At 37.9% G+C, this 65852-nt stretch overlaps 1 protein-coding gene across 1 annotated transcript; it reads left to right on the top strand.

Annotated features, from left to right (window-relative positions):
- Window positions 1-7224: 7224 nt before the first annotated feature.
- LOC100925663 (lipase member K-like) lies at window positions 7225-50927 on the top strand. The gene is made up of 10 exons (XM_031949389.1): window positions 7225-7347; window positions 30279-30397; window positions 31300-31414; window positions 32762-32963; window positions 35719-35828; window positions 38797-38933; window positions 43444-43590; window positions 45427-45498; window positions 48877-48948; window positions 50688-50927. The coding sequence occupies exons 1-10, from the start codon at window positions 7332-7334 to the stop codon at window positions 50925-50927; spliced, it is 1230 nt and encodes a 409-aa protein (XP_031805249.1). The 5' UTR covers window positions 7225-7331.
- Window positions 50928-65852: the final 14925 nt, after the last annotated feature.

The following is a 65852-nucleotide window of genomic DNA, read 5'->3' as shown; positions in this document are numbered from 1 at the left end:
TTTGCTCACATGGCCCCTTTCTTCTGAGGAAGACCAGGTGAAGCTTTCTCAAAGAGTCTATGAGAGTGGGTCAGAATAGTCACGTGATCCCTATTCTCAGAGGTCTGCAGAGCCAGGAGATCAGGCCCTGGGCCCAGGTTGCAGGAAGTCACATGATCTCTAGGCCTAGAGGTCTCTAAATGTCAGATCCTAGGTCAGCTTCAGGAAGTGACAGGACCCACAGGAAGCAGACAACATTGGTGACCACTGATCAGTGATGGTTACTTATTTTTAGTCCATCCAATGAAAAGCCTTGGGTCTTCTGCTATTTAACCAGTTTAGTATTTCCTACTTGCCAGATGGGTCCCATCTTGGGAGCCAGGATGCCTCCCTGGTGTGCTGGACCCCTCCCTTCAGGGACTAAATAAATGCTCTCTCTTGTATCTGAAGATGTCTCTGGTTACTTAATTTGGGGAGGGGGGGGTCTAGCACCAGCCCCCCACACTTATTTCTTTGCCTCCCAGGGGTAGAGACCTAGCAGTCGTATCCCTGGGTGAAAGGGTGTGTACAATTGGATAGATTTGGGGCATAGCTCCAAACTGGCTTCCAGAACTGGTTCACTTCACAGTTCCACTAAGAGTGCTTTTTGTGCCTGTTTGCTCAAAGTTCTCCAACACTGGTCATTTTCCTACTTTGGCCAATCTTCCAATCCGATGGGTATGAGGTGCAACCTCAGACTCGCTTTCACTTGCATTTTTCCTGATTATTAGTGATTTAGAGCATTTTTCATCTGCTGAGAGTTTGAGTTTCTTTCTATGATAATTTCCCATTTATTTACTTTGGTCATTTATCAATTGGTGAATGATTCTTATTATGAATATGAATCAATTTCCTTCATATTTTATCTGAGAAACTTGCTGAAAAGGTATTTCCCCCAATTTCCTTCTTTTCTAATTTTAACTGCACTTGTTTTTGAAGGTGCAAAAACATTCCAATTTTATATAAGTTGACCATTTTATCTCTTTATCAGTGAACCTCTTTATCTCTTGTTTAATCATGCAATAATCTGACAGCTAATTCCTTCTGTGTTCTTCTCATTTATTTATGCTATCACCCTTTATGTCCAAATCAGAGAGCCATTGGAGCTGCTCTTGGTACAGGGTGTGAGATACTAATCTATACTTAGCTTCATCCAGTTTTTCTTGAACAATGAATTCTTATCTCGGAGAGAAGCAATTCATCTGGGCCCCACTCTATTCCAATTAATCAATATGATAGAATCATATTAAAGTTCTGTATAGAAGGCCCTGGAGCTTGAGCTGCAGATGCTAAGTTCACTTGTTTAGGAAGGTGACTAAAGGCCCTTAGCTCTTGTTTTGCCTTGGAATCATGACCAAGCCCCACATGGCAGGGATGGCAATGTGTGGGACGGGGTGTTAGATCTCCTTACTCAAATTGACTACTCAGAGGCATCTTCTGATACAAACAAGAAGCCTTTATTTGATCCAAACACACCAACTGAGCAGACTCAGAGCCTCTCAGCTCCAATCTTCCAGCATGATGTGTCGCCCCAAGCCAAAAGTGGTGAATTGATTAAATACTAAAAGACTTGGGTTCACTGGATGGATTGAAAAGGAAATAACCATTGGCCAAGGATCAGCAATGCTGTCTATTTCCTATGGGTCACACAACTTCCTGAACCTTAGATCTAGGGTGTGAGCTCTTCTATCCTACAGCCCTCTGAGAAAAGGGATTACATGACTTTCTGACACTTAGGCCTAAGGTCTGACCACTTCCATCTCATAGACTTTTTGAGAAATCTTCACCTGGTCCCATTTAAAAGTCCCCTCGAATCTTTTTGTATCTTTAGACCGATCACTTATCCAATAGCTACAGATGACCACACTATTAGTACTTAGGTCACTGATGACAATAGCTTGTGCCATTTCCTCCTGCCCAATTAAGGAGAAGCTCGTTCTTATGGGGAGATATTCCTTGCTTCAAACAACTTGTAACCCTCCTGATATATTGCTTATTTTAGCTTGTGTAACACATTGTGTAAACACAATGGAATTATTCTGTATTTGGTATAATTATCCTGGAATGATTGGACTTCTAGCCCTACAAAAACAGGGCTCTTTAAGGGGGAGTCATTTCACATCATGAGAAAAATCTGAGGTTCATTTCATTAAGGAGAACCATGGACCCTTTAATAAAGAGCCACTGGCTCAGAGTTCTGCCCCAATGTCTTTTAATGTAGGTGGGATAATTTTAATTCCCACATCTCAACAGATGAGATTGCAAAGTTTATTTTAAAAAAAACAGTACTACTATTCTTATTTATTTCTGCATATGTTGAATCTAATCTGTTTGCTTGATCAATCTTTCAGATCCAGAGCTCTATCCATTGCTCCACTCAATTGGCCCTGATGAAAACCTTCTGAAAGTGAAATGGATTTCCTGGAGAGATGGTGAATATTGGGATATCGAGCAGATTGTGCTGATAATGTTTTAGTGGGGATCCTTTTGAAAATGTACTTTATAACAGAGATGTCCTGGAGTACCTTCTTCTTTTGTGATTTTGTTATTTTTGTTAAAATTTTACGTAGGAAGGTAATTCTGGGGAGATAGAGAGTTAGAAAGATAGACATCTGTCTCTCTTGCTCTGTATATAAAACTATCTATATACATATATAGTTGGTATTCATATAAATATATGTATGTATCTATGTTTGTGTGTGTGTTTAGAATAGAATATATCCTGAAATCAAGAATGGATTCTTATTATATTTTAATATTAATTTATTCTTAATATTCTTTCAGAGAGACAGAGTTCCTGGGTAATAGCTTATAAACAATAAATTGGCGGCCAAGATGCCCAAGCAGACTCTGGAACACCTTAAATCACCTTTTCACAGAGAGCTTCCTTGACAAGTGAAACAAAACACTGATTGGTAGAAATTTAATAATTGGATAGGCTAAAAGTTTTCAGCTCTTACTGTTGAGAAGTAGCTTGATCATGAGATTTAGCAGCCTCCTGGCATTTGGGGAAAGGGGAGTCATTTTTTTTGCGGACCTCTCTAGGTACTTTTCTCCTTCTTGAACTGGGATGCCCTAAGCTCTAATGGAGAGGATCAAACCAGTTCCTGCTCTCAAGGAGCCCACAATCTAGTAGGGTAGGTGACATATAACAACTATGTACAAACAAGATATAGACAGGAAAAACTGAGGCAGTCTCAGAGGGAAGGTTCTTGCATGAAGGTAAATCAGGAAAAAATCTTTCTGAAAGTAGGACCTTAAGAGGAACTTGAAGGCAGTCAAGGATGTTGGGAGATAGAGATGAAGAAGGGGAGTGGTCTAAGTATGGGAGAGAGCCTGGGCAAATATCCAAACAGGGGTTTGGGATTCTATTTACATTCTAAACAGAAATTAGATTATCTGGTTGGGTAGGTCCCACCCAGGTCCCAGCCCAAAGCCAACCTAATTAATGAGATGATGCCTTGGAGGCTAGGAGTAATCTCACGGCTCAGCTATGCCTTTTAGAGATTGATTTGACCTTCTCAGGAACTAGGTTTTAACAGAAATAAGAGGAAAAAGAGTGGGCCACAAATTAATAATTAGTTATCAATATAATTGTATAAAAGCTAATTTCTGTCAAAAAGTGAAGTGTTTACAAACCTTAAAGTGTTGTTTTTTTAAAATGCATTATTTATTTTAGGAGTTCAACCTGCAGAGGAAGTTGGATCATAAAGCTGATAAACTGTCTTCCCTGAGCTTCCATCAAATAAATCAATTGTTCAAGACTCATAAGGAGTGAAACCTGAAAAATGAAGGTCTGGGTATCTCCCCACCATGATGAAATCACAATGAGGGCATCATATTGCCTTGATGGGCATGAAATGTTGGAAGTGGTAGTGAGCATGGAGAACCATGGATAGAGGAAGTTTTTTTATTGTTGTGACCCTATTTGAGATTTTCTTGGCAAAGATAGTGAATAGGTTTGCTGATCCCTCTACAACTCATTTTATAGATGAGAAAACTCAGGCAAGGCAAAAGAAGTTAGGATAGATTCATACTCAGGTACTCTGAGTACTCTCAGGTACTCTATTCCATATATGCACTGCACTACCTAGTTCAAATCCTTCCTCAGCCACTTGTGATTTTGGTAAGTCATCAGGATCAGTTTTCTCATTTTAAAAACAATGCACTATTATTATCCTACCTTCCAGGCTTGTCAGGATCAAATGCGCTGTGTAAAATGCAATGTAAATAAAAAGAAATCTCAAGTCATTTTCACTCTCCAACCACAATCTATGTTGCATGAATTTGCATGAATTTTCATTAATCACAACAGCATAGAGCTATCTTTGAAAGGAAAGCAACTTCATGAGCTAAGTGGTACGTTAAGTTTAGGGTTAGGGTCAAGAAGGTTAAGATTAGGGTTAGGGTTAGAGTTGGAGGGTTATGTAAAGAAGGTTCGATTACTTAATGTAGACTGAACACTCCATCTTACAGTCAGTCCATGTTATAAAAGTTGCCATGTTATGGAAGGCTTTACAAGTGCAACAAAGGGTTTATATTTGATTCTGGAGATAGTGAGGAGAGAGTAGTGTTGATTGAATAGGGGTGTGATTTGGTCAACTTTGCATTTTGGAAAGATCAATTGAAAGCAGTTTGGATGATAATTTAGAGTGGAGAGTGATTTCTGGCAAGAAGATCAACCAGTAAATTCCTATTATACTCCAGGAATGATGTCCCCATTTTACAGATGAAAAAACAGAAGACACAGAGATTAAGCCCAGAACCTTTCTTGGCCACTTCTTCATATGAAAGAGACATGAAGAAGGAGATAGTGGGGGAAAGTATCTCAGTAATGGGAGATGAGGAGCAAGGGAGAAAAGGGAGCTCTTGGTGACTAGCTTCCATCTTTTTAGTGACGTTTGTGTCAGGTTCTCGGCTTAGAGAGTGAGGTTGGAGAGTCCTGAAGGGTTGGAGAAAAAAAGAAAAGATTACAAGAAAAAGTTTATTCTAAGTGAGATAGTGAGTCAGTTAGGAAGGTCTGAAAGGCTTGCCCTCACCAGATTGAAAGACCGGTTGAGATTATATAATATATATTTATAGTGATCCACTCAACATGGCCTACTGGTTTTCTCCAGCTTCCTTCAGCAGCATGTGGGAAGGACTAAAAGCAGTGGCTGATGGGGGTTATCTAGGGTTGTGACTTGGGAAGACAAGATCAATAAATGAAGAAAAGGGGGAAGACAAGAGGACAGAGTAAGGTCAAATTGCTTCACCAAGAAGAAGGGAGAAAGTGTAGCCAGTGTAAGGGTGATGGATTGGTTTTAAAAAAAATGGAAGGGTAAAGAAATTTGAAGTCATGACAATGATGAAGAGTATGTCTTAGGTTTACGAGACAAAAGGAAAATTAGGAACAGTGTAGACTGTGATCAGGTAAAGAGATGTGTTCATGAACATGGAAATGATATTTTTGTGGGTGACAGTGAGAAAAAGATTATGGACATCTCTTGAGCAGCCAAGATGGGGTGGAGTGAAGGAATGGATTATGGGATATGAGTAAATTGAGGAATTGAGAAATTAGGGTGTTTGAGGAAGTTTCAATTTCTATGCCAAGTTCTTTAGTATGAAGGCAAGTATTAGGGAGGAGTGAAAGACTATGAACCTGGCATTGAACTCATTGATTAAGGAAGCAAGCTAGAAAAGAAGGAAGGGTGAGAGGGGAGGAGGGAAAAAGGAAAGGAAGAATGGAAAGAAAAGGAGGGAAAGGAGGGAGGAAGGAAAGGGGAGTGATAAGGAGAAAGGAAAAAGAAAAGAGGGAAGAAATGAAAGACAGAAGGAAAGAAAGGAGGGAGAGAAGGAGGAAAAAAGTGAAGAAATAAGAGGGAAAGGGAGACAGGAAAAAAGGGAGAAAGGGAGAGAGGAAGAATAATGCCCGAGATATCTGTTGAACATAAACACCATCATCCTGGTTGAGTGATAGATAGAGATTGTCTGAACCTCAAAGGAAGAGAAGTAAATTTGTGGTGGTGACAGAGGGAGAATCTGGAAGTGGCCATGGAGATTCAGGAGTATTCATGAATGGTGTTACAGCCAGTGCAGGTAAGATGGCCTGGGAGGAAGAGAGACCCTCAGGAGAGAGCCAGCCCTCAGTGTGAGAAGATGGAGAAGATGGGAAACCCTTTGTGCCTTTGCATTGGCTCCCTTCCCCAAGCCTACAGTGCACTCCTTCCTCACCTTTGCCATTGAGTATGCTCACTTGCTTTGAACACACAACTCTAGTACCACTGTACAAACATATACACTGAGGCAGCCGAATAATGGATCTGGTCAGAGTACAAACAAGCTCAAATCCTATCTCCGATTCTTACTCTCGATGGGATATTTAAACTCCTTATGCCTCATTTTCCTCATTTGTAAAATGAGAGGGCTCTACCAAGTGACCTCTGGTGTCTCCTCCACCTCTAGAATGGGAACCTGATGATTCTGTGTACATGTTGCCTCCCCTAATAGAATATAAGCTTTTCGTCTTTGCATCATTTGCACAGAGTAACCTCTTAATAAATCTTTATTGATCCAATAGACTTGGGATATAAAGTGTCATGCACATCCAGAGAGAGAACTATGGAAACCGATTGTGGATCAAAACGTAGGATTTTTACCTTTTTGTTGTTTGTGGTTGTTTGCTTGTTTTACTTCCCTTTTTTATGTGCACTTTCCCCTTTTGATCCGATATTTTTGCACAGTGTGACAAATATAGAAATATGTTTAGAAGAATTGTACGTATTTAGCATACATCAGATTGCTTGCTGTCTTGCGGAAGGAGGAGAAGGGAAGAGAGAGAAAAACTTGGAACACAAAGTTTTGCAAAGGTGAATATTGAACACTATTTTTGCATGTATTTGGAGAAATAAAATACTATTAAATTTGAAAAAATAAATATTGATTGAGGGGATGTTGATTAGATTTTCAGCTTTTTCTTTCTCTCATCTCAACTCCAGTACCATAGGTACAAGCAAAACTGCTTTACAGTTACATAGACTAATTAATATTATAGAAACATTAATTCAAATTATACTTCTCAATGCATGCAATCAAACAATTAGTCACAGGGTAAAAAAAAAAAATGAATTTTAGAAGTTCCAATAGGCTTCTTTCCAACTGGTTCCCTCTCCACCCAGCTAGAGACTGTACATTTCCAGCCAGAGTGATTGGTCCAGCTCCAAAATCTTCATCAACCAGTTGCCACTGCCTTCCAGTCAGCATGAATTTGCTTCTTAAGTCTAAAGTGTGAGAAATGCAAGAAGCAGCTCTGATCATGACATAGGAACAGACTGATGTCTGGGGTCTCAGGTAAGTTTTTGTACATAATTAAAGTAATTATAATTTGATTGACAATTTGTCTTAAAACTACTGATAAAATTTGATAGTATTTTTCTTTGGTGATTTGTCTCTTATAGATGCTAATAAATTAGTGGTGGTTAACATATTGTACTATAAATATGTTTATTTCATTATTGAGAAAAAAGTTTTAAAAAGACTTGCTCAAAACAATTACAAATTGAAGTCTTAAAACAAAATGGAATTATATATGTCAAGTTATTTTATTATTAAATATCATCAAATTATTTTATCTTATTATCACCAAATTATCAATTATACTGAACTAACAAACTTATTCCTATTATCTTATTAAGATTTAAAAACACTATTCTCATTTCAGTCTTTATGTCTGCAGTAAATCCATGCCCTCTCATGTGAAAACCATGGTCAAGTTTATGAATTTCTGACCAAGGTTAATTTACCAAGAGTTTTAAGACAGCAGCTTTTCAGAGTGATTTTGACTTGGGGAAACTGTAAAAAGCTGTTGTAAAGCTATTTCTTTTCCCAGAACTGTTGAATATCCTGATTTCTCCTGTTCTGATTTAGTGTTTGATACAGATGAACAACTTGACTTTAAGCCCTGTCCTATCAAGTCCCAAGGTTGACTTTAGGTCATTGCCAGTCAATTTAGGGAATCGGTTTGTTACCAATACAGAGACAACAGATAAAACAAGCTATCAGACAGGAAACATTGGGAATGACATTTTTTTGGTAAGTTCAGTTGATATTTTGATTTGAAGTTGTAAACATTTCCAGATTGCCCTCACTCTATTAGTTTACTTGTAATACAATAAAACAATTAAGCAAAACTAACAATAGTGACTTCATCTGAAAGTACAGGAAGAGTGCTTCCCCTACTCTTATCCCCACACCAAACTCAATATTTTAAAGTTTTTGTTTTAATTACTAGAAATCTATTTTCTCACCCTCCCACACCACACTCTCCTGAAAAAGAAAGAAAAGAAAAAGAAATTCCTTTTTTACAAATTTGTCAAGTCAGGAGAAACAAATGTCTTCATTGACTATATACAAAGGTATTTGTTTCATTCGGTCCCAAATCCATCACCTCTGTCAGGAGGTGGAGAGCAAGTTTCATCATCAGACTGCTGGAATCAGGGATGTTCATTGTATTGGTCATGGTTTGTACAGATTTCAGTGTGTTTTGTCTCTACAATATGTTTGTTATTGTAGAATTGTGGAATTTTTTTAAATTTTAATTTAATTTAATTTTAATGTGAAATTAGTTCTATCGGGGGACCAAGAGATATTTCACTGCCCTAGGGAACCTGAAGAAATAAAGCTGTGTCTGGACAAGCTCCCTGTCTTGCCCTGTTTCTGTTTTCTCATTACATGTGCCAGATCATGTATTCCAGGAGATTTCTACTTACACAAGCCCTAACCTCTCTCTGTATCTCCAGTTTCACATTTCTGACTGCCTATTGGGCAAGTAGAATCAGGTACCTAAACTCAGCGTTGTGAGTCCCCAGCTGAACTCGTTGTCTTTCTCACAAATCTTCTCTCCACCGACCTTCCCTGTTACTGGAAAGGGCACCACTATCTTCCCAGTCCTTCAAGCTCACATCCTGGACACTGGACTCTCCCACCATGCCCTCCCCCAACCTCATCCCAATCTGTTGTCAGAGCTTTTCAATTTCATCTCAGTAATAGACCTAGAATTTTCTCTCTTCCAATATGGGACTGCTACCCTGGTGCACACCTCATTTCTGAACTATTGCAATAGCCTTAATGGGATGGGGTGGGGGTGGGGGTGCTGGTTCTTCCAGTCTCCCCTCACAGATTCAGCTACCTAAGTGATTTTCCTAAATCATATCACCTACTCCATCCTCCACCTCCCCATCCCCCAATAAACTCCCTGCTCACTGCTCCGTAAGACAACATTCTCACTGATCACCTCCAGGATCAATGTCAAAACTCTCTGACAGCCAAAGCCCTGCATAACCTGGCCCCTTCACTACTTTTCCAGACACCTTAATCTCTCCCTCTACTCCATCATCATTATTCACTGGGTGGCCCAAAAACAGTTTCTGTTTTTCACACCAGACTCTCCTCCTGTCTCTGGCCATTGGCATTGTCCATTATCTCTATTCTTGGATAGTCTTCCTCACTCAGCTCTGCCCCCTGACTTCCCAAGCTTTCTTTAAAGTCCAATAATATCCTATCTTCTGCAAGAAGCTTTTTCTAGTCCTTTTTTGGGGGGGTTTATATGACTTTTTTCCCTAAATTACATGTAAAAACAATTAACTTTTTAAAAAAAAAATTGAATTCTATATTCTTCTTCCCTCCTCTCCCTCATCATGAATTCTACTGCCTTCCCTTTGTTGAAAATTTCCAATTAAGCCTGCATGTAGCTTCTTTTCCTACATTCTTCCCTATTATACAGGGAGATCTTTGAAAACAGACTTGTCAACTGTTTTTGTGTTCTGGCATATAGTAGGTACTTGATAAATTCTTGTTCATTTCACATGGAATAAATAACATGGCTCATACATAAATATGTTACTATTTCTTTTCAAAAACATATTGATATTGTGATTGATACAATATTAATTCACGTGACATGGATTATGGTGGGGAGTGAAGGAAAGTGACTTGAAATTCTTATTATAGCTAACATTTATGTAGCATTTTACATGCAACATCTCATTTGATCCTCATAATTACTTATTTTCTCCATACCCTCAGTGCTTAGTACAGTATTGGTACAAAGTAATTACTTAAGAAATGTCTATTTTTTTATTTATTTAATATTTTATTTTTCATTAGTTGCATGTAAAACATTTTTTACATTTGTTTTCAAAGCTTTGAGTTCTAGATTTTCTCCCTTCCTTCTTCCTCCCTTCATTGAGAAGTCATATGTGAAGTTATTCAAAAACTTTCCATAAAAATCATGTTGTGAAAGAGAACATAGATTTCCATCCCCCCAAAAAAGATACTTAAAGAAAAATAAAATTTAAAAAATATATTTCAATCTGTACTCAGACAAAATGAGTTCTTTCTCTGGATATGGATAGCACTTTGCATTATAAGTCCTTCAGAATTGTCTTAGATCAATATATTGCTGAGAACAACAAAGTCATGCACCACTGATCATTTTGCAATGTTGCTGTACTTTGTACACAATACATTTCACTTTGCATGAGTTCATGCAAGTGTTTTCAAGTTTTTCTGAAAGCATCCTGCTTATCATTTCCTTTTCATATTTGTCTTGAGTCTTGTATTTTTTTTTAATTTAATAGCCTTTTATTTACAGGTTATATGTATGGGTAACTTTACAGCATTGACAATTGCCAAACCTCTTGTTCCAATTTTTCACCTCTTACCCCCCACCTCCTCCCCCAGATGGCAGGATGACCAGTAGATGTTAAATATATTAAAATATAAATTAGATACACAATAAGTATACATGACCAAACCGTTATTTTGCTGTAGAAAAAGAATCAGACTCTGAAATATTGTACAATTAGCTTGTGAAGGAAATCAAAAATGCATGTGTGCATAAATATAGGGATTGGGAATTCAATGTAATGGTTTTTAGATCTCCCAGAGTTCTTTTTCTGGGCATAGCTAGTTCAGTTCATTACTGCTCCATTAGAAATGATTTGGTTGATCTCGTTGCTGAGGATGGCCTGATCCATCAGAACTGGTCATCATCTAGTATTGTTGTTGAAGTATAGAATGATCTCCTGGTCCTGCTCATTTCACTCAGCATCAGTTCGTGTAAGTCTCTCCAGGCCTTTCTGAAATCATCCTGTTGGTCATTTCTTACAGAACAGTAATATTCCATAATTTTCATATACCACAATTTATTCAGCCATTCTCCAACTGATGGACATCCATTCAGTTTCCAGTTTCTAGCCACTACAAAAAGGGCTGCCACAAACATTCGTGCACATACAGGTCCCTTTCCCTTCTTTATAATCTCTTTGGGATATAAGCCTAGTAGTAACACTGCTGGATCAAAGGGTATGCACAGTTTGATAACTTTTTGAGCATAGTTCCAAACTACTCTCCAAAATGGTTGGATTCGTTCACAACTCCACCAACAATGCATCAATGTCCCAGTTTTCCCGCATCCCCTCCAACAATCATCATTATTTTTTCCTGTCATCTTAGCCAATCTGACAGGTGTGTAGTGGTATCTTAGAGTTGTCTTAATTTGCATTTCTCTGATTAATAATGACTTGGAGCATCTTTTCATATGACTAGAAATAGTTTCAATTTCTTCATCTGAGAATTGTCTGTTCATATTCTTTGTGAGTCTTGTATTTGAAAGAAAAATGTTCTGTTCAGCTCTGCTCTTTTCATCACAAATGCTTGCAAGTCCCTTATTTCATTGACTAGTCCCCTTTTCCCCTGAAGGATTATACTCTGTTTTGTTGGATAGGCGATTCCTAGTTGTAATCCTATCTCCATTGTTTTCCAGAATATCATATTCCATGCCCTCTGATCCTTTTAGAAACTTATAAATCTTGTGTTATACTGACCGTAGCTCCACTATACTTGAATTATTGCTCTTTGAATGCTTAGAATATTTTCTCCTTGACCTAGAATTTTTGGAATTTGTCTACAATATTCCTGGAAGTTTTCATTTTGGGATCTCTTTTAGGACGTGACCAGTGGATCTTTTCAATTTCTATTTTACCATCTAGTTCTAGAATATCAGGAGAGTTTTCCTTGGTAATTTCTTGAAAGCTGATGGCTAGATTCTTTTTTTTTTTCTTTTATCATGGCTGTTAGGTAACCCAATAATTTTAAATATGTTTCTCCTGGGTGTGTTTTCCAAGACAGTTGCTTTTCCAATGAGATATTTTACATTGTTTTCAATTTTTTAAACTTCTTTTTTGGTTTTATTTGTTTTTTAATTTCTCATCATTACTAGTTTCTATTTGCTTAATTCTAATTTTTAAGGAATTATATTCCTCAACAACCTTTTGTAGGTCCTTCTCCATTTAACTAATTTTGCTTTTTAAGGCATTTTTCTTCCTCTTGTCGTCTTGCACTTCCTTTTGCACTACTCTCATTTCCCCTCCCAAAATTCCTTACTTGATTTTCAAAATCCCTTTTGAGTTTTCTTCTTATTTTTCTTGAAGACTTAGATATAGAAACTTTGATTTTATGATCTTCTTCTGAATGTGCATTTTGATCTTCTTTATCACCACAGTAACTTTCGTGGTCAGAATATTTTTCTGTTTTCTCATTTTCCCAATGAGCTATTTGACTTTAACTATTTGTGAAAGTAGGGTTCTATTTCTAGGATGGAGGATGCTATGTCCCAAGCTTCAGGGATTTTGTGCAGCTGTTTTCAAAGCTTCTATGAACTACAAGTTTTCAGTTCTTCCAAGGTGATATAATCAAAGAAGAAGTATTTTTTACTACTCTCTTTGTCTATTCTCTGGTCTATGAGTGACAACAAATATTCTTTTCTAGCCTGAAATCATGTGGAGAGTCCCTGCTCTACTGTGGCTACAAATTCTAGTGTACTAGCACTCCTCCTCATCCTGGGACTGTGAGAAAGGACTGTGACCTAGATCTGAGTGTAGACAAAATAACAGAACTCTGACTCAGTGCTAGCAAAGAGATCCTAGAAATCTCCTTCAGATAAAGTATTTGATGACCTTACCATCTATGTGCTGAGACATCCAAAAGAACTACTCCTGATTCAGAGGCTCCCAAAGTCTGCTCCTATTTTGCTGGAGCCAGGGCTGTACTGGTGCAGCCTTTTTTGGACTATGTTCCACTCTCACCCTCGTGCAACTAACCTTTCTTGCCAACCTTCCAAGCCTTCATTGGCATCTGAGGACTGAGAGGTCTGGAAATCATCATGCTGCCACTGGTTGTTTTCCTGAATCTTGCTGCTGGTTTGCTGGGCATTGGGGTGGGCTGACATAGGCTTCTCTGGACTCTGCTTCATCCACTCTCATCATGGTGCAACAGACCTTTCCTGCTGACGTTCTAAATTGTCTTGGGCTGAAAAATTGCTTCACACCATCTTTTTGCATGTTCTGATGCCCTAGAATTTGTCTAGAGTCGTTATTTCAAGGTATTCGGAGGGGTTTGGGGGAAAGCTTGGGCAAGTCCCTGCCTTTACTGTGCTATCTTAGCTCCACCTCTTAGAAGTGTTTATTAACTGAATAACTCTGATTCACTGTGTGCAGTAGAGATTGGGATTTTTTTTTTTCAACTAGGCAAAAGAAGCCATTCTCTGTTTCTTTTTTTCCTGAGGCAATTGGGGTTAAGTGACTTGCCCAGGGTCACACAGCTAGGAAGTGTTAAGTGTCTGAGACCAGATCTGACTTCAAGCTTGGTGCTCTACCCATGGCTTTCTGCCCCTCTGTTTCATTTCTTACCCAGGCTTAATCACCTCTAGGGCCTTGCCTCAGTCAGACAGAGACTTGTTAAAGCCCTAGGCTTAAAAAGGCCAAGTTCTCCCCCTGAATCTCTAGTCCTCCTGTAATGCCAGAGAAACTGAGGCAGGAGAGAGATTAAAGAGTTTTCAATATTTTATTAATTGGAGAGTATGGACAGGACTCTCATCTCAAATTATCCAGTCAGATAGAAATAAAGATATACTGGGACCAAGGAAACCATGTTGGTCCCAGGGCTGGAATCCAGCATGCTGCATCTAGCAGCCAGCCTCCAGCAATCAATAGGAGACACCCAGCTTCTTAAATACCCTAGAAACAAAGAACCAAGAAGCGCGGGAAGACTTCTGTCAGGATTGGGGGAGACCATAAATCCTAAAAGCCCAGAGACAGGATGTCTGAATACCCAGAGATAAAAATGTCAGTGAGGTCTTGAGGGATATTGTAAATTCTTGAGGATAGGAGGTCTGCTCTTCTTGTTTATCTTGCTAGCAATTTATAACCTTAGAGTAAACGGTTCCCAATCTTAATGGACCAGAAGGGGTTTTTTACAGTTTTAAGGAATTGAGACAGAACAGTTAAGGAAACTCAGACAAAGGAAACTAGTTCAGGGAAACCGAGTCAGAACAGTTAAAGAGAACTGTGGCACAATACTCCTAATCCATCTCTTACCTTTGGATCCAGATGGCTTTGGAGAAGAAAGTTGAGGCTGGTGACCTGGCACAACTCTCCCTCTCTCCAATGCAATTCACTTGCAAATCATGGACTCACCTCCCTGATGTCATGGTCCACTGAGAACAAAGGACAAACAAGAACAAGTAAGGATTGTATTTTGCTCCCACTTCCATGATTAAGAGCAGATCATTCAATCATGATTGAACAATCTAAAAGGAGAAGCGGTACGGCACATGGCCGGAAAATAACCATCAGTGTCAGGAAGACCTGGGTTCAGGTTCCAATTCTAACAGTCGGTATGATCCTGGGCAGGCTGCTTTTCTATCTGATGCTTTAGGCAACTCACAGTAATTTGCAGAGAAGGTGTCAACATGAATTGGTTATGGCAGCTTATTCACTGGGAGAATCCCATGCCAGAGGCTTGTCTGCATGCGGCTTTCAGGAAGCATTGATAAGATCTCTGGAATCTTGCCCACCCCTCTCCAGAGTAGATTGCAATCCCTGCCTTGAGGGAATCAGAGGAAGGGCCATAAATCTGAGTGTCCTCTCCTTCAGTCTCCTAGAGGATCCCCGACCCGTCACCCTACCGTGCCTATTGCTGGGCTGGGGCAGGCACGGTATTGGTTTGAGACAAAACCTATTTCTCTGCCCGTTAGCTTACTCCTTTTCACCAGACATTGGCTATACAAAAGTATAACACAAATAGAAAATACTGAGTAACCCCCTCTGTCCAAGCAAGCAGAAGCAGATGTTCTACGTGCTGGAAAATACCAAAAAATATGGAAGAGTAAATGAAGATTTTGGCTTTACCAACAAAAGCCTGGAGAAGCTCCCTGAAATCTTTAAGGAGGCCAGATGGGAATCAGGGGCATGTGGAAGCAGTTAGGTGGTGGTGCTGAACTGAGATCAGGAAGACATGAATTGAAATTCATCCTCAGCTTTAGATACTCATTAGCTTTATCCATGGGTCTGAAAATTCAGTAAGTCAGAGTGCTGTCTGCCTCAGTTTCCTCGTATGTAAAGTAAGGCCAATAGTAGCACCTACCTACCATCCAGGGTTTCTGTGAGGATAAAATGAAATAATATTTGTAAAGTGATTTAAACAAATTAGCATTCTATATAAAAGCTAGTCATTTTTCTTGATTAAAGCTTTTTATTTTCTTTTTCTTTTTTATTATTATTTTTATTATAATATTTACATATCATTTACTATAATATTGACAAAGCATATGCATGGGTTGTTTTTCAACATTGACCCTTGCAAAATCTTGTGTTCCAACTTTTCCCCTCCTTTCCTCATCCCCTCCCCCAGATGGCAGGTCGCTCAATACATGTTAAATAGGTTAAAGTACATGTTAAATACAATGTGTGTATAAATATTTATACAATATCTTGCTGCTCAAGAAAGATCAGATCTAGAAAGAAGGTAAAAAAAAAAAAAAAACCTGAGAAGGAAAACAAAAATGCAAAAGCTTTTTATTTTCAAGACATATGCATAGATAATTTTCAACATTCACCTTTGTAAAACCTTGTATTCCAATTTTTTTTCCTTCCTTCCACCCCCTTCCTTAAATAGAAGGTAATCCAATATATGTTAAACATGCACAATTCTTTTATACATAGTTCCACAATTATCTTGCTGCACAAGAAAAATCGGATCAAAAAGGAAAAAAAATGAGAAAGAAAATAAAATGCAAACAAACGACAACAAAAAAAGTGAGAATGTTATGTTGTGGTCCACACAGTTCCTACAATCCTCTGTCTGGATCTCTCTGTCACAAGACTATTGGAACTTAGCCGATCATTATTGTTGTTGAATATGGCTCAAAAGATCAGATATGGCCAAGTTGCCACAAAATATAAATACCAAAAGAGGGGCTTCAATTTGATCCTAGGGGGAATTCCATACCTGCTGGAATGAATGAGATATGGAGGATCACTTCATTAGGAGAAAGGGTCAAGTGATGGAGTCAAACTGAAAAATGGCTCCCATCTGGCCATGTTTTAAAAGGAGGGGAAAGATGATCTCTCTTATCTCTTGTCCCACTTGTGGACACCATTGGGGAGAAACCAACAAAATGGAGCAACTGGTTGGGCAAGTGACTTGGCCAGGGTTATACAGCCAGAATCTGCGAAAGAGCACCTGTAAGTCCAGGTCTTCCCAACGCTGACCTATCTCTGTGTTTACACCACTACTTACCTCTATCTATTGCACCCTGATGGCTCACCAGATTAAATTAAACTGTAATAACAATAGCTTGTACGAACATAGTGGGGAAAAAAAACACTTTCTCTACAACAGTAGCACAAGGATTTTGTTCAGTCATTTCAGCTGTGCCTGACTTCCATGATCTAATTTGGGGTTTTCTTGGCAGAGATATTAGAGTAATTTGCTATTTCCTTCTCCAGTTTATTTGACAGATGGGGAAAAAATGAAGCAAACAAGATTAAATGACTTAACTAAGATCACATAGCTAGTAAATGTCTTGAGGTCAGATATGAACTCAGGAAGATGAGTTTTCCTGATTCAAAGCCCAGTGCTCTATTTATTGTATCATCATTCCTATTTCACAAATGAGGAAACTGAGGCACCCAAAGAGGTGGCTTAATGTGCCCATGTTCACACAGGTAGTAAATCCCAGAGCTGAGACAAAAACCTGACTCTGCTGCTCCAACTCTTCTTTACCAAATATTCTGAGGGAAGTTAGGAAGAGACCCACAGGGATGGCTACTCTCGTGTTCTTTGATGATTCTCACTTCTTGTATGTGGCAAAATCTCATCAAGTTAAAACTGAGGACTTGTCTTGGAATAAGGGAATGAAGGGCCTCTTAGAAGCCATCCCAAACACGGAGGCTGTGGTCTTCTCATCCGGAAGATTCTCTAACTTCCTAGTTGGTTCCTGATTGTCCTATGAATTCAGTGACACTACTCAGAGTACAGTCTGGACATGTGATATGGTTGCCTTCTCCTTTGTGCATTTAAAAAAAAATGAAGTTGGCAATGAAGTACCCTTAGGGCTGTCGAAACCATGAGTCAGTAAAAGCTGGTTGGGAAACATCTGGGGCTGCACCACCTTCTTTGGGATGGGCAGAAGGTCCTGCCAAGTCATTCACCTCCTGGCAGCTGACTCCTTCCAAGATGTCATAGGGCCCCATCCCCAGAGCCTACTCAGGGACCTCTTGGAATACTCAGTAATTGGTGGCTGTCACCACAGGGCATCTATTGATCTATTCCTCTAAGGGTTCTAGTAAACTAGGGAGGACCCAAATATGTGCGGTTGCTTAACAGACATCATGTCTGAATTCCAGCCAGCTGGGCAAAATAGGGTGAGAGTCACCATCCCATTGGCCACTCCCCAAAGGAGGAAATGGAGTGTGGGCTTGCCCTGAATGCTTATTTTATCCAATCCCTCTCCTCTAGCAGAAAGCTGCCGGTGCACCCGTAGAATGGACCTTGATATCTGAACCTCAGCAAGACTGGCTAGTGGGCGCCTATCCTGAGCAAAACTGGCTCCAGCTGTGCTTGTAAGAAGGCATTTTTCTATCTAGAAGTTCATAAGATTATTTGGGATTGATCTGGAAAGGGATGTTCTTTTTTTATGATTATTATTTTCAAAAAAGACTTTTAATAATAGCTTTTTAAAAAGTCCATAAATATTCATTTCAAAATTGCCTATAGACAAGGATAGCTCATGGCTAGGGATCAGGTGTTAACCCATGGGCTCATCTGTCCATAACCTGGGGGCAGTGGGCCTGGGAAGTGAGAAGCCAGCCAGGTACCTTCTCAGGGACTGCTCCATGCTATTCTTCTCTTCTGCTTCTTTAAGGTGTGTTGGCAAGGTGGAGGGTGGACAGGTGCCTGGCCAAAGACTGCTCTATTTCCACTAGAAATTTAGCACCTCGCTGACAAGCAGTGGTGTGTGCCATGAGCAAGGATGTGACAGAATGGGGCCATATGGGAAGAATTATATCTGAGAGAGGATAATGAGTGACAGAAAGCTTCTCCCCCAGGGAAGCATTGCTTGTTCTTTGTCTTGAGATGCAGTGAATCTGATTTGTCAATATTTTTTTTTATCTCATTTAGTGTGTGTGTGTGTGTGTGTGTGTGTGTGTGTATGTGTGTGTGTGTGTGTATACATGGGCCCACATGTGTAGGTCAGCATGGTATAGAACAAAGGAAATTTGACCTTGAGGCAGAAGACCTGGGTTCAAATTCCAAATCTGATGTTTATTTCCCATGTGACCTCATAGAGATCATTTGCCATTTCTAGGATTCCTATAAAATGATGTCGTTGGAGTAAATGGTCTCTGGAGAAACAATTCATTTCATGATTCTAGAATCTCACAGACCCTTTCAAAAAAAAAAAGCGCAAAATGTGGAAAGGCAGAATGAAGGGACACTGGGGGGATAGGAGCTCAAGATACTTGCATCACATATTAACTCTAACTTGTTGTTGAGGAAATTGTCTTTCCAATGCAAGACAAAATTTTAGAATTTTAGAAATAAAATAAATGACATTTTAAATATCTTTTAAAATTTAATATGAATTTTATTTAAATTGAAGTTTTATTATCTATATATTTAATGTATATAAATTATATGTTTATTTACACATTTTGTTTAAAATTTAAATACATTTTAAAATTCTTCCTTGCATGTACAAACTTTAAAACATGCACTATCGTATATATCGCACTCCAACTTTATGTGTGTGTGTGTAAATGCATATGTGTGTGTGTGTGTGTGTGTGTGTGTGTGTGTAAAGAGCACTGAATTTGGGAATGAAACACTTGGGTTTGAATCCTCTCTTTCTATTCAGTAGCTTTGTATTCCTGAATAAGTCACTTTCTCTTTATAGCTCTTGGTTAACAGATCTATGAAATAAGGGTACTAGACTAGAGCAGAAAACCTTCACTTGAGGTCCAGAGACCCCAAGGGCATGAATAGATATTAGGAACCTATAAACATGCCTGAGGAAAAACTTATATCTTTAAAAAAAACCAACTTTTAATTTCCTTTTGTTATCATTTGTATTCTATTTCAGAATATTATTGTTATAATATAATTATAATATTAAAATATTCTAAGCTTCACTAGATTACCACATGGGCTTCATAACAAAAATTTGAGGGATCTCTAGATTATTTCTAATGGCCCTTGCAGCTCTTAATTCTTAGGATCCTATAGTTTTTCAGCTATATTTGGAGTAGATAATGAATTAAAAAAAAAAAAAAAACAATTAATGCCAAACATTTCTTCTTTCATATTTGTCCTGATTTGGGACAACTCTTTTATTGAGCAATCAACTGATGATTGCTTGTTGCCAATGGCAGACAGAAGGGAAATCAAGACGCAGTTTCAGTTTTGTGTCTGGTGCAGAAATGAGTTGGTTAACCCCCAATGTCCACTTTTCATTTCCTCTTCTATCCTGTCTCCTTATTCTTTCTTTACTGACTTGAATCAGAGGACTGATGGTCTTTCATTGTATCTCCAAACCCTATATTAGAATGTAGTCACTTTCACTCAGTTTTAAGATGAAAATATCAAGGTAAGGAGGTTAGATTCATCAAAATAGAAAAAATAATGGTTCACTAATTTAGTCTCTAAGTGCAATTTAGGTGGAAGAGTGAATAGAGCATCAGGTCTGGATAAGAGGGTCTGAGTTCAAATCTTGCAAGATTTATTAACTGTGTGACTCTGAGTAAGTCACATAATCCTATTTGCCTCAGTTCCCTCACCTGGATAATGATCCAGAGAAAGAAATGGCAAACCCCTTTAGGTTCTTCGCCAAGAACAACACAAATGGGGTCCCAGAGAGTTGGACATGACTGAAAATGATTCAAGAATCAATCAACTCATAAGATTGTTGTGTGAATCAAATGGGATTATACATTTAAAGTGCTTGGCAAACCTTAAAGTGTTATATAAATGCTGCTTAGAATTGTTGTTGTTGTTGTTAATCGTTATATCTCTCACCATTTTGGATTTCCTTTATCCTGTTCTTATCTTGGTGGAACCCATGGCCCACATGCAAAATTAATCCTCCCCCTCTTCAAGTCAGATCTTGCTCTCAGATGCTTGGAGATATATGGAAATTCAGCTGCTCAACCACAGCTGTCTGTTGGCATCTCAACTTGTTTCTGTTTACTCCCCATGGTTTCTCTGCTGCTGTCAATGATCGTAGGTAGAAATTAGACACAGCCAAGAATGTGGAAGCAGACGGGTGACACATTCTTTGTGTATCCTGGGATCAGAAATGGGCCTTGAAGGAGACTTCAGAGGCCATTGGGTCAAAGATCTTATTTTTACAGATGATGACAATGAGGGCCAGGGAAATTCAATTAATTGCCCAAAATCACACAGATCAAAGACTTGTAAACTTAGAGCTGGAGAAGATCTCAAAGGTCTAAAAATGATGAGCTTAGAGTTTGGAAGGAACCTTAAAGGTCAACTTATCTTTTCATAGATGAGACATAGAAACCTTGAGAAGTCAGACCTCCTGCCCAAGATCACAGACATGAGTGGTAGAATTGGGATTTGTATCCAAGTTCTTTGCTCAAATCTAAAACTTTGTGCGCAAAGCTCTCTTTTTACAGTGAAGAAAATGGAGGCCAAGAGAAAATTGAAAAGCAAAGTTTAAGTGCAGGTCTTCTGAGACCAGATTCAATGCTGTCTCCATTATACCATGCTGTGGCTTTAGGATTGATTCTGAGATTGCTGCCCGCCATAGAATCAATCACCACAGGTCACTAAAAGAGGGAGCTCAGTATTCAGAGCATGCTTCTCTATGTATCAGAAATGGAGCTTCTGTGCTTTCCATCAACCATGCCTCAAATCCCTTCATCATTATTGATAGTGGAGATAGGGGGACTGTAGGATCCTGGACTATCTAAACAGGTACCAAAAGGGAGAGCATTCTAAAAGAGCAGAACAGAAGAGTGGAAAGGGACTTGTGAGGTAAAGCTGTAGCAGAATTTCCTCCCTAATACCCTTTACCACTGCTAAAGGACCCCAGAAAGGAGAACTTTCTACCAGTGAAGGTAGCCATTTGGCTTCAGTAGAGTTTATAGAATTAAATAGGAATCTATTCCTTTTCGAGAATCATTCTTATTTAATATTTTCCCCAGTTACACTTAAAACAATTTCTTTACACATTTTTAAAACTTTTTAGTCATGTCGTGAAAGAAAACATACACGAGAGCTTGCTTCGCACATCGGAGTGATAAAAATTGCTGGGAAAATTGGAAACTAATATGGCAGAAACTAGGCATTGATCCATACTTAACGCCGTACACCAAGATAAGGTCAAAATGGGTTCATGACCTAGGCATAAAGAATGAAATTATTAATAAATTAGAGGAACATAGGATAGTTTACTTCTCAGACTCTGTGAAGGGAAGGTCTTTATGACCAAAGCAGAACTAGAGATCATTACTGATCACAAAATAGAAAATTTCGATTATACCAAACTGAAAAGTTTTTGTACAAACAAAACTAATGCAGACAAGATTAGAAGGGAAGCAATAAACTGGGAAAATATTTTTACAGTCAAAGCTTCTGATAAAGGCCTCATTTCCAAAATATATAGAGAATTAACTCTAATTTATAAAAAATCAAGCCATTCTCCAATTGAAAAATGGTCAAAGGATATGAACAGACAATTCTCAGATGAAGAAATTGAAACTATTTCTAGTCATATGAAAAGATGCTCCAAGTCATTATTAATCAGAGAAATGCAAATTAAGACAACTCTAAGATACCACTACACACCTGTCAGATTGGCTAAGATGACAGGAAAAATAATGATGATTGTTGGAGGGATGTGGGAAAACTGGGAATTGATTCATTGTTGGTGGAGTTGTGAACGAATCCAACCATTTTGGAGAGTAGTTTGGAACTATGCTCAAAAAGTTATCAAACTGTGCATACCCTTTGATCCAGCAGTGTTACTACTGGGATTATATCCCAAAGAGATTATAAAGAAGGGAAAGGGACCTGTATGTGCACGAATGTTTGTGGCAACCCTTTTTGTAGTGGCTAGAAACTGGAAACTGAATGGATGTCCATCAGTTGGAGAATGGCTGAATAAATTGTGTTATATGAAAATTATGGAATATTACTGTTCTGTAAGAAATGACCAACAGGATGATTTCAGAAAGACCTGGAGAGACTTACATGATCTGATGCTGAGTGAAATGAGCAGGACCAGGAGATCATTATATACTTCAACAACAATACTAGATGATGACCAGTTCTGATGGATCAGGCCATCCTCAGCAACGAGATCAACCAAATCATTTCTAATGGAGCAGTAATGAACTGAACTAGCTATACCCAGAAAAAGAACTCTGGGAGATGACTAAAAACCATTACATTGAATTCCCAATCCCTATATTTATGCACACCTGCATTTTTGATTTCCTTCGCAGGCTAATTGTACAGTGGTTCAGAGTCTGATTCTTTTTGTACAGCAAGGTGGTGTTTTGGTCATGTATACTTATTGTGTATCTAAGTTATATTTTGATATATTTAACATCTACTGGTCATCCTGCCATTTAGGGGAGGGGGTGGGGGGGGTAAGAGGTGAAAGGTTGGAACAAGAGGTTTGGCAATTGTTAATGCTGTAAAGTTACCCATGTATATATCCTGTAAATAAAAGGCTATTAAATAAAAATAAAATAAAATAAAATAAATAAATTAATTAATTAAAAAAAAAAGAAAGAAAACATACATCTCTCACTCTAATTAAAAAAAAAACTCAAGAAAAATAAAGTCAAAGAGTGAGAGAGGAAAAGAGAGACAGAGACAAACAGAGAGACAGAAAAACACAGAGAGAGACACAGAGACAGACAGAAAATGCTTCAGTTTGTATTCAGATACAATTTTCATGATAAGTGCTTCAGAGTAGTCATGGATCATGGTGCTGCTGAGAATAGGAAAGTCATTTAAAGCTGGTCATCCCAGAGCATTGCTTATTACTTTGTATATAGTACCTTTCACTTTGCTTGAGTTCATGGAGGACTTTTCAGGTTTTTTCTGAAAGCATCTTGCTTATCATTTCCCACATAACAACAATATTCCATCACAATCACATACCACAATTCATTCAGCCATTTCCTAATTTATGGACATCCCCTCAACTTAGAAAGCTATTCTTAACATGACATTCCTAACATAGATTTGTATGTGTTTTAATGCTTAAATGGGAGTTTTTTTAAATAAGAACAGATTCGAACAGATTCATTAATCCTGAATCATTCCAGCGTTAACCATTCTCTAGTCAAAGAAGCTAGATCAATGATGAGTTGTTTTTGTTTTCTAATCAAATTTTATTCTTCTAATTAGATCTACTATCTCAGTCAACCAAATTTATTGTTTATTATATGCCAGACACTACTGAACACTGGAATACAAAGAAATGTTAAAAACAAAATAATCTCTGCTCTCAAGAAGCACAATCTAATGGAAAAACCAAGATGGAAACAATTATACAAACAAGTTGGGGAGAAAATAGGTTGAATATAAGCCCAGAGGGGAGGTACAAGAGAAAAGGAGGTCAGCCAAAGTTTCTTATAGAAGATAGAATTGAAGCCCATGACTTAGAAGAAGCCAAGGATCTGGAAGCAGAGATGATGAGAGAGAGTCCCCCCAGGAGCCACTCTTGAAATCAGGAGATGGAGTATCTTGTTTGAGGAACAGGAAGGAAGCCATGTGGAATTGTCTTGGTATATTGTCTTTATGAGAATAGCTAAGTCATCCATGGTTGAATGTTATATTGTTGCTAGTACTGTATACATTGTTTTCCTGGTTCTGCTCACTTCACTTTGCATCAGTTTGTGTCATTCTCAGTCTTTCCGAGAATATCCTACCAGTCATTTCTTACAACACAATAATATTCCATCACAATCCTATGCCACAATTTGTCCAACCATTCCCAATTGAAGAGCATCTTCTCAATTTCTAATTCTTTTTGACCATGAAAAGAACTGCTAGAAATATTTTTGTAAATACAGGTCCTTTCCCTTTTTGGATCTCTTTGGGATACAGACCTAATAAAATATTCTGGGATCAAAGAGTATACATTTTTATAGTACTTTGGCATAGTTCCATATAACTCTGCAGAATGAATGGATGGTCCACAACTCCATCAGCAGTACGTTAGTATCCCAATTTCCCCACATCCCCTTGTCATTTTCCTTTTCCGTTATATTAACAAATCTGATACGTATGAAGCAGTACCTCAAAATTGTTTCAATTTAAATTTTTCTAATCAATAGAACATTTTTCATAAAACTACATATAATTTTTATTTCTTTATAGGAAAACTGCCCATATTTTTGGCTATTTATCAATAAAATATAATTTATATTCTTATAAGTTGACCCACTTCTCTCTATATATTTGACAAATGAGGCCTTTTTAATTTTTTTAATAGCTTTTATTTACAGGATATATGCATATATGCATGGGTAACTTTAGAGCATTAACAATTGCCAAACCTCTTGTTCCAATTTTTTACCTCTTACCTCCCCACCCCCTCCCCAGATGGCAGGATGACCAGTAGATGTTAAATATATTAAAATATAAATTAGATACACAATAAGTATACATGATCAAAACGTTATTTTGCTGTACAAAAAGAATCAGACTCTGAAATAGTGTACAATTAGCTTGTGAAGGAAATCAAAAATGCAGGTGTGCATAAATATAGGGATTGGGAATTCAATGTAATAGTTTTTAGTTATCTCCCAAAGTTCTTTCTCTGGGCGTAGCTGGTTTAGTTCATTACTGCTCCATTGGAAATGATTTGGTTGATCTCGTTGCTGAGGATGGCCTGGTCCATCAGAACTGGTCATCATATAGTATTGTTGTTGAAGTATATAAGGATCTCCTGGTCCTGCTCATTTCACTCAGCATCAGTTCATGTAAGTCTCTCCAGGCCTTTCTGAAATCATCCTGTTGGTCATTTCTTACAGAACAGTAATATTCCATAATATTCATATACCACAATTTATTCAGCCATTCTCCAACTGATGGACATCCATTCAGTTTCCAGTTTTTAGCCACTACAAAAAGGGCTGCCACAAACATTCGTGCACATACAGGTCCCTTTCCCTTCTTTATAATCTCTTTGGGATATAATCCAGTAGTAACACTGCTGGATCAAAGGGTATGCACAGTTTGATAACTTTTTGAGCATAGTTCCAAACTACTCTCCAAAATGGTTGGATTCATTCACAACTCCACCAACAATGCATCAATGTCCCAGTTTTCCCACATCCCCTCCAACAATCATCATTAATTTTTCCTGTCATCTTAGCCAATCTGACAGGTGTGTAGTGGTATCTTAGAGTTGTCTTAATTTGCATTTCTCTGATTAATAATGACTTGGAGCATCTTTTCATATGACTAGAAATAGTTTCAATTTCTTCATCTGAGAATTGTCTGTTCATATCCTTTGACCATTTTTCAATTGGAGAATGGCTTGATTTTTTATAAATTAGAGTTAATTCTCTATATATTTTGGAAATGAGGCCTTTTTTTAGAGAACCTCATAATAAAACATTTTTTCACAATTATATTTGATGATTGTATATTTTTCTCCATCCTAATTTTTCTTATTTATCCTTCTCTCTTCTTTCATCCTGTCCCTCCTCAAAAATGTTTTACTTCTGACCACCATCTACCACAATCTGCCCTCCTTTCTATTAGTCCTACCCTGTTCTCTTCTTTCCTTCCCCTCCTATTTCCCTGTAGGGTAAGATAGATTTTTTTAACAGTTGGATATAAAAAATTTCCTTTTTGAGCCAATTACAATGTATTGTCTGCCATCACCATCCTTAATGCCCTTTACCATGAAAACTCTTTTGTGTCTCTTTTATGTGAGATAATTTTTCCCATTCTAAATTTCCCTTTCCTCCTGTCTCAGTGCATCCCTTGTTTTTGTTTTTAGATTTCATACCATCATAGTCAATTTTTCCCATGCTTTCTATGTAGAATCCTCCTAATAATGATAAAGTTCTTTAGAGTTTTAAGTATCATCTTGCCATGTAGGAATATTTTCTTGAGTTTTGTAATTCAAAATCTTTGTTGTTGTTGTTTAGCTCTGGCCTTTTCACCCAGGAATGCTTAAATTCTCTATTTCATTACATATCTATTTTTTTATTCTGAAAGACTGTACTGAATTTTTCTAGCATTTCTACAATTCTTGATTGTAAGCCTCTTTTCTTTGCCCTCCAGAATATAATATTCCAAGCTCCTCATCCTTTAATGTAGAAGCTCCTAAATCTTGTGTGATCCTGCTGTGGTTACATGATATTTGCATTGTTACTGACTGCTTACAATATTTTCTCTTTGACCTGGCAGCTCTGAAATTTTATTGTAGTATTTCTAGGAGATTTCATTTGGGGACTTACTTAGGAGATAAATGACAGAATCTTTCAATTGCTATTTTTCTCTCTTGTTCTAAGATATAAGGGCAGTTTTCCTGGACAATTTTTTGAAAGATGATGTCTAGACCTTTTTTTTTAATCACAGTCTTCAGATAGTCCAATAATTCTTAAATTATACTCCCTGGTTTAATTTTCTGGGCCAATTGCTTTTTGCAATGACCTTTTTCATATTTTCTTAAATTTTTTTATTGTGTTGATTTTTTTCATTGTTTCTTGCTGTCTCGTGGAGTCATTAGATTTTGCTTGCTCAATTCTAATTTTCAAGGAATTATTTTCTTCAGTAATCTTTTGTATTTTCTTTTCCATTTGGCCAATTCTGCTTTTTGAGAATTCTGCTCCTACATAAATTTTTGTACATTGTTTTCCATTTGGCCACTTCTGTAGCATTACACTCATTTCTATTTAAATTTTTCTTCTATCTTTTATTTGATTTTTAAAATCTTTTTTTTTTTTTTTGGCTCTTCCAGGAATTCTTTTGATGTCTTAGACTAATTCACATTTTTCTTTGAGACTTCATCAGACCTTTACTTCAGAGAGATCACTTTGGCATTTGAGTGTAGCTGAGATTATAGAGGAGAGAGACCGTAGACTGGAAAATCAACTAAGAGGCTATTACAATATTTCCAGTTAAGAAATGACATGGGCCTTAGCTACAGTGATGATATATGAGTAGAGAGAAGGGGTTTTATAGGAGAAACAAAATAGAAAAAAGGGAAGAAAATTGTAAAGTTCTGGTTTGCTTTCTGGAGGTCTTTGGACCACCCTTCATCTCAGCTGAGTAATCACCATGAGAATAGCCAGAGATAAAGTCCAAAAGTCTTTATTATCTCCTTCACAGTCTGTCTCCTTGCCTGGGGCTTTCTGGAGCCTTTCAGATAGTCCTTGGTCTCAGTGGGGGAATGCAGGAGGACAGGCCAGCCTCCATGAGGCTGATGAAGATGGAATTTCTCTCCTTGGCTCCAAGACCTTGAACTCCAGCCTCCAGTCCTCTGTCTTCTCCGAGTCTGACTCTGAATTCCCCTCTAGGTCTGACTCTGACCTCTTAAATACCCTATAACAATTAAATCCATTCATCATATTGAGTATAAGCCAATCATTATATCACTAGGGAACCATTATTTGTTGTAGGCTTAAATCAATCATACTGAACTTAGAGAACTATTAATCACCAGGCTAAGCTAGATAACCATTGTCTTATCAATTCCATTGAGTTAAACCATGGAGGAATCCTTGTTTCAAGTACAGAGTTCTGGCCCATTACAGGAAATAAATATTTATTTAATGCTTATTAGGTGCCAGGCTACACACACACACATACACAAATCACAAATATTATCTCATCTGATCCTCACATCCCATCACCCCATTTTACAACTGAAGAAAGTGAAACAGATAAAGGTTATATTACTTGCCCAGGATCATATAGCTAGGAAGTAGTTAACTTCCTTACTCCAAGACCAATCCACTGTCTATATTCAGTGACTTGGAGAGATCTTCTTAATATCTGTTGCATTCACTTCCTTAAATGGTTGAAACCAGAGAAGAAATAGAGGTGAAAACAAGAGATATTAGAAAAACAAAATTAACAGACGTTCTCAATAGAGACTTGCTCAAGACCATATAGATCATTAACATTAGAAGTATAATTCAAACCCAAATCCAACTCTCTTTCCTCTGGGCCATAGCTATCCTTGGAAATGACTCAGACTAACTTTACAATGTTACTTGGGGATTATTCAGCAATTCCAAGAACTTGGTCAAGTCCATAGCCCTTTCTGAGCCTTGGTATTCTTATCTCAGGCAGAAGCATCCCTGAACCTCATCAAAATCCTATGAGCTAGAGAGAATAAAGACTCTCATTCCCTTCTAAGAAGTGGAAAAACTGAGACACTGAGAAATTAAATAACTCTTCAAGGCCATAGAGCCTTCAACTAGCAAAGCTAGAAGTAGAACACATGGTTTTTGGGAGACAGTGTGGTATAGTGGATAAAACATTGTCCTTTAACTGAAGAAGACTTGAATTCATATCCTAGTAAACAACTGTATTACCCTGAGCAAGTCATTTAACAGCTCTCAGCTTTCATTTCATTATCTGTAAAATGAAAAGAACAAGAGTGTTTATCTTCCAATACAATTTGTAAAATGTTTTGAGAACACTAAAGCTCCATGTAAGTGTTTTCTATAATTACATTGAATAATAGTATCCCCATTTCAGGTGTCTATGGGATAGAGTCACATCTTTTGTGATGTAAGGAGCTTGGGCTCAGTGATCTGCTAAGTCTCTTCTAGCTTTGAAATTTAATCCACTAATGGATCTCTGCTTGGTCTTTGGTAGTGTTTTGTGAAGGATTTCAGTCAAGAACATTCAGGACTAATTTGGGTGTTAAATTCTTGGACCCCAGGGCTCTAAGCATTGCCCAGCCTTATATATACAGATTTCTCCTCTTCCCTTCACTTTGAACCATACAGATCTACCCTGAGGCAGCTGTAGAATCGGCATTTCAGAGGCTCAAGGGCCAGAGACTTCAACTCACACCTGACCCAGAAGCTTCTTCATTAGCAAATGGGTATCCAGTCTCCCCTGGGACACCTCCAGGAAGGAGACCCTCACTATGTTCCCAAGTAGTCCACTTTGGGGTGAATGAAAAGGAATTTATTAAGCTCTTCCTAAACATGTCCAAAGGTCAAATTACTTGGAAGTGTTCACTTTCCCTAATCATGTGGTGGGGCACGATCCATCACAGACAGAAAGAGTCCCACAAGTTGCTGTAACAGCCTTGGTTTTCTAGGTGACTTTCCCTAGACTAACTCAACAACCCACCAAACTATATCTTCCCATAGATCTGAGATGAGCCTCAATAGATTGGGAACAAAATTAGGTGCAGCTGAGTTATAAATAGCAGAGGCAGGATTTGAACCCAAGTTTTATGGATTTCTACTCCACTGCTGTATCCATTTGCTCATATTTTTAATCTAATGATGTTGCTTACAGGATAGACTTTTGAAGTGTGTGTGTGTTGTGTGTGTGTGTGTGTGTGTGTGTGTGTTTTGAAACACATTTATCAAATGGATTTAAGAATGAATGTAAACCAATTGTAGCCCTTTCTTCCATCATTTTCAATCTTATATTTTAAACACACTCATACATACATACACACACACACACACACTTTGTAATATTTAGGCTTTCGTGCCTTTCATATCCATACCATTGACTGCTTTATCCACATCTCTATGGCTTCGAGCCCCATCAGCAGCTAAGACTCAACAAGAGCCACATTATTAGAGTTGGAGTAGTCATAAAAGAAACTGTAATTGGCCACATTTTGGAGAAGAGCCCCTTGGTTTCCCCTGGATCACTCATTTTCTTTTTTTTCTTGTTTGTTTCAGACAGATTCCAAATGTGGAGCCTTCCAGTCATTACTTTTTGGATGCTTCTTACTGGAATACACAATGGTGACAGCTTGAAAAACAGAGTCCCCAAGAATCCAGAAGCTAAAATGAATCTTGTAAGCCATGCTCCTGGGGAATGTCCATTAGCCTGCACTGAATCTGGGCTGCTGTGAAGACAAGGAGTTTCCAGGGGGGATCCACAATTTGAAACTCACTGAGACCCTAAATATCACCATAACTGTGAATGGTTAGAACCTAAGACAGGCTAGGGAATGACCTTGTCCTTAGGATGTGATTTCATTCCAGATCTGACATTCATCGTGATCTTGGACAAGCCATTACGTTTGACCAGATACCTTATCTATTTTTGTTATTGTTTAGTCATTTTCAGTTGTGTGTGACTATCCATGACCCCATTTGGGTTTTCTTGGCAATGATACTAGAGTATCATTATGGCCATTTTCTTCTCCATATCATTTTACAGAAAAAAACAAAAAACATGATTAAGTGATTTGCCCAAGGTCACATAGCTAGTAAGTGTCCAAGGCCAGATTTGAACTCATGAAGATAAGTCTTCCTGCCTCCAGGCCCAGCACTCTATCCATTGCAGTGCCCCCTAGCTGCCCTAATTTTTTCTGTAAAGAGTAATATTATTCATTTTACTTGGGCCTCATAAACATGGGAAGCATTCTTATTTTCTTAGGTATGGTATCTTATTATTTTAGATCCCTAAGATAATTGTCTTATGTATCTTCTGTTATTCCTCTTCTAGGACCTTCAAGTCTCTAAAAATGCCCTCCTGGAGTATACTTTTCTCCTCTCTCACCCAGTGCTACCCACCTCTTCCCTTGTTTCTTGTACCTCCAGTGAACAAAGAACATCTGAAGCTCATAGTTGCACACTCATGTTCCATATAGAATCCATAGATCATGAACATAGCAACACTGACAGGCATCCATGGGTTGAACTAAGTACGCACAATCCACCAGACCAATAAAAATGTCTTCTTTCCACATAGAGCCAGATTATTTCTTACTGGGGCTACTCCAATGAACGATATGATGTCGTGACTAAAGATGGTTATATTCTGGACCTTTACAGGATTCCTTGTGGGAAAGAGTGTTTTGGAACAGGTAAGAGCAGAAGGAAGTACTTGGAAGGAAGTCTGTAGGGGAATCACTCAGGGATTTATGCTGGGCCGGGTGCCAAATGCATCAGTGACTTGAATGAAAGTACAAAGAAAGCTACTTGGCAGTAATAAGAAAGTCAAAATCCCAAAAGGTCTTGATGAGCTAGCACTTTGTGCTAATCCTAACCAAATGAAATAAACCAAGATAAATATAAAGTCCTGTTTGGGTTCAATGGGTAGCATGGTCAATGTGGAAATATGTTTAGAAGAATTGCTTATATTTAACACATATTGGATTACTTGCTGTCTAGGAGAGGGTGAGGGGGGAAGAGAGGGAGAAAATTTTGAAACACAAAGTTTTGAAAGGGTGAATATTGAAAACGATCTTTGCATGTATTTTGAGAAATAAAAGCCATTATTATTTTAAGAAAAACATCCCTCTCAAAGGTGAAGATGAGAAGGCTATGGGTGTACTGAAGTCCATTTATAAAAGTATCAGATTGCACCCCAACCTAATATGCCGACCTGTGATCTGACGGTCAAAAACCAATTGGTCTGTCAAGCTAAATTCAAGAGAGAGGCAGAGGGTTCAGGACTGGGGAATAGGGGGTGTTAGACCTGATATTCTTCGCCTTGGCGATGCCATATCTAGGAAGTAGGTCTTGTTCTAGATACTGGCTCATTTGAAACATTGAGAACACCAGGAAGAGCTAAAACCAGGATGAGGAAGAAATCTCAAATTTACATGGGACTAATTGAAGGAACTTGGCAATGGGTAAGAGAAGGTGTAGGGGAGACATGGCAACTGGGCTCAATATGAAAAGGGAGGCCACGTGAAGGAGAGATTTGATTTATGCTGTTTGGTCCTCAAGGGAAGAATGGGGAGCAATGGGTGGAGACAAATTTGGGTTCTAGGTCAGAGAAATTTCCCAATGTGAAGTGCTGTCTAAAAGTGGAATGGACTTGGAAGGGAATGGATTCCTTTCTCACTTGAGCTCTTTAAGCAAAAGCTAACAGCCTTCCTTGAATGAATAAATGCAAAGGTATTCATTAAGGATCTACTCTGTGAGGTGTTACTGGTCCCAGAGACACAAAAAACTAGATGGAGGTGGTGACAAAGTAAGGGGCTTGGGATTGAGGAATCACAAGGATGGTGAATGGAACCATAAGATGGTTGATTGTCACCCTTCCTAGAAACAATGGTAGTGTTAGTTGATTTACTGTTTCTAGAACAAGAGATAGAAGATGGATGGTGATTGTGAGAGGGATTCCTGAGGAATCAGTTTTGAGGAGATCCTTGGAGGTGATCTGGAACTTGGTCAGGTGACTCTGTTCCTCTTCTTTTGCACAGCTCCCCATCGTCCCGTCGTGTATTTGCAACATGGTTTGTCTGCCTCTGCTTTTAATTGGATTGGCAACCTACCCTCAAACAGCCTGGCCTATATGCTGGCAGATGCTGGCTGCGACGTGTGGATGGGGAACAGCCGGGGCAGCACCTGGTCTCGGAGACACGTGTCCTTGTCTCCCAACTCAGAAGAGTTCTGGGCTTTCAGGTAGCAAGGCAATAACTCCCAGTCTTTGATTTTCCTCCAAGGATGGCCAAATTCGGGTTGCACTCCTTTCCTGTGAAAGAATGTTTCCCAAATACCTGGAGTCCTGTGGGACAACTTTAGATTTGGAGGTTGGGTCTGAGCTTGGCTTCTGATACTCAGAAGTGATCTTAGATTAGTCCTTTCTGTAAAAACATGGAATCTTTTTTTTAAGATTTAATTTATACTTTATTTTATTATTTTATTATTATTATAGTAACTTTTTATTGACAGAATCCATGCCAGGGTAATTTTTTTACAACATTATCCCTTGCACTCACTTCTGTTCCAATTTTTCCCTCCCACCCTCCACCCCCTCCCCTCGATGGCAAGCAGTCCTATATATGTTGAATATGTCCTAGTATATCCTAGATACAATGTATGTGTGCAGATCCAAACAGTTTTCTTGTTGCACAGGGAGAATTGGATTCAGAAGGTAGAAGTAACCCGGGAAGAAAAACAAAAATGCAAACAGTTTACATTCATTTCCCAGTGTTTTTTCTTTGGGTGTAGCTGCTTCTGTCCATCATTGATCAATTGAAACTGAATTAGGTCTCTTTGTCAAAGAAATCCACTTCCATCAGAATACATCTTCATACAGTATCGTTGTTGACGTATATAATGATCTCTTGGTTCTGCTCATTTCACTTAGCATCAGTTCATGTAATTCTCTCCAAGCTTCTCTGTATTCATCTTGCTGGTCATTTCTTACAGAACAATAATATTCCATAACATTCATATACCACAATTTACCCAACCATTCTCCAATTGATGGGCGTCCACTCAGTTTCCAGCTTCTGGCCACTACAAACAGGGCTGCCACAAACATTTTGGCACATACTGGTCCCTTTCCCTTCTTTAGTATCTCCTTGGGGTATAAGCCCAGTAGAAACACTGCTGGATCAAAGGGTATGCACAGTTTGATAACTTTTTGGGCATAATTCCAGATTGCTCTCCAGAATGGTTGGATTCATTCACAGCTCTACCAACAATGTATCAGTGTCCCAGTTTTCCCACATCCCCTCCAACAATCATCATTATTTTTTCCTGTCATCTTAGCCAATCTGACAGGTGTGTAGTGGTATCTCAGAGTTGTCTTAATTTGCATTTCTCTGGTTAATAATGATTTGGAACACTCTTTCATATGAGTGGTAATGATTTCAATTTCATCATCTGAAAATTGTCTGTTCATATCCTTTGACCATTTATCAATTGGAGAATGGCTTGAAAACATGGGATCTTTATGTATGTGTGTATATGTGTGTGTATATAAGCATACACACAGTACACACACACACACACACACACACACACATACACACACATATGTGTATATATTCTTTAAAGCCTTTTCTGGTTCTTATTTATATGAACTCTACTCCCTTACTGAAATCAGAAAACAAAGAAATCATTATGCTCCTTTTGTCATCCCAGGTTCTCATTATTAATTAGTATCTGGGAGTCACAGCCTCTACAACAAAAGACGAGAAAAGAAAGATGAGGAGTTAGCAAAGACTTTACTGGTTAAGGGATCACTGGTGGCTGTGGAGAGAGAGTTTCAATTGAATGATGAGGTCACTGCTACACACATACACACACACACACACCCTTCTTCTCCAGGATGAACTCAAGATTCATGGATTGAGAAGTAAGTAATGGGATCAGGAAATGGAGTTGAACACAGACAATCTTTTTTGGTGCTTTGACTGGGAAGGGGGAAAAGAAGTAAGACAGTAAGTTGAGGAAATGGTAGGGTTAGGTGAATACTTGGGGAGGAGAGACACACACACAGACACACACACCCAGGCTAGCCACAGATTCTTTTTTTCCCTGAGGCAATAGGGTTAAAGTGCTTCCCAGGGTCACACAGCCAGGAAGTGTTAAGTGTCTGAGACTAGATTTGAACTCAGGTCCTCCTGACTTCAGGACCAGTGCTCTATCCACTGCACCACCCAGCTGCCCCAAGTCACTGATTCTTAAAAGGTCTGCCAGGATTTAGTTTATGCTAAGGCTTCTTTTACCTATTAGGCCACACAGCCAGATAATCCATCACATGTAAGGGAGCAAATGAGTATGTCAGGGGGTGAGCACAGGGACCCTCTTCCTGGACCCCTTCCTCCCACCACACAGAGGACCATGTCTTGTTGAAGGCTTAGCTTCACTGGGAGATGCAGCTTTTGCTGGAGGTCCTGTGTCTGGGCTCCCCAACAGAACAATTCACATGCTAATTATCTCCAAAAGAAAAGCACCAAACTCTTTGTGTTTGGATCAACTTTGCCAGTGACTTTGGGCTCTCAAAGGCAGGAACAGGGGAGAACCAGGAGGGTACATCTGCCCTCCAAGGAGCAGCTTAGCTGGGCTCAGGGCCTCCTCACCCGGACCACTTGTTCTCAAAAGTTTGGAGTTAACCATGTCAACCATCTCCTAAGAACAGGGAATCTGTCTCCATGGAAAGGGCTCATAGGCTCACAGTGATGTGAGTCTGTCTGTAAATATTCATTGGTTGTTGTTATTGTTGTTTTCTGAGGCAGTTAGGATTAAGTGACTTGTCCAGCCAGGGTCCTACAATCAGTAAGTGTCGAGTGACTGAGATTGGATTTGAATTCAGGTCCTCCTGACTCCAGAGCTGCACCATCCAGATGCCCCCATCTTCATCATTTAGAAGCAGACATCATAGCCAGAATGCACATCTAGTTTTATTTCTCTCTTTATTTGGCAGTTTTGATGAAATGGCTAACTACGACCTCCCTGCCACAATTGATTTTATTGTGAAGAAAACCAGGCAGAAGGAACTGTATTTCCTGGGCCATTCCCAGGGTACCACCATTGGTACGTGCAGGCTGATGGGGGTGGGAGGGCATTGTGTGGCAGCCAGCCTGTCTCCTCTCTGGGCAATCTCCTCTTGGGGTTTGAAACCATTAGGGGCTAGTGATACTGGACAGAATCCCCAAAAATAAGTTAAGGAGGCCCAGCTGGAACCTGCTCCAGCATCTGATGTAGAAATTGTAGATTAAGCCTAAAGCATTTGCAATCATTTCAGAAGATGCACATTCTAAATGTATTAAGGACAATAGGTGGGGCAGTTACCCACCCACTCACACTTACTTTTGAACCTGATGCTTTCAATGTGTACACATTGAGCCTGTCAACATCAACTCTCCAAATTAAACATTTATTAAACAAGAATAATCATAGCATGGCAGGGATTCAGCAATACTGGGACTGTCATCCTGAATGTTGGTGGTCTTTGTTAGGATACAACGTGCCTTATGGTGCTGGCTCCCCTTGGAGGAGTTCTTGGTACTCCTGCTGGATGAAGCCCCTTCTTGGTTGCTCTCAGGCTGTGGAAGGGGCAATTAAGCCTTTTTCATAAAGCACAGAATTGTATTCTTTTAGTGAAAAAGTAGCCTTGAGCTTAGATTTTGAATAGGAATATCAGTGACCAGGAGTTCCCTTAAGACTGAGACCTGCAAAACTTTTCAGATCTCTCTGACGCTGAAAGCATTCTTCTCTCAGTCAACAAGCTGTTAAGAGCCTACTATGTGTTAGACATTATGCTAAGTGCTGGGGTTACAAAGAAAGGCAACAGGCAGTTTTGGATCCTGGAAGAGACAACATGCAAAATAAATAAATAAATAAAGCCCAATCCAACAACTATGACTGGGACATCATAGACAGGATAAAATGGAAATAATAAATAGAGGGAAGCACTGTCATTAAGTGCAAAAAGAGAGAACTTGAAGGAAGCTGGGAAGCCTACATGAGGAAGAAGAAAGATCTAATCATGGGGGACAGTCAGCACAAATGCTTGACTTGTCAGGCTAGAGAAGACACTAAAGAGAAATATAGACAAGTCCAACCAGCTCTTCATACAGCAGGAGATTTCTGGTTTCTCCAATAAGCTCCCAGAAGCTATCAAGCTCTCCTCCAATCAGAACAGTTCCAAGATTCCAGATATTGGTCCACAGCAGATTCTCAAATTGTAGATGGTGGGAGAAAAAAAAAGGCAGACAACCCAGTGAGCTCTTCATTTCTACTTTCTCCAATTAACTTCGATCATTGCTACAGAATCAGATCTCTGTCAGAGACAAGCGCTCTTATCTTCTGGTTCTCTTTCTCTGTGCTTCTTTCTGGTCTATACAGATCACTGTTATCTCTTTTTCTTCTCATTTTTCTGATTCCATCTCAATTGACTTGTGAGAACTTGAATCAGAGCTTCCTCATGAATTGTAATTCATCTCCAACTTAGATTGAGTCCGTAGTCCTGCTTGTTACAACACTAACCAACAGTCTACGAGTTGTTCACATTCCCCAACGAGTTTTATAATTTAAAGTTTCTAAATTATATCTTTCAAAACCCTGAAAACAGACTCATGTGAACCAGTGACCAGAAAAATGCATTATTGTCTATCTGGACCTCAGTCAGTACTCTTTCCATGAATGGCTGTCAAACAGGTTTTCTCATTATATTTATCTAAACAGCTGTTTTCTCTTGGGTCCTCAGAACTAGGTCAAAATGTGGTGCTCACCCCAATGTCCTTTTTCTTCCCTTTAAGCAAACAAGAGGACTGGTTAGGAAAAAGGACTAGTTGAAGGCATTTGGAGGTTGAATTTGAAGATGAGAATTAGGAAGTACAGGATGGTTGTCAGTCAGCCAGTCAACAAGTACTTATTGAAGGCCTCTTATATGGCACATGATGCTAAATGCACGGGATTCAAAGAAAGTAATATTGGAAGGGTTGTCACATGGAAGGGGATTAGATTTATTCTTCTTTGTCCTGGAAGAGAAACTCACAGAAAGACAGATTTTGGTTTGATATAAGGCAATTCTTCCTAAAATTGTGAACTCCCCAATGGGCTGCATCAGGCCACAGAGACTTCCCTTCACTAGAGGTCTTCAAATAAAAGGTCACATGACTACTTGGCAGATATAAAACAGAAAGAATTCTTATCCATATATAGATTGGATAAGGGGGCCTCTGAGATCCCATCCACCTCTGAGGTACCTACAAGAGCCATATTGGATTAATTGTTCTTTACCAGGTAGACCCTCACCAATTTCTCCTGGGCTCAATATATCTGGGATTGTCTCAGTGTAACTAATAATTTTGCAAGTTGATCCCTTTCCCTAAGCTGAATTGGGGCCATTTCTCTAATATAATAGATTTTATTTGAACAGATGGAGCTAATTAAACATTTTTATCAGGTTGAAGCAATTTTAATAATTTAAAAAATTGTTTCAACCTGATAAAAATAGGTTCCTAAAATGTTGATTCCAAAGCCACAAATGAGCAGCAATGGGTCTGCAGCCTCAGAGTATGCTCTTTCTCACCAGGGTAGACTTGGAAATGGTCCTTAATTCCAAATCATTTAACCATTTACAGGGACTCAAGTTACAGCTGATAAACCTTTTCACTGTCTTGGAATTATCTCTCTTTTAAAAGTTCAGATTATCCCATAGACTCTTGGACAAATCTTCCATCTCTTCTTGAATCCCTTTCGCCTTGGGGTTTACTATGGGGTTTACAAGTAATCTTTGAACTTAGTTGTGAAAAATTGCACCTTTCTTTCAACATAATTGGTCTCCTTTGTCATCCTATGCATTCTATTTCATGTATTAAAAAACGATTCTAGATGAGGTTCCTAGGCTTCACAAGGTGGCCAAATAAAATGCTATATGTTTCTCCCCTCTCTGTGATTCTCATCCCTACTACCTTTGAGTTTGCCCTCTAAACTACAGGATGGATTTAACCTTAACCAAGAACAGCCCAGCAATGAGTCTCTTGTTCTATTCCAGCTTTCATATCATTCTCTACCAATCCAAAGCTGGCTCAGAGAATCAAGATGTTTTTTGGCTTGGCTCCTGTTGTGTCAGTAAAGCATATTAAAAGTCCTCCGAAAAAACTGTTCCCCTTCTTGGAGTCACTAGTAAAGGTACGTGATTCCCAGATCCAAAATCAATAATGGCCCAAGGTGCAAAAACCATTTGTGATACCAAATAGGCAGGAAATGGTGATTCAAGAGGTACTCACCAATCCTTTAAGGTTCCTACATTTCCTGCTTCCTCAGCCACATTACTCCCTGCAAGCCAAGGTGCTTTCCAAGGTTCTCCAAACCAGGGTTCCTCCCTATGCTGTAGGATCATTGATGTAGAATTGGCAAGAACTTGGAGTCTCCTAAGAACTAGGAGACTCCAAACTAAGAAATCCTTGGATACTCCTTGGAGTCTCTTCTTTTGCTGGTGAGGACATTGACTCAGAGAGAAGAAACCTGCCCCAGGTCACTCAGTTCCCAAAGTCTAGTTTTGAGTTCTTTTTCCCAAATCCAAGTTTATTTCTTCTCAATGGACTGATCACTTATTTAATCAATCATTTATTAAGTATTCTGTTAAGGCTCTCTGTTATTTAGGCACTAAAATAAGCTTTAGAGAATACAAAGACAAACGGGAAATAGAATCCACCCTCAAGGAGCTTCCATTCTTCTGGAGAAAAAAACTATCATTCTGGGTGACTTTAATGCCAGAATAGGACCAGACTGTCAGACATGACAGGAAACTCTTGAGAGGAATGGAGTTGGAAACAGCAACAGCAACTGTCATTTTACTACTAAAGATTGTGCATCTCCTGACCTCGTCATCACCGCTGTCTTCCATTTATTTAAATGCAATACCCTTGAAGCTATCATTGCCATTTAATAGACTATGTGATTGTAAGAAGACATTGACAAGATGTGACTGTTGAAATAATGTGTGGAATGAGTAATAGACCAATCAAAGCATTCTTTCCAAGCTAAATATTCCCATCCAATAAAAGTAGTGTCTGCAAGGCAAGAAGACTATCAGAAGACTTAATGTCAACAGATTAACTTCTCCAAATAGTTTGTTGTTAATGTGGAGAGAAAGTTGAGACAAAAGACATTTGGAAACAGTGGAGCCAAATAAGAGTGGGCAGATTTCAGAGATTTGGCACAATACTGCACTTCCTCATTTGGATCAGAACACTTATTGGTTTATTGAAAACAAGACAAAGAATCATTACTCCATGTGATTTACCAGCAGGATAATTCATCCATCTGTAATAGTCACTACAAAGGCAAAAGAGAAACAGATCTTACCTCAAAGTGCTTGTCTTTCCTCAGAAATGATGAGATTCTCTGTCAAACTGTGCCTTCTCTGAGTCTGTCCACTGGAATCAGAGTCAAAGCAGAACTTAGGGACCACCTAGATCAATTCTATTATGTTACAAGCGAAGAAACAGAGGCCCAGAGAAAGAAATGACTTGTTCAAGATGGTACCCATTTGGTACTTAAAAGAGCTGAGAATGATATATTGTTCCGACGTAATATGAGCTTAATGAATGCTCATTCAGCCCATATCTTTTGGCTCCCATCTGGAATGCTTTCCCTTGTGTTATCTTTCCAGCATGAACCTGGAAGCATTCTTGGTTCCTGACTTGTTTGAGTTGCATTTTACCACATTCCTTGTCCAGATCCTCCACTTCCAGCAGCCATCTTGGTTCTGACTTTTGGACAACTAGGACAGTGACAGTCTTGCAGACTTTGCTAAAAAAAAAAAAAAAAATCAACAGAAAGACCTGGCTATATTGAGCTTGAAGAAGAAGAAAAGACATTGGGAAGATATAAAATATTGAAGAGAACCAAGGCACTGTCTTGTGGAAGGAGAATTCTATGAGTTCCCCTTGATCCTGAGGACAGGACTAGAAAGAAGGGTTGCAAAGAAATAAATTCGAGATCCTTAATAATAGAACCATATTTCTAATGGAATGGGCTGCTTCAGGAAGTGATAAAGTCTATGTTCCCTGGAGGCCTTCCAGCAAAGCCCAGATGCCCACTTCATGGGCAGATGCTACAAAGGAGATTCTTGGTGAGGTACTGGTTGGACTAGACACCCCTGAGATCCCTCCCTGCTCTGAGGGCTGGGATTCCATGACTGAACCCAATGTACTGAGTCTTTCTTATCTGTCTCCCTAGCTCCTGACCCATTTATCCTAACCTTGTTGACCATAGCTCCCTAGATCCTGACCTACTCAAAGCTTTGGCCTTTGATACCTCCCTGGTCTGTATAGCAATGCTAGCAAGAGCAAAATATTTCTGTTGCGTCATCCAGGGCTCTTGATCTAATCTTTATTACCTATGTCCTAGTATGGCAAACTTGCATCTCTCTCTCTCTAGCCATAAACAAGGTGCTCCACTGACCACTATATGAATGGAATCTGGGTGTATCACCCAAACGATGAAGGAAACTATCAGTTCCTGGACCGAGCTACACCACTTGTCTCAGGCAGCTAGTGAATGATTCCAAGTACACACAGAGAACACAAGATTCACTCTGTATTGGGGTTACAACCTCAGCTGGATCTCAGGGTCCAACTCAAATCCCCTTTTCTCTTACCCAGCATTTCATTCATGAGTAACATCAGACCCTTATCCATTATGTTCATTGTGGATTTTGGAGAACCTGGGGCACAAGAGTCAGGAGGGCCCCATAGTTAAAACTCACATCGATGGTTAGACCAATCCAACCCCCTCCCCAAAAAAATAAACCTGTATGAAGTTTGGGGGAAGTATTTTGCCTAGAGAAATATCGTTTTATGATATGTTATGATTATGGTTGTTGTCCTTCATGCTCAAAGAGGATCAAAATACATCACTATATCAAGGTCAGGTTATAGTGTGTCTCACTGTGGCTGTTCATACCAGTCCAAGCTTGGAAGGCTCTAGCACAGGTTGGACACAAAGTCCACAGGAACATTTGGAGTGGAGAGATCTCTAAATTTACTCATGTCATATTTTTTTTGAGCTACTGATTCTCCTTCACTCATAGAGCACAGCACCTTCTCTGATGAGGGCTCACCATGCGGGACGGTCCTATGTCATTGTCTCCCAAGTCTCACAATTGACTCCAAAGTTCTTCAGAGAGACCTTGAGAGTGTTCCCGTATCACTAATTCTGACCTCTGTGTGAGTACCTACTTCATGTGAATTCTCTGTAATCTTGTAGGTCAATCTTTGACGTTTGAACAACACGGTCATCCCCTCAGAGTTACACTCTCTGCAATACGGTTTAATTGCTTAATAGTTCAGTTTAAGAAAAGATCTCAGAATCCAGCACCGTGTCTTGCCAGGAAATCTTCAGAATCTTCTTCAGACAATTCAAAAGGAAGATAGATACTCAGTATCTTGATATGGTGCTGGTTTCAGAAGGTTATTTAGGTTTCATAAGCGTATAATAATGAAGTCAACACAACAGCTGGCTATACCTTGAATGTGGTAGGCAGCCTAACACCTCTGTTCTCCCATTGGTGCCTCCTGATCACTGAACTAGCTCCGGCAATATGTGTGTCAACTTTGTCAGATACATAGACCTGCCCGGAAAGTATACTGACAAAGTAAGGATGAACCTGCTCCATATCTGCTCCAGAAATTTCACCGACTCTCTGTTGCTTCTACAACCAAATAGAAACTTCTCTTTGGTATTTAAAGCCTTTTACGATCTTTGTTACCGCTGTTACTAGTTCCGTGACCTTCGGGAAGTCACTCAAGCTTTGTCTGCTTCGGTTGTAATTGTGAATAGCAACAATAATAGTCCGTACCTCACAGAATTGTAAAGATCAGCAAAAATAATATTTGTAAAGCACTTAGCAGAGTGCCTAGAACATTTACAACAGCATTTAATATATTAATGCTTATTTTCTCCCTCTTCCCACCATTACCCTATCTTCTATACTATATTTTTCTGACAAGTTTCTGACACTTTGATGTTCCTCTTATATCTACCTATGTGACTTTGCCCAAGTTGTCCCCCTACTTGGAACACTCTCCACCCAAATTTAGCAACCTCCTGGGGGAAATGATGTACCCATGACACACTTTTAAGCTTAATCCAAATTGTTACTATTTTCTCTCGTGTCACAATCAACAAAACGATAAATTGGACCCCAGTTTGTAGTGTTTGCTGATTTCCAAGGTGCTCCAAAATTTCCAAATGCTCAGACTCAAAATTTAACAATTGGCTCTTCAGAGAGATTCTGCCCCTGTCTTTCAAGGCTTCTTTCCCTCAAGAATCAGCTTCATTGATCTCCCAGTTGTTAGCATTTTCCCCACCTCCAAAGCATTCTTCCTATATTTTGCATTTACTTCTGTGGGTATATGTTATTCCATCCCACCTCCACTAGAAGGTACATTCCTTGATGGTGTAGACCACGCTGAAGACTGTGACATGTTGAGCAAGTCACTAAATCTCTTTGAGCCTTAATTTCTTTATCTGTAAATTAAAGGGGTTGTACTCAATAGCTACTAAGATTGCTTTTCGTTCTGAATCTGTAATCCTGTGATCTTCAATGCTGGGCACAGTGCCAGGCACACAGTAAGTGCATCAATGTTTTTCATATGAATTGACATTTTATCATTTATCATTCCTTTGGCAGGTTCTGTTTCACAAAAAAGATATTTTTTCACAAAACAAGTTCAATCAATTCCTTACAAACAAAATATGCAACCTCCAGATTTTTTACTGGCTGTGTAAAAGCATCTTCTTATCTACATATGGAAGTAACCAGAAGAACTTAAATGAGGTACGTGGAGGCGCCTTCCCCTGGGGGAGGGTTGAGAAACAAGTTCTTCTCCTTAACTATACAAGAATGATATGGAAATGGTATTCAGGGATAATGTTCTTCTCTTTATTATGATATATCCAGTAATAATAATAATAATAATAATAATAATAAGCAACAACAAAACAGTTTTCATAGATGTGGGGACAGCTCTCAACTTATTAGACAGCCTTCATAGAGTACAAGCTCATGAGTTCAGAGATTCAAAGTTTGAAGGGACCTTGGAGGTCACCTAGTTCAGTCTCTTCAACTTACAGATAAGTAAATTGAGGCTTGTCTTGTCTAACATCACATGTAGGCTCATAAACTTAGAGATCGAAGGAATCAGAGAGGTGTCTTTAGTTGAGGAAACTGTAGAGATTTTACTTGCTCAAAGTCATTCAGGTGGTGAAGAACTTCATAATTTTGTGGACAAACTTTTGGTGATGAGACCCTACCTACTGACCAGGGATAGTCCTTGGCTGACATTCTTTCTCCCCAAAGTTGGTCCTCTGAATCTCCCCAAACTTGGTCCTCTGCATCTCCCCCACTTATGATCATGGAATCACAGACTCCAGTTTGGAAGAGACCTCAAAATGTTTGGGGTCAGTCCACACCTGAACAAGTATCCCCTCAACTATATACCCAACAAATGCCCTTCTATCCTCTGCCTGGGGACATCCAGCAAGGGGAAACCCATTCCGAATGGAGCCAGTCCATCTCACCTGGGAACAGCTGTTTTTTCAGGGATGTTTGTCTCATTTCAGCTCTAGCTTGATTGTGCAGTTTCCAGAAGAACTTTCAGGTGATCAGTCCTTCTGATGTACTCTTGTTACCCCAAGGTCCCTAGGAAAATAGAATCAATCCTTAGAGACAGATTTCAGGGAAGTTTTACTACCCTAAAGTTGGATAAATAAAGGAGAAAGAGTCTGAGGAAGAGACCAATCTGCTGCTAAATTAGGAAAGCTCCATCCCATATTCCCCACCCTCCTCAGTGGAGTTGTCAGAAACTTCACCTTTCCCTTTCATTCCTGTGGAATAAGGGGAGATCCCTCACTGACAGAGAAATAGCCAGGTGTGGGCGAGCTCACAGGCACCTGCATATAAATGGGCATAACAAGCCTTCTCCAAGGAACAGCAGCTGAACTTGATTGAAGAGCTGGAGAGCAAGACTCAGGATCAGAACCTGTGAAGGATGTCAAAGTTTAGTTTCGTGGTACCCCCTGCTGGCCTCCTGCTGCCAACACTTTTCCACCTCCAAACTCTACATTTAGAATTTTACGAATCCCTGCTCTGAGATTTGGGGCAAGTCCCAGGGAGCCTTAGTTTCCTCATCTGTAAGTGAAAGCATTGGATTGGTTTAGAAGTGTTTGACCAGAGATCTACAAGTTTAAAAAATATATATTTTGAAAATTGTATTTTGCTATATGATTGGTTTCCTTTTTAATTGCACATGTTTTATTTCATATATTTTAAAACTTTGCTCAGAGAAGCCAATAGAATTCACTAGACTGCTCAAGGAATCCATGAAACAAGAAAGGTTTGAAGAAGCCTTGAATTTGATGATCTCTAAAGGCTCCTCTAAATAATCAGGAGCCCGTGAATCACATCTTGGTCACTTATTATTTGTGGGGTCTTGGACAAATCATTTCCCAACTCTGTGCCTCAGTATACTTCTCTGTAAAATGAAGACCTTGGGCAAGATGGCTCCTCCTGGTTCTATGATTAAACCTTTACATTAGAACTGCTTCTTTCAATAAGTCAAGTATGTTGGCAAAGTGTAATCAAATGAGGTAAAGATACATTTTTCTTTTCCAGAGTCGCTTGGATATCTATATGGCCAATTATCCTGCAGGAACATCCGTGCAGAATTTGATCCATTGGTCACAGGTACTGATACCAAAGTGCTTATTCCAGAGACCTTCAGGCCCCTCCTCCTACCCTCGCATCCTCAAAGAGCCTTAATGAGGAAGGGCTGACATTTCTGTAGGTAGAGTCCCAGCCCCATGACACCTGAAAAAGCCCTGATCTCAAATGAAATTTTAGGGAGCTCTGTGTTCAGATTTTGACTCCTCTTCTTATTAATAATGTGTTATGTTGTACAATCATTTAAACTCAGTTTATTCATCCACAAAATGGGGATAATCAGGATAATGCAACTAACTCCGGGGTTTCTTAATAATTTGTCATTAGGAGACCTTTGGACTCTGAGTTTGTTTCTTCAGCCATAAAATGGGAGTTATAATAATTATGTTACCCATAACATACAAGAGCCTCAAAAAGAAAGGAATAATACTATATTAATATTAGCCAATTTTAGTGTGATCTCCCCCTCTCTCCAGGTTTCAATTTCTCTATATAAAGAGGAGGAGGTAGAAGCTACAGAGAAAATATGATAACACTTCCCTCTTCTCAGTAAGGAGGTGGGAGCCCATGGAAGCAGAATATTGCATAAAATGTCAGACAGGGGAACATTTGACCAATTGATTCTGCTGGTCTGTTTTTCTTTTTGCAAATGAGATTGAATGTTGGAGATTGTATCAGCAAATGTAGCATGTAAAAACCCTCACAACTTTCTTTTTTAAGTGAGAAGGTTTAACTACAGACATTTCTTAAGGGTCCTAAGTAGTGTACAAAGTGTTAGAGATACAAAGTATTTACCAGTCATCACCAGGCACATTGGCGGCATTAGGCATACAAAAGCAGAAACTCAATAGGGCCTGCCCTCAGGGAGCTTGCCTTCTACTAAGAGATACAATGTCTACACTGGATCAGCAAGTATATATGTCAAAGTACATTGTATCAGCAAATATATGACAAAGTACATTGTATCAGAAAAAAATATATATATAAATACAGAGCAATTTGGAGAGGAAACTAGCCTGAAGAATGGAGGATGAGAGAAGGGCTCATAGTTGGAGGTGGCCCTGGAGCTGGGCTCCTTCAAGGCAGTGGGAGAAGAAGGGTGGAGAACATTCCCGAAAGAGCAACTAACCAGGTGAAACTCGTTTATTAAGACACCAAAATGGGGGACAAAGTTAATGAGCTATTTTAGATGCATTGAATTTGAGATGCCTCCAGAACAACAGGTTCTAGATACTCAAGAAGCAGTTGGAGTTGCATAATGGTAGATCAACAATGAGACTATAGCTGGATATTAAGAGCTAAGGACCATTTATATGGAGATGATAATTGAACCAAAAAAGAAAAGCTGATGAGATCACCAGATGAGATAATTTAGACTACAATTAAATGAGAAAAAAATGAAAATGAGGGGCAAAATCCAGGACATGGTGTTGAGAAATGCCCACGGTTAGTGATTAGTGGGCATGAGATGGATGAGATCCAGTGAAGGAAACTGAGGAGAATTTGGCAGAAAGCAGTATCGGGGACAAAAACTAATGAGAAGAGAATATTTAGGAGAGATAGTACATTGAACGCCTTTGATACAAAGACATGAATTTGGGAAGAGAGAAAGCAGTGATACAAGTACCAATCTGAAAAAAGCAGATAATGACCATTAGAATCTAAGTTTGGATAGTGGAACTTCAAGGGAGGAAAGTGACTTCAGCAGATTCTAAAAGTAGAACATCTGACTCTCTGATTTTGGAATTAGTATGTCCTGGAACATGAGAGAAGATGCACTAGGGCTGAAGATAGCCAGAATTGCAATGCCATCCACAGTATGCTAGTGTCTGAGAGTGACAGAAGACAGTGAGTATGAGAGGAAAAAACCTTCTATCTAAATTGATGGAAAATTTGTTTGTTATGGAAATAGACATTCCAGATAGTAAAAATGGAAGGGCTGTGGAATATTGGAGTAAGCTAATGAATGGGTAGAATTGAAGTAGATGGGAGTGAGACAATGGTCAATGGTGGGAGGGCGGTTTTCTCCTTGACATTAGGAGATTGAGTCCACATACATGCACACCCACAAATACAGCTGTATATATTTATGTCTGTACATACACTAGAGGCTATGATTCTGGTGGGAACAGTGGTATAATGAAAAATGTAACCTACATTCATTCTCCTTGGCCTAGTGGTCTCTCAGCTATGACACAGGCTTCATGACTAAAGAGCCTCCCATATTTTTTTCCCAATTATCTGAGGTTGGATCCTTTGTTTTGAATTTTTTAATTTTTTAAAAACAAATTCAAACTGGGAAAAGGAAAAAAAGAAAAAAAGAAAACAAAGAAAGAAAAAAAATTGCCATATATGCAGAACATAAAAGAGGATTCAAAATATAAAGTAACAAATTTGCATTTCAAGAAAGCGTATATAATAAATACTTGTGTTCACAGCTGTCCATCTTTTCATCCCTTCCTTGCAGATTTTCTTTTGTTTCTGCTGTGCACTTTTTAATTTATTCTTTTTTCCCTTCTCCTCTTCTACTTCTCCCAAGAAGGCTACAATTAACCACAGATATAAATATATCTTTATAATATAAATATATAATATAATAGAAATAAATATATAAATATACATACATATACATACACACATATATACATGCAAACACATGCATTTACATAGATGATTGTAAGCATACACATATCCACACACATACATTTATATAGAGACTACAGAATTCTTATTTGGCCTCTGTTTCTCTGAAAGTGGATTGCCACTTCCTCAATAAGTCTTAATCTTTCCATATTTTTCTAACTCCACCAACAATTTTCAGTCTTATAGTGTCTAGTTATTTTAAATAGTCTAACATAATATTGATGAATCTGGCTGGTATAGTGTAGTTTCCCTATTTTTCTCTTTTGACTAAATCTATTTTAACTTTAATTTTGTCTGAGATCATGGTTCCTATTCCTGTTTTTTTGGTTTTTTTTTACACAGTAAATTTTACTCCTGATCTTTATTTTATGTTTGTGTATCTCTTGTGTTTATGTATCTCTTATTTCTCATCCCTCTTGATTTCTATGCTTTATGATTTGTGTTTCTTTATGATTTGTGGAGCTGGAATTTCCATGCCTCCAAAATGTTAGGGGATGAGGTCTAGGCTGGTGATTTCACTGACCAAAAAGAACTCACTGAAGAAAGTCCTTCTCCCAATGTAGGTAGGCACCTTCTGAGTAGTTTATGTCTAATCTTAAGAGCTATTGGGAGTTATAGAATAAGTGTGTGCCAGAGACAGGACTTTAACTCACTTTTTTGGGGGGAGGAGAGGCTTGAAGACCAACTATCCACCCATTGTGCAACGCTGCTTCTTTTCTGTGCGTGTGAATCAGAGAAGTCTTTTTCTCTTTATTTCAGCTTATCATTTCTGGCCAATTGCAAGCATATGACTGGCAAGATCCATATCTGAATATAGAGCATTATAATCAGGTAACCAAACATGGTTAGATTTGTGAGACTATCTACAACCAAACAGCATGTTTTGTTTTCGTTTTTTGGTACCCTGACTGATTCATTTCAGACCAAAACCATTGAATAGAAAAAAGCCACTTGTTGTTTACTTGAGTTGCCTATGTAATCATAGGATTTAGAAATAAAAGGTACCCTGGGTATCATCTAGTCTAATTTTTTCCCTTCCCAGAAAACGTCCAGAGGGTGAAGATAATTTGTCCATGGTCACACAGCTAAAAATTAATACAGCCAAGAATAAACTTACATCTTAAGATTTTAAAACTATTTCTTTTCATCCATGAAAGTCATGGATGAAACATTGTATGACACAATGGATTGAGCCAGTCATAGTAGCTGGACAGCTTAAATCTGTCTTAAAAACCCATCAAGCTTCCTGAGATTTTCTGAGATTTAAATAAAAAGAATAGTCAAAAGATAGGCAGAAAGTGGAAGTAGTTGCTCTTGAAATCAAAAGATCAGAGATCAAGTGCCAGCTCCTGAACTCCCTAATAAACCATGTAGAAAAATGACTCCAGCTGTGAGGCTCAGTTTTTTCATCAGTAAAAGGGATATAGTAATTCTGGAACTCCTTAACTCTCAGGATTGTTATGGGAAAAAAAACATGTTGGTCAACCTTAAATCATGTCGTGGATCCAAGTTGGTAAGCACCAGTTTCAAAAGGGCTTGCCCTGCAAGGATCACATTCAATTCTGGGCCTAACACCAAGGGGGGAGGACTATGAAATGCAGACGTTAAGGTTCAGGTGGGCCATTAGGACACCTTGAGACTTTGTCACAGGTGAAATTGGCTAAAGGAACAGGGGAAATGAGAGATGGACATGTGGAGACATGATAGTGTCGTACATTTCTAAAGCTGTTACATGAAAGAGAGATTAGCTTTTCAACTTGGCACCAGAAAGCAAAACAAAGAAGAGAAGGTGGAAAAGCTGGTGATGGAGAGAGGGGAGGTAGTGGGCAGGAGGGAATGTTTGCTTCCTGTGAGGGAAATCTTCCCAGTAACAAGGAGGATGGCCTGCCTCAGGAAGTGATGGGCTACCTGTCACTGAAGGGCTTCAAGCAGATGCTTGATGATTACATATTGAGAATATGGCAAAAGTGGTTCATGGTCCTGTGTCATTTGCATTAGAAAGTTCATGAGGAGCCCTTCCTTCTCGATGATTCTTACCTCTAGCTGGAAAAGCAATTATGGGGGCAGAAAAATCTATGAAAGGAAAGTTGTTTCCCTGCCTCAAATTAGGATATAGTCATGAAATAGGGCAGTTCATGCACTGCCTGAGGGACACACACTAGCGCATCAGAAGTGCTACTTTCTGACACCAAGGTCCGGCCACCGTTGAGTATCCCTGTGGTAAACTGGTCTCCATTTCAACAACTGGTTATCAGCAATTTACCCAATTTGTGTTAAAGTCAATTTCTGGTGCCCCAGTGGTGATACCCAGGGGGCAACTTCTGCTCTTCAGCTCTTGCTGGAATGATGGTTCTCACATTTTCTGTAAGTGCCATTTGTGCTGGTAACATGCTGCATCTGCACTCATTTCCCCCAAAGCCATAGTCTTTCTCACAAAGACGATATAACCCTTGCAACATTAAAATTGATGGTTTTTTTTCTCAGAAAGGGTTTTCCTAGCTTGTGGTTTGCTGAGCTTTCCTAGCTTGTGGTTTGCTGAGCTTAAATTTGCCTCTTTTAATTGCATTCAGGTCATTCCTCCTTTGTACAATGTGACACTGATGACGGTACCAACTATGTTGTGGAGCGGGGGAGAAGATTTGGTGGCTGACCCCTTAGATGTGGACAGTTTGCTCACCAATATCTCTAATCTCATTTTCCACAAGAGGATTCCCAATTATAATCACATGGACTTTTGTATGGGAATGGATGCACCTCAACAAGTTTTCCATGAACTGATTAATGCAATAAAGAAAAATATACAAACTTAAATATTTTGTAGTCTTCTATTCTCCTCTCCTTTCTTCTTTATCTTTTCCTCTCCTCTCCTCTTTATCTTTTCTTCTCCTTTCCTTTCCTCTTTTCCCCTCCTCTCCTTTCCCTTCCTCTCCTTTCCCCTCCCCTCCTCTCCTCTCCTCTTCTCCCCTTTCCTTCTCTCTCCTCTTTATCTTCTCTTCTTCTCTCCTCTCCTTTTCTGTCCTCTCCTCTCCTTTCTTGTCCTCTCCTCTCTTCTCCTCTTCTCTCCTCTCCTTCCTTCTCTTTTCCCTTCCTTTCTCTCTCTTCTTCCTGCCCCTGTTTCTCTCCCTTTCCCTCAGTTGAATCACAACTGAATTGGAAGAGGAGGGGGATTCACAGATGATTTGGGGTGTGTGGGAACACTTGCTCTCCAGTTCCTCTATTTGGGAGGGCCCAGGGAAATGACAGTGATTGCTTTTAAGGTGTTATTGAAAAGCATTGCTAATTAGTGTGGAAGAAAATCTTAGGATTCTCCATGTGTTTGTCTCAAGGTACCTATGTGCCTTCATATAAACACACATGTGTATATGTATATATATCACAAACACCCATTTAGAGGAATATGCAAAAAGGATTTTCCTCAGCTAACTGAACTCTCTTTCCCAGGGTTTATAGAATTTCAGAAAAAAGACAAACTTTTGCCAAGCCAAAGCTTTAAAGCTATAAAGTCCTGGATAAAATTTTGTGATCCAAAGGTTGGAAGGTTCACTCTGAAAAATATTTATCTGTTAGGTTCAGGGGATCTCAAACTCTCCCCAAATTTGTCTTCTAAGAAGAAAGACAGAAGAGACTTAAGATTAATTAGACATTAGAAAGCAAAAACACTGGAGCATTTGAGATGTTTTCCTTCGGATGAATGAGTTTGGGGAACCAAGGACTTTGACCAAGGGCATTAAATTAATACTATATGATTATTAGGAGATGGTGCTTAGTAGGCTCCTATAGTCACTAGAGGACTTATATGTAGATACCTCACAGCCTCCAGAACTTTTATCTCAGGAACTTTTACCTCACAAACTTTCATCTAAGGAAGAGCAGACAGATAAATGGAAGAAGATTGAAGGACCCCCACTGTTTCTGGAAGCTAGACCCAGCAGTGATAATCAGGAGTGATTCTGGCACGTGACTATGGGCAAGGGGGAGCAAGCACATGCCCTGTGACTGTGTTGCTGCAGGGAGCAAGAACATTTTGGAGAGAGCATGACTAGGGGCCATAACTCTGGCTTAGGGGAGGAGAAGAGTCCCTGAGGTTGGACAGAATTCAGAAAATAACAGTAAGGAGGACCTGTGACAACATTAGCCACAATTTGTAATTAAAACCTAATTATAATAATAAGCTGCTAAAAGCAAAATAAAACAAAGGAGAAAGAGGAAAAGAAGGAGGAAGAGGAGGAGGAGAAGGAAAAGGAGAAGAAGAAGAATAAAGAAGAAGAAGAATGAAGAAAAACAACTTAAATATTATCTAAATACATTCAGGATTTCACAAGACCTCTCAACTTCTACACTAAAAGATGCTAGGGCCACCACAGTCTGATGTGGGCTCTCATCTCCCTCAGTCTTTAGCCTCCTTACAACTCCCTTATTTCTGTTGATGAATTTCCTCTGCCATCTTCACAGTCATCAAGTTTCCCAGTCCAACTCATATTCAATTCTTTTCTTACCTTTCATTGTAAGTTTATTTGTGAATTTCATTTCAAGTGAAATTCACTCACAGTTGCCAAGTCCCATACTACTGAAGCCTCCTAAATATATATTAAATTCAATTATGTGATGGTAATGATTAGGACTCAGAATTTTTAGTTGTCCTTCCCCTTGTGTTGAATTATTTAATAAGAGAAGTTTTAATTGAGCACATATGTGCCAGACACTGTACAAAGTAAGCATTGCCTTCGAATGTACTCTTTTATTGTTTATTTTCATTTACTCATGGTAAAAATGAATTTGATAAATAATGAAATAGTACATAAGAAAAAATGACTGTGTCTTGGGACATTATATTTCAAAAAGCAAAAGAGCTGAGGCTGCATTCAAAAATAACTTACCCAGCAAAAGTGAGTATAATTACTGAAGGAAAAAAATGGATATTTGATGAACTGAAAGACATTTGGGTATTTGTAACAAAAAGACCAGAACTTAATGGAAAATTCAATATAAAAGATCCAGAAGAAATAAAAAGAAAATATTTAAAACTAATTATAAGGCATTTGTTTAGGCAAACTGTTTGCTTATACACATGTGTATATGTGTGTGTGTGTGTGTGTGTGTGTGTGTGTGTGTGTGTTATCAGTATTCTTAAAACTCATCACTGCTGAGGTAGTTTGAAAGAAAGATTGGGGCTGATATTTGATGGGATCCTTCTAAAAAATAGTTTTTAAACTAATTTTAATCTATGCATTTCTCCAAAAGAGAAATGTCTTTTTCTCTTGTCTTGTTTTCTCCCCACCTTCCTAAATCTTGATCTGTATACCTTTCTAAAATTCCTCCCCCACTCTATCCCCCAAAATTAGGAGGGGGCAGAAAACAAGGAGGGGACCCTTACTGAGGTGGATGAAATAAAGAATGGGAGAGTAAGGGGAGAAAATAAAATTACAGGGATAGGGTAAGAAGAAAGGCAGAGAAGAAAGACAATAAAAAGAAGATGGAAGGAAATTCACAAGTAGTAATTTTTACTTTGAATGGAATTGGGATAAACTCATCCACAAAAGAAAACAGCAGATGGATTAAAAATCAGAATCCAGCAATATGTTATTTCAAGAAACATATTTAAGAATGAGAAATACACAGTTAAATTAGAGGTTTGGAATAGAATGCATTGTGTTTCAGTGGATGCAAAATAAGTAAGGGTAGTAATTATGATATCAGAAGAAGTTATGGTTAAAGTAGATATAATTAAAAAATATAAACAGGGTAACTATGTTTCGATAAAACATGTGTTTGTGATAGCAACATCAATTGAAGCAACATCAATACTGAACTTATATGAACTAAATACTATGGCATCTAATTTTTAAAAGTTAAATGAATTACATATTGAGATAGATGGTAGTATTATAGTACTGGAGTTTAATCTTCCCCTTTCAGAATAAATCAACTCCCCAAAATAATTAAGATAGAAGCGAGGGAATTGAAGAGAATTTTAAATAAGCTAGATAGGATAGATATCTGGAGAGAATTGAATGGAAATAGAAAGAAATATACCTTTTTCTCAGCTGTTCTTGCTACATTAACAAAGATTGACCATATAGTAATACATAAACTTTTAAAGTTAAAAACAGAACTATTAAAATATTCTTTTCAGGTTACAATGCAATAAAAATCATATTTAATAAGGGACCATGGAAACATAGATGAAAAACTCATTGAAGATTTAAAATCCTAACCTTAAAGAGCAAGTAGGTTGAAGAACAAATCATAGAAACAATAAACAACTTATATATTAAAACCTATGGGATATAGCAAAAGCAGCGATTAGAGGAAAATGTATATCTCTAAATGCTTACATCAGTAAAATAGAGAATGAGTAGACTAATTAATTGTATATGCAAATAAAAAGACTAGAAAAAAAACAAATTTAAAATCCTCAATAAATACTAAATCGGATACTAAAAATTAAGCATGAAGTCAATAAAATTGAATGTAAAAAGAGCCAATTGAATTGATAAATAAAACTAGAAGTTGGTTTTATGAAAAAAGCAAATAAAATAGATAAACAATTACTTAATTTGATTTTTTAAAAGAGTAGAAAACCAAATTACTAATGTAAAAAAATGAATAGGGTGAATATTAAATTAACTAATTAATTAATTTAATTAAAGCAATTATAAGAGTTATTTTGCCCAATTAAATGTCATTAAATTAGTTTAAGTGAAATGGAAGCATATTTACAAAAATACAAATTGCCCCAACGAGCTGAAGAGGAAAAAATAATATCTAACTTGTTCAATTTTATTATTTTTCTTCCTTCCTCATGGCTCCCCCATCTCCAAGACAGCAAGCACTCTAATATAAATTATGCATGTGCAATCCTTTTAAAACTCATTTCCATATTTATCATGTTGTGCAAGAAAAACCAGAGCAAAGTGGTTTTAAAAAAAAATGAGAAAGAAAAAGCAACCAATGTTGCTGAATGTATTTGGCATTTTCTATCCCAAATCTATTGGAACTGAGAAGATCTATTTTAGAAAAAAGAAATTTAACAAACTACAAATGAGCTTCCTAGGAGAAAGGGAGGAATACCAGGACCAGATGGATTTATAAGTGAATTCTATCAAATATTTAAAGATTACTGAATTCTAATATTAAGTTATTTGGAATATCAGGCAAAATATCAGACAAATGAATGAATAAATAAAATACTAATATCTAAATGAGGAAGAGTAAAAACTGAAAGAAAATTATAGATCAATTTTCTTAATGAGTATGGATACAAAAATCCTAAGTAAAATAGTAGCTAAAAGTTTAGAACAATGTGATAATAAAGATTCTACATTATGACCAAGTGGACTAACATCAGGGATGCAGGCATGGTTTAACATAAGGGAAACTATTAACATTATTAATTGTTTCAATAATAAAAGTTTTTAAGACATGATTTTGTCAATAGATGTAGAAATAGCTTTTGATAAAAATACAACATTTATTTCTATTAAAAATACTTGAAAATAGGGCAGCTAGACAGTGCAGTGAATAGAGTAGCAGCCCTAAAGTCAAGAGGACCTGAGTTCAAATCTGGTCTCAAACACTTAATACTTCTTAGCTGTGTGATCCTGGGCAAGTCACTTAACCCCAATTGACTCAGTAAAACAAACAAACAAAAAAAACACTTGAAAACATAGATATAAATAGATTTTCTCTTAAAATAGTTTTTAAAAAGCATGTATATAAAACCATTAGCAAGAAATATTTATAATAGGAATAAACAAGTAGTCTACCTTGTAACATCAGTATTGGAGATCTTAGCAATAAGAATAAGAGAAGAAAAAGAAATAGAAGGAACCTGAATAGGGAATGAGATAATAAAACTACATCTTTTGGCAATTGATATTATAATCTACTACATGGATAATCCTACTGAACTAAAAAATAGTTGAAACAATAATTTTAGCAAAGTAGTATGATATAAAGTAAATCAACATAAATTGGAAGCATTTCTATATATTATATACAAAACCCTGTAAGAAGAGAGAGCAAAAGATACTGCATCTAAAATAACCTGAGTCAGTACAAAATACCTGGCAGTACATCTGCCAAAAGAAACCTGTGAATTACATATTACAAAATTATAAAAGATATTTTATACAAATAAAATCAGATTTAAGTAATTGAAGAAATATTAATTATTTATTGGTAGACAGGGTCTATATAATAAACATGACACTTTACCTACATTAATTTATAAATTCAACATCAACTAATTAAATTACCAAATAATTATTTTACTCAAATATAAAAATAATTTGAAAGAATAACAGATCAAGAATATCAGGGAACAAATGGGAAAAAATGTAAAGGAAGAAAATTTAGTCATATTAGATCTTAAACTATATTATAAGGCAGTAATTATCAAAACTAACTAACTTTGGCTAAGAAATAGAAAGGTACATCTATGGATAATCCTACTCTACATACAATTTACAGCAGTAAACAAATATAATAATCTTATTTTTGACAAGAATAAAGATATGGGAATAAAAATTCATTATTTAGTAAAAAAAATTGGAAAGCAGTATGGCAAAAATTGGGCATAGGCCTATTTCTTACACTGTTTCCCAAGATAACGTCAAAATGGACAAATGACTTAGATATAAAGAAAGATATTGCAAAAAAAAAAATGAAAAGAATAAGAAACATTACTTACTAGACTTAAAGAGAGGTAAAAAAAATTATGAATAAAAAAAGAGGAAATATTGGCATTAAATGGATAGCTTTGATTACATTAAATTTAAATGTTTAAAAGTAAACAAATGTAACCAAGATCAAGAGGAAAGCTGTAAATTAGGATGGGGGAGGGGAGGAATTTTATAGATAGTTTTTCAGATGAAGGTTTCAGATATAAAAGAATTTTTATCAAATCTAAAAGAATATGAGCCATCCCCCAGTTCATAATTGGTCAAAGGCTATGAATAGGCACTTTTCCAATGAAGAAATCAAAATGATTTGTAGTCATGTGAACAAATACTCTAGATCATTAAAAAATACAAATTAAACCAACCTTAAGATATCATTTTACACTGACCAGATTGGCTAAAATGATTGAAGGAGAAAGGGATAAATGTTGGAGAGGATATAGAAAAACTGGACAACTAATTCTTGTTGAAAAAATTGTGAACTGATCCAATCATTTTGCAGAGCAATTTGGAATTATACCCCAAAAAGTGATTAAACTACTTATACCCTTTGACTCAGTCATGCTACTACTAAGTCTGTTTTAAAAATGATTGGGGAAAAGGTTAACAAAAACTATATGTTCTAAAATGTTTAAAGCAGCTCTTTGTAAAGGAAAAGAACTGGAAATTTCAGAGATGCCTATCAAGTGAAGGATGTTTGAATAAGCTATAGTATGTTATTGAAGTAGAATTCTATTGTGCTATAAGAATCGATGAGCTCAATAAAGTTAGAAAATCATTGAAAGACCTTCATGAAATAATGAAGAGTAAAATGAAGAGAACCAAGAGAAAGTTGTATTTAGTAAAAATAGTGCTTTAAGAATGACTTTGAGTGAATGTCATTTTAACTATTATAATTACTCAAATTAACAGTAAAGGATATATGAAGAAAGAAGCTGTCTTTATCCAGAGAAAGAACTGATAAATAGAATCTCTCTGTGTGTGTATGTGAATATACCCATTTTTGTGTAAAGGTAGTCATCTCCAAGGTGGGGAAAAGGGGAGAAAAAAGGGAAAAAAGAAAAAAAAATTACATGGTAATTATATGACATATTTAAAAGGAATAGTAAGTTGTATATAATACATATGCAGTTTCATGGGCAATCATTTTTTATATTATACTATGTTATGAAAATGCTTGTTTTATTCCATAAATTAAAAAATAAAATAAAATTTTATAAAGAAAATGAAGAACCAAAAAAAAAAAAAACAAAAAACAAAAAACCAGCAAGTACTGTCAAATAGATCTTCTGTTGTTAGCACTACCAAGTTCTTGATCAGCATCTTCTGAAGAAAAGCTTGTCACCCTGTCAAATTCAGTATGTCCAAAACAAAACTTTTTATTGTCCTTCCAAACCTCTATAAGGACACTACCCTCACCCCAAACACCCAGCTTCCTAACTTTATCTGCTTCATCTACCTTTCTCCATTGTCTTCAATTGACTTGGACTGCACATATTGAATGAGATTTCTCAGGCATCACATCTCTGCTTGCTACCTTAATTTAATTGTTCTGAGGAAAAAGAAAACTTCACCAGTAACCTTGACTCAAAAGGTGTTAGGAAGTCTTCGGGTTTTTAAAACAGAGAAGGGACCTGATAAGATAGCTATTTTAAGCTTGGTCTGGTTGTAACTTGAAGGGTAGGTTGATGGAGAGAGGGTGGAGGGAGCCAGTGACTATAATTATTCAAGTAAAAAGAGATAAAGCATTGACTTGGGTGGAGTGTACAAGATAATGAAGAATTGGGGATGAGTGCAGGAAGCATTTAAAATGAAAAGACCAAAAGGACTTTTTGATAGATGAATAGAGGAGGTATAGGCAAAGATGACAAGTTTTTTTTTTTTTTTTAATTAAAGCTTTTTTATTTACAAAGCATATGCACGGGTAATTTTTCCAACATTGACCCTTATAAAACCTTTTGTTTCAAATTTTCCCTCCTTCCCTCCCACTCCCTCCCCTAGCTGGCAAATAGTCCAATACATGTTAAATAAAAATAATAATAAAAAAACATTTTGAAATACATGTTAGATCCAATATATGTATACATATTTATACAGTTATCTTGTTGCACAAGAAAAATCAGATCAAAAGGAAGAAAAAGAAAAACAGAAAGAAAACAAAATGCAAGCAAATAAAAACAGAGAGAGTGAGAATGCTATGTTGTGTTCCACACTGTTCCCATGGTTTTCTCTCTGTATGTATATGGCTCTCTTTATCACTGAACAAGTGGAACTGGTTTGAATTATCTCATTGTTGATGAAAGCCACTTCCATCAGAATTGATCGTTGTATAGTCTTCTTGTTGCAGTGTATAATGATCTCCTAGTTCTGCTCATTTCACTCAGCATCAATTCATGTAAGTCTCTCCAGGCCTCTCTGAAATCATCCTGCTGATCATTTCTTAAAGAACATAGCATTCATATACCCCAACTCATTCAGCCATTCTCCAACAGATGGGCATTCACTTAGTTTCCAGTTTCTGGCTACTACAAACAGGGCTACCACAAACTTTTTGCCCATGTGGGTCCCTTTCTCTGTTTTAAGGTCTCTTAGGATATAAGCCCAATAGAAACACTGCTGGGTCAAAGGGTATGCACAGTTTGATACCTAGGTTTGATCCTAGGTTCCATTCTTTATCCACTTCACTTAGCTGCCCTGATGAGATGGGTAGGATAAGATTTGAGGCTGAGGACAGCAGGATCCATGACCCATGAAGAGGAGAGCCCCCAAGAACTCTTTTCATGTAAGGATGGGACAAACTGTGAAGCTCAAAATATCTAGGGATGAGTTGGGGAAGAGGAACCAGAATTCATACAAACTGATTTAAGTTCTTTTGGTTGTATCCACCCATGATGGAAATTACATTTACACAAATTTGGTCAAGGACTTTGTGGCCACAGATTTAGGTGACAATGAATTTCTCCAAATGAGTATTTGTGTAGAATGCTTTGTCACTAATAAAATTGGCAAAATCAATTTTAAACATTTTTAGATATTTTAATTTATTTATTTAATATTTTTCCCAGTTACATTTAAAACAATTATATATACATATACATACATATATGTATATATATTATTTTGGATTCCAGGTTTTCTCCCTTATCTCTCCACCCTTAGCCCCCATTAAGAAACCACATGTAAAAGTTATACAACACATTTCCGTGAAAGAAAACAGATTTCCCACCCTAATTAAAAAAAGTCTCAAAAAAAAAAAAAAGCAAAGAAAGAAAGAGAGTGGGAAGGAGGGAGAGGATACTTTAATCTGTATTCAGATACAATCAGTTGCTTCTTTAGGTATGGATAGGATTTTTCAGCATAAGTCCTTCAAAGTAGTCATGGATCATTGTACTGCTAAGAATAATCTGGTCATCCCAGAATATTGCTATTACTCTGAATATAGTACATTTCACTTTGTGTAGAGTTCATGGAAAAAGTTTCCAGGTTGTTGTTTTTTTTTTTTTTTTCTGAGAACATCCTGCTCATCATTTCCCATAGAACAATAATATTCTATCACAAACACATACCACATTTTATCCAGCCATTTCCCAATTGAAGGGCATTTCCTCAGTTTTCAATTTTTTTTTTTGCCCTTGGAAGAGAGCTATATAAATATATTTTGTACCTATAGGTCATTTTCCTTTTAAAAAAATCTCTTTTGGTAAGAGTGATATTGCTAGGTCAAACACCATGCATGAATTTATAGCACTTTTGGCATAGATCATATCTTTTGATCTTTTATCAATTGGAGCATGGCTCTTATTTTTTTTTTTTATAAATTTGACTCAGTTCCCTTTTTGTTTAAGAATGAGGCCTTTTCAAAGAGTTTTTTAAAATACAATTACTATTGCTAAATATTCCCTCCCTTACATTTAGTTTATCTCTCCTTTCACCCTGTCCATTCTCAAAAGTGTTTTGCTCTGTTCCCTATTATGCCCTCTCTTTTATCACCCTTCCCCATTTCCCATATTCCATTCCCTTCCTATTTTTCTGCAGAGTAAGATGGGTTTTTATTTTCATATCGAGTGTGTATTTCTTCTTTCAGCCAATTCTGATGAGAGTAAGGTTCAATCAATAACACCCTTTCCTCTCCCTCTAACCCTTCAGTGTAAAAGCTTTTTTTGCCTCTTTTTTTATGGCAATAATTTATACCATTCTACTTCTCCTTTCCCCTTTCCCCCAGTATATTCCTCTCTCACCCCTTAATTTCATCATTTTTTTAGATATTATCCCTTCATATTCAGCTCATACCTATGCCCTTTATATATATGCCTTCTAATTGACATAATAATGAAGTTCTAATGAATTATAGGTATCATCCTCCCATGTAGAAATATAAACAGATATACCTTATTAAGGCCCTTATGATATCACTTTCCATCCTTATGCTTCTCCTGAGTGCTGCATTTAAAAATTAAATTTTCCATTCAGCTTTGGTCTTTTCTTCATGAATGCTTAAAAATCCTCTATTTCATTGAATGTTGACCTTTTCTCTGAAGGATTTTACTCGTTTTTTCTGGGTAGGTGATTCTTGTTTGTAATCCAAGCTCTACTGCTCTCTGGAATATCATATGCCAAGTCCTCTGGTCCTTTAATGTAAAAACTGCTAAATCTTGTGTTATTCTGACTGTACCTCTTCTATACTTGAATTGTTTCTTTCTATGTATTGCAATATTTTCTCCTTGACCTGGGAGTTCTTGAATTTGACAATAATATTACTGGGAGTTTTCATCTTGGGAATCTCTTTCAGAAAGGGTTTGGTGGATTCTTTCAATTTCTATTTTATTGCTGCTGATCCAGAGATCCCTAGACTCATTTGTGCTTTCCTGGGGTGGGGCTTGGGTAGGGCCTGAGATGGTACAGGAATTGCATGCTGGATTCCTACCCTGGTGTCATAGACTCTTTCTGCTGATCTTCTAAGTTGTCTTTGGCTGGAAAATGTTCTATTCCATTTTGGGGGGTGTTGTGATGCTCTAATATTTGTTTAGAGTCATTACTTAAAGGACTTTGGAGCTGTTTTAGGGGAGATGTTGGGCAAGTTCCTGCCTTTACTCCACCTTCTAATAATAAATCCCAATGAAACATACTCAGAAAACAGAACAACTGCTCTAGAGAGGACTGGAGAGATCATTTGCTCTGAGTCTTATTCTGTGGGAGATAGACCCTGTAATTTCAAGGGGCAGGAACCTTGCTACTTAGTGGTGAATTTGCCACTCATCCAATCTAATCGCCATCTATTAAACACAGTCCTCAGTCTCACTTTCCTCTAAAATCAAGACAAAAGATAAGATGACTGGTGATAGCCGGGGATGACTTCGGCATCTTTGATACTGTATATACAAGAGTAAATAACAATATTCAAAGTACCTCCATGGAGCCAAGAGTTCATTAAAGTATATAGTGTTGGTGGAGTGTAGACAGATAATGCTAAAGGTTTGGGCATCTGTGTGACTTCTTGGAGCTACCCAAGAGAAAGCTCCTGTGATGATGGGGGAAACTATACTGGGGAGTTGAAGAACAAGCCCATTTCCTTTGGTCCAAACCAGTTTTTTGTTCTCTTTTGTTGCCTATTGATCAGTGGCTACATTTCATTGTCTCTAAAGTCAGAACTGGGTTCAAATCTCACAGATGTTTACGATCTGTGAGACACAATTCTCTTAGCCTCTCCTAAGGGAATTGAGTTTCTTATCTGTAAAATGACCAGATGGATCTGGTTGGATCAGATGGGCTCCAAGACCCTTTCTAGATTGTGATCCTATCATCCCATAAAACACAGCACCAACAGGCCATACTGTTTGAAACCCAGCAATCCTGAGGCCCTTTGACAGACATAATACAATTAGATGGGATTGAAACATTTAAATGTCGTTATTTCCTCCACCCTGTGTGACTCAGAGTAAGGCACTAAACTGCTCTGAGCCTCAGCTTTCTTAATTAAAAATTGAGAATGGTGGGCTCAAGTCCCTTCTACCTCTGATACTATCGTGTGATTGGGCAAGAACTTTCTCTCCCTGGGCTTTACTTTCCTTAGCTACACTATGAGGGGAGTAGAGAGACTAAATGATCCCCAAGGTAATTTTCAAGCTGAAATCTATGGTCTCACAATCAAGATTCAATCTACATTGGCCCATTGATCTTGCATAGTCATCTTAATGTTGCACAATGAATTGGATAACTCCCATCTCTCTCAATCATTCCCTTCTGCTCTGATGGCATAAATAAGTCTTTCTAGACTCCTCTGACAATTTAATTCAATTCAAATGACTTCCACGAAAACTTATTACATGTCTGTCATGTTTCAGGCACTATGTCAGATGCTGGATATTCAAAGACTCCCAGGAGGAGAGTATTTCATGTATGAGGGACACATAATAATTAGATGTTCAGCTACTAATCAAAGCCCAATCGGCAAGTGAATAATGCTGGCCATGGAATATTTTTGATTCTTTGAGGAAGAGAGAAGGCTGCTAAGCACCATGCTCCCCGACACTGATTTTCTGAATCTTCTCTTGATATATAACATAAGCTAACTTGGTGCTCCTAGACCTTGAGCTCGCTCACTAGGCACCTAGGCATCTGGCAGATTAGCTATTTCTTTATAATTTCTGAGAAATCTCCAAGTCAAACTTCTTTTGAGCAAAGATATGATTGGATTGTGAGCTTGCCCTGACACTCATTATTGAAAGACAACTATTTCACCAACTCCCACTTCCAAACTCTCACAAGGTTTCCATCTTAACCTCTGAAAATCATAAATTTTGGACCAAGGCATTATAAGAATTAGAGGATTGATTTTCTTAAGAAGCGCTGGAAATGATTATAAAAATGACCCAAAGATTAACATTTTAAGTGAAAAAAAGATAAAGTTGCCTTCAAAAATAAAGTTCATTTATTGCTCCCAAGCAGAGAGGTCGTTTAAACTGGTTTAAGCCAATCTGAACAATATGAGGTCCTTCTGATTGTGTGACTGGGGCCAAATCACATAACTACTCAGTGCCCAGGAGGCTGGGTGTGTGGACAGCTCTGTCAGTTAGTGAATGCTTTCAGTAAGAGCAAATGGTCCAGTCTGATCTTTGAAGAAGATACCCCCTCACCTGCAAATAAGGATTCATTTGCTATAATGTAGCTATTCCTTAAATATAGGTCCTCTCATGGGTAAGTCCCACAACCTGATACTTTCAGATGTAAGTAGTTCAACTGTAGCTCTTGCTGATTGTAAATAGTAATTCTATATCTCAAAAAAAAATTTTTTTTTAAACATAGTTACTATCCCCAAACCATCAACATTCAAAGTTACAAGTGACACATTTTAAACCATTAATTTCATTATCTGAAGGTTGGAAAAATTTCTATTAACTTTCATGTTATAATTGGTTATAATCATAATCTCAGCAATTAAGGTCCTTTTTCTAATAGTGGAAGGAAATCAAAATATAGTCACCCTCTCATTTTCCTTCTACTCTACCCCATCCATTCAGTATGTCTTCTCTGAAATCTTAGGTAAGGTTATACCCAATGTATATATTCTCTATAATTTTTCATTTACAAATGCAAAGATTTAAAGGGACTGCTGGGGCTTTGTTCCTGTTCTGTTGTTTTCAGTTCAATCCGATTCTTTATGCCCCCATTTGGAGTTTTTCTGTCAGAGATACTGGAGTGGTTTGCCATTTCCTTCTCCAGTTCATTTTACAGGTGAGGAAACTTAGGTAAACAGAGGTAAAATTAAGTGACTTACCCAGGGTTGCCTGGCTAGTGTCTGTCAAGTCTTCCTGATTCCAAGGCACGCACTCTACTGGCTACTCACCTGCCTGCAACCAATTGACAAATGAAGCCATAGCTGCTCTTTTCTTCAAGGATTCTTCTTCTGTAGTGATTGACCTTAGTAGATTATTTAAACTCTCTAGGTTTTGTTTCTTCTTGTGATGAAAGGATTGGAATCAATGGCCAACAAAGTCCCTTCCAACTGTAAATCTTTAAAATCCCATGATTCCCCCCTTCACACACAATCAACACACAACTGTCAGATGACCTCAATGTAGGGAAAGAGGGAGGAAAAAGCGTATATGGCACCACCCAGTGGCCTCTAGTGTAAATGGGACCTCCAAGCATTTAGACCAATAGAGGGAGGAATCATTAGTCTAACAATATGTAAATTTATCAGAAAATTAGAGAAGGGAAGCAAGGTCAAGGGTCAAAGATAAGATCCCAGCTCCCAATCTGCAGTCAAATGATTTCACATGCTACAGAATACACTGCTTTCTCAGCTGCAGCTCATGGTGCAATGCCTATTTACCTGGTAGTTATGTCAGAAAGAAATCCATTTGAAAGGAGACTCCGTCCCTCCCCCTAGTTATTAATGATATTAGCAAGTATTTATGAAGCATCTTGGGAAGTTAGGTGGCTCAGTGGATAGAGTGCTAGGCCTGGAGCCAGGAAGAGTCATCTTTCCGATTTCAAATCAGCCTCTAACACTTAATACATGTATGACCCTGAACAAATCACTTCACCTTGTTTGCATCCGTTTTCTCATCTGTAAAAGAAGCTGGAGAAGAAAATGAGAAACTTCTCCAGTGTTTGTGCCCCCAAAAAATCCCCAAATGGGGTCATGAAGAATCAGATTGAACTAAAAAAATTAAAAAAAAAAACCCACCTGCAAGAGACTATGTTAAATGTGGTGTAAGAGAAACAGATTTAGGGTGAGATCCCTAATTCTTTAACCCTAAAAAGTTGCAATAATCTGAGAAACAGGTGCTATTAGTAGTATCCCCATTTTATAAATGAGGAAACTGAGGATGAGAAGTTAAGGCATAAAGATAAAAACAGTATTATTTATGCAGCATTTTAAAGTTTATAAAGCACTTATACAGAGATTTTGAGCTAGCATTTGTTTGATACTTAAAAGTGCTTTTCATATGTTTTCTCATTTGATCCTCATAGCTGCCATTATTACTCCCATTTTTAATATAAGGAAAGTGAAGCTGAAAGCTGTAAAATTACGTATCTAGAATCACACAG

Source organism: Sarcophilus harrisii, chromosome 2, assembly GCF_902635505.1.
Source record: "Sarcophilus harrisii chromosome 2, mSarHar1.11, whole genome shotgun sequence".
Classification (NCBI taxonomy): domain Eukaryota; kingdom Metazoa; phylum Chordata; class Mammalia; order Dasyuromorphia; family Dasyuridae; genus Sarcophilus; species Sarcophilus harrisii.
Note: the sequence above shows the minus strand (reverse complement) of the source record. Positions and strands in the feature narration are given on the sequence as shown.

Excerpts from the sequence above, each read along its gene's own strand:
- LOC100925663 (XM_031949389.1), top strand. Across the intron at positions 31,415-32,761 it reads GAAAGAGTGTTTTGGAACAG|CTCCCCATCGTCCCGTCGTG; the intron begins GTAAGAGCAGAA and ends TCTTTTGCACAG. Across the intron at positions 35,829-38,796 it reads TTCCCAGGGTACCACCATTG|CTTTCATATCATTCTCTACC; the intron begins GTACGTGCAGGC and ends GTTCTATTCCAG.